General features: G+C 38.6%; 1 long non-coding RNA gene across 1 annotated transcript; it reads right to left on the bottom strand.

The window, feature by feature from the left end:
* Nucleotides 1-22,360: 22,360 nt before the first annotated feature.
* Nucleotides 22,361-48,336, bottom strand: LOC148224340 (uncharacterized). The gene is made up of 6 exons (XR_015802407.1): nt 48,247-48,336; nt 41,033-41,214; nt 40,676-40,950; nt 33,286-33,406; nt 32,193-32,310; nt 22,361-25,079 (listed from the first exon to the last, which is right to left on the bottom strand). It is a non-coding gene; the product is annotated as an uncharacterized LOC148224340 (long non-coding RNA).
* Nucleotides 48,337-72,089: the final 23,753 nt, after the last annotated feature.

Genomic DNA, 72,089 nt, shown 5'->3' with positions numbered 1-72,089 from the left:
GTAAGTTGCCCACGTGCCAACAGGATGGTCAGTATAGCAGATCTGAAAGAAACAGTTAAGGAGCCATGAGTAATTGAATGTCTTTGCTTAAATCTTTATTAAAAAATACCTGGCACAATAACAGACAATTCTATAGCAGCAAGCAACACAGAATCTCTTTTATCAGATTTCCTTATCACACACAGTTCAGCATCTAGTTTGAAAGGCTTTATATACAAAACTAACTAAAAGCAATATTTAACAGAGAGTTATTTTCTATGTCACTGTAAATCGTTGTCCTGCTTTATGCACTGAAACGGTGGAGCTGCTCCGAGTCTGTTATTTTCATCTGTTTGGATTCCTACAGTAAAGAATAGATGGAAGAGAACAAAGAGGGCATCTGACAAAATATGACAACCCAAATATTATAGCCAGGAAGGAAAGACGAAAGGAAGACAGAAAGGGAAAGAAATGGCAGGGCTATGCCAATAGTTGAGGGGTTTTTTGTAGGCTATATCACAATGTAATTGGCTGTGATGTGAATTATGCTTCCCAAGCCAAATGTGAGAGTGCTTAACAGACGCAGAGGTCAATTATCTCTTAGTAGAGCCTGCTCAGAGAAAGAGGCTACTGCAATTAGAATACACTATTAAAAATGGTTAGCCATTTTAGTATTTTAAATCACTACCCTTCTCAAAAAGCTGTGCATAGTAATTCCTGTCATTGTATACCTCACGGAATACTCTGTCCTTGGAAGAAAAAAAATCAGTAAAAATATTATTCCACTGAGTTTCTTCTGCTATGAGCCTTGAAACTCTGAGGTTATTCAAATAAATAAACTAGAAATGTATTACTAAGTACTGTATATTGCTCACTTCTAAGTACCATATATGTTTACCCTGCCAATAAAGGGAAATTTAGAAATAAACAGCACCTAGGGGAAAAAAGGCTGTCATTTGCAAATGTGATCTGAATTCTCAGTGTTGACAGTCTGTAAAGGCATTGTAGATTACAGGGCAGTCACACCCAAATTAAGGCTCTGTTTCACTTCTTTTTACCTATAATATGACTGGACTTTGAAATCATATTCACTCTTGTATGTTTTTGAGGAACTCTATAATTTTTGTGGCCTTTATAAACAAAATTAAATCTTTTCATTACAAACTTTGAAACATGAACTCTCTTCAGGGTTGTATCAGGTTGCATTCCAGACAGAAGTAGAGATACTACTGGCAAAAACCTGTTCCAAAAGATATTTGAAACAAAAATATATATACTTTTCTTATAATAGTGCATTCACTTAAAGCAAATTATATTTTTCAAGATGTTTGATCCCAGCCTCTCTACAAAGGGCCTTTGGTCAGAAAAGTTCATGCCATGGTGAGTGAAAAACAAGGTGGGGCTCTGCCACCAAAAAAAAAAAAAAAAAAAAGCAAAATGTAGCCTCTCACCGAGTAATTAGCGCAATAAAACCAAGAGCTGTGGTAAACAATAGAAATACAATGAGCAACACAAGGAGCAAAGAGCCCCTTTCCCAACTGACACCAATAAACCACAAAGTTTTGTTTACTATGAACATTCTCAGCAAGGCTGAATATGGCATTTCTTTAGCTATCACTCAAGAAATCTCTTTGTTTGAGAGCTGCTAGTAGAAACAGGAAATGATTATTCAAAATCATCAACACAAACCTGAAAAAACATTCTCTTCAATGAGAAGACATCTACCCAGCAAATAAACCCTTTTTCATTTTCTAAGTAAAATCAGTTGAGAGGCATAATTTCTCTGAAAAGGGCTTTGTTTTCCTTCCTTCGAAATACAAAAGTTGCTTAAGCTCTACTTCCATATCAAAACTCTTATTATCTTGTGTACATTTTTGTTTGTTTTCGTTGCTATGTTCCTCTCTTGAGAGATTAGTTTCACTGATCTTTAAAGAATTTCATAACAGCAAAATCCATTATTTTACACACAATTTCAGAAATGGTAGCTTTGAGCTTAAATTTTCCGCAGCCCATCCCAATTTAGGATATTGAATATGCACTTGTCAAGAGTGTTGCAGCATGCACAAACATTTTTACAAGCACAATTACCTCTGATGCATGTATGACTGCACAAATACTTCATTCCTTAGCAAAATTGTTATTCTTACAGAGTTTTTAAAATTTCCTTGAAAGACACTAGTTGTCCTCATTGGGTTTGGGGGGGACTTTTTTACCTTTCTGGAAAGACGACATTATTTTGAACCAACATTATTTCTTGGTTCTATTCTAAGGTAAAGATAAAATCCTACTTCTGGAAAAAACCTCCTAAACCTAAACTTGTGATGGAATTTCAGATGCTGAACATATTCCTTAAAATCCTCTTATTCCGAAATTTATATTTGGAATATATATACTAGTTGCTTGCTTTCTGAGCTAGCTAGGCCTTTGTCATAATTTAATATTTAAGAATTTTATGCAGTTTCCTCTAAGTGTTCAACCAGGTCTTATAAACAGAGAAAAACATAGAAAAAACTAGAAAACATTACATGTGGGTCCAGCTTCCTGTATCAACATTCTAGCCACTCTCTGGAACATCAGCTAACCAACTAGTGCAGAATCCCTTAAAACTTCTGAGAAGTTTTAGAAGATTGGGGAATTTTTCTTGTTCAGACATCTGTAGAAGAACCATTTTCTACTTTAATGGTTGATGTCATCAGATGCTTTACACACAACTATTTCTTCTGAATACTAGCAGAGAGGTCAAAAGGGTCACGAGTTTTCTTTTTCCCAGCACAACTTAATGGTTGTTCAGGACTAACATTTTAATAATGGTTATCTCTGAGAACAATGCAAAGCACTATATATTTTTTCCTTATCTTCTGCATTTTTAATTTGCTTTCCAGAATAAGTCAGTAAATGACCCAGGCAGGACTCAAGGGTATTATCATGACCTACAGAGGCCATGTTTATCCCAGTAGCAAAGTATATGCAAACAATCTCAGTTCGAGTTTTCTCCTCCAGTTCCAAAAAAGAGAGGTTACATTTGTCAGACACCAACAGCACTGACTGCAAGGGCTTGGAAGAAATCAGCAAATGGATAAAGATATCTCCTGGAGGGGCAAATGATTCTGTTGAAGAGCCAGAAGGACTCTTAAAATCCTTGATGTCTCTATATCATCCTCTTGCAAGAATACATTGGATACGCATGGGTTTATGGCAGATACAAGGATAGACATAAGGTTAAGACATCCAAATCTTAATTTGTCCTTTCTATCCACAGCTGCTGTGTAACCCAAATTTTCCTAATTCCTTAGTTAATTGCAATCCCTTGCAGCATGACACAATATGAATGTCTTCTACCAAAAGGCTATACACAGTTGACAGGAACAGTCCACTTGCTCAGCATCACATATCACAGAGCACACACAGCTCGTGTTGTCCTCGCTCTCTGATGAGCACAGCAGTCAAATCCAAGGTTTCAGAAACCTTTGTAGATACTCACCTACATGAGTATCCCTGTTCACAGCCCTGTACTTATTATTCCAGAGGAAAGAAACTGTTAACCTTGAGAGAGAAACACATTTCTTGAACACAGGGAACTAGTACACGAAGCTGAAGTTCATGTCTGGAAGAGACCAAGACACAACAAAACCTCAGCTGTTCCAGCCCAAACAGCTAAAAGCTTACTTTTTGAATTACCATCCAACCTGGGTATTCTGATGTCTATGTCTCACTGATTTGGTAAAGAATTAGGGAACAAAACAAAGAGAAAATACTTTTTAACACATATTCTTCCTAGTCTAGGAATTCATTAGGATACTCTGAAAGACTCCCTGAGAGCCTCAGGGAAGGCAGGTGGAAATTTAGTAACACTGAATATGCTTAGCCTAATAATTGTCCTCAAGAGGTATTTCTTACAACTGAAGTTGTAACGTATTACTTTTTTAGTTTGTCTGTTTTGGGAGGATACGGGAGTTGCTATTTTTGAAGTGCTAGTTGACCACATAGTGTACAATGAAAGTAGTTGAGTTTGCTAATTTGAAATGAGTCCTAAAGACTTTAATATTCCTTGCACTATAGCAATGCAGAAAGTCATTCCTATTTAATTAGTTAGGCCAAAGTATTTGCAAAACAATTAAGAATGTAATTTAATTTTGGTGTTTGGTAAACATCCAGGGATTCATTCATTCTGAACTTATGACCTACAAGTTGAGTTTACTTTGCGAAGTATCGTTAAACCAGTCAGTTAGAACTCACAATTAAAATGCATGACATGGCAAACCTAATAAGTATATATTATAAATTAGAAATATGTGTTAGAATTTTACTTTTTAAAAAGTCTTCATAGCTTAGAAAATTAACCATGGGGTCAAATCAAAATGGTGTCAATGGGGAAGTCCCTTTAGAACATCTCCATGAAGCCTGAGGCACTTAGCCCTTTAACAAATTATTTTCCAAGTTGCCTCCTCATTCCCATGGAAAGACTAATTCAGTGTACCAGTTCCAACAGGGCATTGTGCCTACACAAGCAGCTCCCACTAGGGCAGATATAGGCAGTGATAGCATTACTGTGTGCTACAGTCAGCCTGTCTCTGTGGGGAAATAACAAGAAAACTCAGATGACAATTGGCAATTCAGCCTAGACACACAGCAGCAGCCATGTCTGAACTATTATGCAACATGCCTACATTATTAAAGAAAAAAGCTATATAGAAGGACACCACATTTACTCTTACAAGGATTAGAGAATGCCAGAATTAAGATTGTCTATCCAGCCTTCATTATCCTCTTTTGTATATATAGCATGATTGTCTTCACTCATGTTCATACACTTTTCTCCCCATGAGACTTCGCCTGGCACAGTCTCTAAATGGATGATTATTCAAATTTTCATTTCATCTTCCTTATTGGTTATTTGAACTTATTTAATGCCTATCAAAACTGACAGTAATTATAAAATTATTCATCCCTTCCAATTCCTCATTAGGTTACTCACAGTCCCATCTAAATCCTTCTCAAGCACCAATCTTCACAATGTCCTGAAGGGAAGAATGAGTATTAAGAGTCCATCTTACAGGAGAAAAAAAATGAGAGTAAGTCCAAAATTGTCAAAATTGTCCATTAGTTTTCTGTGCCCAACATGAAACATCAATACATCATGTATTTTACAGTTCTTTCTATAGTTCTGCTCAACTTGAAATGCAACTGTGAGGACTGAACAAGAGGCCTCTTCTCTGCCTGCAGTTCCTAACCTTGTTCACTCTTCCTCTCCCACCTTCTGCAGTTCTATGAGATAGATTACTAAAAGAAGGGGGCCACTCTGAGCACAGCAAAAAAGCACAAATCAAATTTTAATTTCTCAAATCCTCTTCTGCACCCTCAGTGAAGTCAGACACTTCAGTAATAGACCAACTATGAGCATTAAAAATCCAAATTATACTAATGACTGCAATCAAAGTTACACTTTAAAAACAAAATAAAGTTTCAACAGGCTATCAAGGTTAAAGCAGTCCTGATACTAAAAATCATATAAGGGTTTATATCACATAAGCAACCAGGGTAGCCACCTGCATAATGTCAAGCTGTTCATTCAAAGCATAAAAGATCTGGAGCTGCTAAGCAAAGACATGTAATCATTTTTACAAAATGGCGGAAACTATATTATTTTCCCAATTTATAAACAGATAAAATATTTTTACTCATAAAGCTCACACAATGAATTTTCCTGGAGCACAAACTGGAAGCAGCTTGGATGCTACCCTGGATGGGTAGTTTTGAGAAAAAGAGAACTGCAGCTCTGGTTTTATAAAGGCATGTCCCGAAAGGCATTCCCTGCAAGATTTCAGCAGCTACAGGGAGAAAGAGAAGCTCATGTCTTTCAAAGTTTGCATGCACCTGGCTGCAGTGGGAGTCACGCCCCAAACTCTGCAGGCTGTGGTGCTGGGTCGCATTTCCTCTTGCAGATGTCAGCGTGTGCCCATCCTGCCCACGCCTGGCTCCCCACAGCTTGAACCTGGAGATTTCCCTAAGCAGTAGCTGCCAGGCATCTAACACATATCAAATTCAGGCTTGTTTTCTCTGATATAGCCAGACATCCACCAGGGACAAGGCTGAAACCACCAAACCCATTTTACAAGTGACCTAAGCCAGAATCCAGCTCTCCAGAGGCAAAAGGCTAGTAAATTAACCTACTGTGTCACCTAACCCTTCACTATTGATTAGTAATTATTCTTTTCAAATGAAACAAGGACACAGGACATAAGGTCATCTACAGTATATCCTGAGAAAAGCCAATGTTTCCCTACATCCTTCCATCAATCACTGTTGAGCACTGACTTGAAAGAAAAGGTTCTCATTGAAATACAATTAAAAAAGTAATTTAACTCAGTCTGCATAAACTAAGAAGAGCTTGAGGATGTGAGCTAGTTCAGAGACAGGCATGACAGGCACAACTATGGTCAATTTTTCTTCAATCTGAAGAAGCCATTGGAAAATTTAATAAAATACGTGGTCAGTGAGTAAACAAAACAACCAGGGACCAGTGGTCCTAGTGATGCTAGTTTAGTCATGCTCAAAATTCTTCCATACTGGCTCCCTTTGGCTATAGTGACTTCCCTCCTCCCTTTGATCATTCCATTCCTTTGTATCTTTTCCTGCCTCTAATTAACTGCTAATTAATTGATTGAAAAACATGTTCCTCATACAAATGCACCCACTGAATTATTTTATTACCTAAAAAAAAAAAACCCTCACCTTTTTTTTAACTATAAATATTGCAGGTAAATAAATCATTGAGAAAAGAAATATATCTATATCCCTTACGGATTTATCACTTACAAACTTGAGGTAACCAGTGATCCTACAGTGTCCTCTGTAATAATCAATGCTGCATTCTCCTGAAGACTGACTTAGAGCATGGATCCATCTGTTCCATTTTCTAGTTCTTTAGGCTAAGTTCTGAATTTCCAGAAATCCCTCCTGAATCTAACTCTAACATAAGTTCCATGTTTTCAAGCTGAGTCTTGCAATGGGCTTTACTTAAGCCAAGATCCCAGGTCACAGCTGCACTTTCAAACATCAGAAATCTGTTTTCTTTTCAACCTACCATAAGCACAAACTTGTCTGCAGTAGCATAAATTCTATGGTGCAAATTCGGAGCAGACAGAAACATCTTAGTCTTTAGGACATTCTGCTACATACTTGATTACTAGCTTCCTTGAGGAATCAGTGTTATTGCTTTATTTCAAAAAAATAAGAATGGGAGTCAGTTATAAGTCACCACACCATTTTCACAAGATTTTGAATGGTTCTGCTTCAGTTTAAGAGAAAATATATGATTAGTTTACAATTTCTTCCATGATTTCAGAAGACATATGAGAATCTCATACCTATGTTATATGATTGCATATGTAGCATGGGAAATGCAGTACACAGTGTTCTCAATACATTAATGCCGTAAGTTTACAATAACAATTAGAGCACACAAAGTAAAATTTTTATTTTGATTATATCCGGTCAGTCAGGCTATTTCTAAGGTAGTGAAATTTGTTTGCTATTTCATGGTAAGTTTATGATTCTAATATCTTAAATATGTATGAAGTTTATTTTATCTGAATTCTTGTTTGACATATAAAAATAGCAGAATCTAAATTTCAGCATTTTGCCTAAGGCCACAATATGAAGCTATTTTAGAGTTAAGGTTGTCATACTGCTCAGTTTGATGGCATTTGGGTGTTATTATTATTATTGTTATTATTATCCCTTTTTTGTACAGTAGAAATCTCAAAACAGATACATACCTTACATACTATACATGCTGGATCCAATTTTTAGATCCAATTTGGACTGTTGCTAGCAAAGTTTTTACTTAGAAAGCAAGCTAAGAACTGACCTGAAAGGAAAGACTGGTCTGAAGTGTGGCCAGGCTCCTATCTAATGAAGAGAAGAGAGGAGTGTATCACTCCTGAGGCTGAAAGCAGGAAGCAGAACCTCCCACCATAGAAGTCTGCTTGACTCAAGCCACAGCAGTCTCCCTTCTCTGTCTTTTAATGTGCTCCTTATTCAGCTTCATATCACCTTTGATGTGTATTCTTTTTAATCCCAAATATCACAATTTTTTATTCCAGTGTATACTAAGGAAGATCCATGTCATGTACCTTTAGATATCCCAATCCTGTGTTCCACAGCTCCTAAGTAGCATTTCCTATGTAGATCTCTTCTCTACACACATCATCTTTTGTCTATACACATGGACCATCTTAATGAGCTGATTCTGCCAAATACTAATTTCTTTGTTTGTATCTTTCCAGCAACATCTTCTCTGTTGCTGCAATTGAAAGTGTTTCTTTCTTCTTCTAAAGGCTCTTCATTGCCATCCTTGGTTCTGAATGCTTCACCCGCAATTCCACTCAAGTTTGGAAGGAGTTTCCATAAACACCCAGAAAGTCTGCTCTTATACCAGCTCATCTTAAAAAAATAATTTCACCCTACAAATAGATTTTGAAGAAATTAGTTTGTTGCTATGCCAAAACTATAATTCTCAGCATTATAGTATCATTACTCTCTTGCCTTCTTTCACTTGATCTTTCTGATACACCTGTTGCCCTTGTTTTTATTTAGATTGTGCACTGCCTGACAGGCAACTTCTCTGGTATACATCAACATGTATAACATAAAATTATGTTGGCAACTTTTCCACCCCATTTCTGAGACTGTTTCAAATGTAGGACAAATCATATTTCTTTTCACTTTTGCCTATTTCCACAATTTAATGTTAATGTATTGCATCTTTCTGACCAAGATAATGTAAAATTAAAGCACCCTAACCCATTTTTATGGTTTAAAAATTTGTCTGATTTCCTCCAATACTATTGAGAAATGCAAACTTTATCACATAATTTCTTACAGAAAATACTTAGGCTGAGAGTTTTGATGTCCTGAAGATAAACATTTGAGTGCCTTCCCAGCTTGGTGTGAGACATCCTTCCTCTGGCATTTGTTCAATATGTTTTGGAAAGATGCTTTCAGTTTCTCTGCTCATTGAAGCTGGAGCAATCCTAATAGTTTTCTCAGTTCAGACCTCTGGAGTTGTATCATTACTGTGATACCACATTCACATTTAAAGTGTTGATTTGTGCTTCCCCTGTAAAGAGTTAACATTTCTGTTTTTCTTGGTGGTAACATTTGTAGTGAGCTATACCTTTTCAATAGTTTCTAACAGGAGAGGAAAAGTTAGGCACTATGATATCAGGAACTTGGACACTGGAAAAGACAGAGGATCAATTTCTTCAAATATGATTCCCAACATTTTTAATAGTCCTTCTAACATTTTCACATTATTTTAAAATTGATATTAGACATTTCTATTTCATCCTAGCACTAAGAAGGCTTTAAGAATAAACACGTGATGCTGTGCAAAAAGGGATTGATAAGAAAATAGGGTCCACAGATGGGAAATGCTTTGTCAGTGGATGAAACTGGATTGCTGCTCTCTTTTGCTCTAGAAGAATGACTGAACAACATAAATTTGATTATGACTCCCTACAACTCCTAATGAACAGGTATAAAGATCGTAAATAATGAAAAGAACAATTAATTGCATCTGAGAGTTTAAGCAGACGGGGGACATGAGTGAATTGAAACTAGACAGTTACTTCAAACTTAGGCCAAAATATTAGCAGAGTAATATGAAGACCTCTTTATTGTTTACACTAATGTTTTCTTTGAGCAAACAGATGTTCTAGAATTGTAAATCAAATAAATTTCATGAATGCTAACATCCTCTGGAAAATAACTAGTTTGGTAGAGTTGGATTACAAAGTTTACTTTTTTAGAAAGGAATTTTGTAGCTAGCAGATTTACTAAATCCAAAAGTTCCCTATAGTGACATATTTCTAAATTTTTTTGACATTAAAACCAACATTATTAACATAAAAATGTCAGTGCCCAAGTATTTAAAATAACCTTCTTTAATAATTCTTTTAAAAACTATGCACATGTGAACTAGAATTATACTAGACTAAAACACTATGGATGAGCATTGTACAAGAGACTAAAATTATGTCAAAGCAGCCATTTCATTCTCATAAGGACGATTTAGATATATTTGAATGTGTAAAATCTGGCATTCATATCTTCATGTTTCTCCATGGCAGGTTTTTTCCCCCTCTGGCACTTGTGGTTTCCATGTATCACCTGCCAGGAAAGGACATCGTTCTGGAAGGCTTAGCAAAAAAGTATTAAAATGTAACCACAAAAAAAAAATCAAGTAGCATTAAGGATCTGATTTAAACCCACAAAAGCAATGAAATCTAAGTGTAAGTCAATTATGATTGACATATGTCCCTTAACATATGCTAGATACTACTTGCTGCACATGCAGTAAGTTATTAAAACCATTTAACAGTACAGTTTGCATGATGACAGCCAGATCAAGAAGCACTGTCAATTAAAACAAGAGATAGATGAATTCAAAAATTATGGGAGATGATTCAGTACAGGGATGCAATTAGAAGTCCAGGTGATTATGTAAACCTTTGTGGTTCACTTGTCAGACTGTCAGTCGCGTGCTAACAGGCTGAAAGGATCCTGCAAAGAGCCATAACTTTCTTCCTGACTGCCCACAGCAGGTCCTGCAAATTCAAACACAGACCTGTGTAGAGAGGTGACTTTCTGAAATGGCATTCAGAGCTAATCCTGCTAAAGTTACTGGGAGCTGCAGGAGGTTAAAACTTTTGGATATAAGAGTCTGACTTCTGAAAATTATGTTTGTGGATATTAGCATTTGGTCATCATGAAAACTGATACTTAGTATAAAGATGTGCATGTTGCTTTAAAGATAGAAACAGGTGAAGAGAACCCTGAAATTTGGAGCCTATGCTTTGGAAAACCCTTAAAATAATAAGATTAGAGTCTCTTCAAAGATTTCCAGGAGAGAGAGAGAGAGAGAGGAAAAAACAGAGGGAAGAAAAGAGGAAGGGAATTGGAAGCAATATGTTTCTGGTACTTAGCTTGTTTTGCAGGAGGTACAGCTCATTAAAACACACTCAGAATGGTGCTGCTAGGAAAGCAGATTTTGAGTGAATGCTGGTGAGGTCTGCAAATCAGTTGAATTCTGCAATGCAAGCACATTCACTACCTCCTGCAGTCAGAGGGGCTGTGGTTTAGCCAACATTTTTTTGCTGTGAGACCCAGAGTTTTTCACACAGAGAGACCAAAGCTCCTCTGATAGTTCCTGTCTAAAAGCCATCCAGCCACATTCACATAACACCAGGCTCCAATTAATGCAATGATCAGGCATCTCTGACGGGGTGGAGCTTCAGTGGGATTAGGACAGCTCTATTTCTATCTGCCCATGTAGAAGTAAAAACAAACACATGAAATACAGATTCTTTACATAAAACTATTGTAACTTTGATAAAAGACTGTCCTCTCTCAACATCATTGTCTTCTCTGTCCCTTTTCCCCTTGATTTTTACTACATAAATTGCAATTTTTTCAGTACATATTCTATTATGGCACCTAAAACAGCAATGGACCGATGTTCATTTCCGCTTTTAGGCTCAGTAGGAAGAGAACTACAACTTGTGGTATAAATGGTAAGAACATGCTCTAACCCTTTCCTGGTACATTCCATCCAAGAGTATGGAACAGCTTTCCATGAACTGACACTCAGCCTCGTAAAGGCATTGTCTCCACATTGGAGTAGGACACAGAACAGTTACAAAACTTCCCCAAGGTCATTGTGAAGTCTCTTTCAAAACAAGAATAGAACACATATGATTGCCAGTTTCTACTTTAGCTGTATAATGATTATTTCCCTGACAAACAATATCTCTTTATGCATATGTCCTTAGTAATAAAAAATAGGGAAAAGAAATACATCAGATATATGTGATGCAGTCTGTAAGCAGAACTCTCTCTAAACAATATGTCTTTCAAATTTTTCCATGAGGCATCAACATCTCTTTAAGGACTTTATCATCATTACTGACACATAATCATTCCTTGCAGGTAGAAAACATTGTGCTGAGAGATAATTGGGATAGTTATTGGATATGACTCCTCACTGGTTTTAAGGCAGTATGAAGGCATGATTGCATTCTGCTCAAAGAAAATAATTAATATTCTCTGCATTTATGTCAGATGGAGTGATTTATGGGTATTGTAAGTACTGCATTAGATAATAAGGTCTAACATTATCTGATAGGATGCAATGCAAACTTAAAATATGGAAGTTTTCCCCTATGAGAGAGGAAAACCTGTTTTGGCTGCTGGAGTCATATTTGCTATTGATTTACCTAGGTGGGGTAATTTGATCTCAACTTATGTGGAAGAAACTGCCATCTCATGGTGCCACACTATTGTAAACGGAACAAATATTTGAAAACCCTTCCCAAATAAGTGGGCATATTAATGAAAAAATTCTGGTGTCTGTAAATGAGCAGCTTCCTGGCACATTTGTGAGCAATACATCACTCTAGGAATCCTGTTTGTCATGGACAGCTTGGGAAGAAAATGGCTAAGAAAACAGTGGTTCCTCAAATAAGGGCTTGGTCTTGAGAGTATGTGGGAGAAAAAGAGGGCGGTTGGAGGGAGACATTTCTTTAGACACAAGATCTTTTAGGGGGGAATCCCAGCCCAGGAACATGCAGAAGGGGAAAATCCCCTACCCAGAACAAGATGAATAATATCTTTATATAGCTAAGAAACCTCTAAGGAAGCATTAATTATGTTGATTCTTTGTTCTCCAGGATAATATTCACACATACTATGTATGGAGGTTTAGCTGTTTCTTTTAATTCCAATTGTGTCATACCTGAAGAAGATTAAACAGGTAAAAATATGTGCACTATGTGAACAGCAGGTGTGTGATACCAAGCAAATGAGGACAAGTACATTTCTGTAACAAAGCTAGTATTTTGTCTTAAATTCAAAACTGGTCTGACATAAAAGCCCACTGGAATCACTGCAAGCTTCTGCATTAACTTCAGAGTGTTTTGGATCAAGGCCAGTATCATTTTTGTTGTTAGGGCTCATTGTTTAATTTTAGCAAAAGAAAACTCTTTAATTTCCTTTTTTAGAATAAAAAAAATTACAAGACCAAATGTCAGTTGCATCTATTTTTTTAATGAAAAGCTTCTTCACTGGATACTTTGTCAATGGAATTATTAAATTGTGGCATATATTTAAGATCTCATTCAATAAAAAGGGATGTTAGAAATTAACAGCCCCAAAATTTACGTCTCATGCTATGGAAGCTTCCCAGGATGAGGGGAGTAGAAAAAGTAAAGAAACCAGACATAATTTTATTGCCTAGGAAGAACTTTGGCTATTGTTCTTTGCTGCTTTCATGGGACATAATGTCACTATATGCAATTGGACAGGCATTTCCAGTCATTGTTTCATATACAGAATTCCCATTGAAGTCAGTAGCATGCAACTCCACGCCAGGATACGTCTGTAAGGGCTGTGAATTTTATCCTAATGTAACAAATCAGATGACTGCAAAGTCATCATTAAGCCAGGTGATGACACCACTGGAGCTGAATTTCCTCTGAAAAAAACAAGAAAAACATGACAATACAAGACACCAAGTCCAGATCCCCCTACTGTTGCTCCACAGCCAGAGAAACTCAGGTGAAATGTTTGTAACCTCTCTCTTCCAGTCCTCTCCAAAAGCTGAAGAGGAGAAAGCAAGCTCTTCCACTCTACAGGCAAAACATTTTTGATACCAAAATTCCAGTTCCATCTTTCCCTGGACCAAACCAGAGCTTGCTGCCAAGATGTCATGCCATATCTGCCCTATTTCACAGATATCTGACAAAGAAAACCACATGGACCTTTGAAACACGTAAGAGACATAGGTTTTTTGGGCTTTTTTTACCGTCAGCACTTTATTGCTCAATCATTATTACCTCCAAAAGTCTGGTTTAATCAGCCTAATTCTCAAGTGATCTGCCACCTGACTCACTGAAATTAAAGTGGTGTCCACCTATATATTTTCGGGCTTTAATACCTGTGAGTCCTTAACTATGGGATGCAGGGCAGCTATCAAGAAATAAGTCCAGAAGAAACATTATGTTATTAGAGGGCAAAACTCAGCCAGCCACACCTCAGACACAGGCTGTTTGGAATATTGCAGGGTGTCCCAAACACTGCTCATGGCCATGAATACCACTGCCTTCCTAAGCAGCCCCCAAAACTGAATATGTTGCATTTAAGACACCAGTGTCATGGATATGATATCTCCAAACATTCAGTCTTACGGCTATTTTCAGTTTTTCATTATTACATTGTGCCTGAGGTAATTCTTAAAAAGACATTCTGATGGAAATTATTTTGTCAGTTTTATGAGGAATGGAAGAACGAAGGATATCGTCTTATTGTAAAAACAAAGTAAAGGTAGTAACATAGTTCCTGCAAAACTGTCTGATTCTGAGATGTGAAATTTAGCATGGGTCTCTTGTGCTTAGTTTTAGGAAAAAAATAGATTGAGTGATAATAAACAAGAGAAAAATCATTCCTGTGCATGCGTGGTAGACAAGTAGCCTGAGGAAGCGTGTGATATCACCTTCAATAGAGGAGAAAGTGGATACCATATTATATTGATTCTCGGCAAATCTGAATTTTGTACCCCTTTCTGCCACTACCCTCATGGGTGACACTGAGAAAATCACTTTTCTCTTCTTTGTCTCTGCTCCCCAACTTTAAAATCAGGAAAACATACACTTAGCATTTTTTTCTTCTTTTTTTTTCTGTATTTCCTTCTTTTCTATGATCTCTCAGACCCCTCAATTAAGGATTCAGAAAAGAGCTATATAGTGTTTATATTATTGTTATTATGAATAGCCTAAACTAACGTGAGAATAAATCAGAAGTTATGACTCTACAACTTTTTTTAACACAAATTATCCAGTGTTCACTGTGGCACAAAATTGTTTTGTATAAGAGGACAAAGAAACAGCAAGGTAATAAGGCTATTTTCTTAAAGCAGCGATTGATTTAGGTTACTTCATACTTATAAAGTCCAGTTTGTATGTCTTTTATGTTTTCTCTAGTGAGATTACACAACTCCACTCCGGAAAGCGCAGAGGGCTGGAAAAACAAAAAAAAAATCAAACACCACATTTGAAGTCAAGTTTTTCAATTACTAGGTGGTTTCATTTTATGTATATTTAAAAAATACTTAGTTGAAACTTTAGGAGATAAAATGCTGCTCCATTTAGGACTACATCTGTATATGTGTGCGTGTATGTGAGCACACGTGCACCTATATACTTTAATTAATGTTTGGTTCTGTAAAGCATTTTAGAAGAAATAAAAAGGAATAAAATCTGGTCTCTCAGCTTCTTTACTTGACAGTATCTCGTTAAGCTGAAGGATTCATTTTATTCTAAGTGCATGGCAAAAGACAAGCCAAAAAGTTTACTCAGAGCCAAGGGCAACAGGGGAGTTGCTTTTTTCAAGAAACATGGCTGTACAAAACTTGCAAAGTTTATGGAATCTCTCTGGTTTGTATTGCTTTACGAGATTTGACAGAGGAGTATTGTTTCCAGAAGTGTAACTTCTTAATGTGTTTCCCAGAATTCTGAAAATATTGTATGTAGGCAGTAGTGGTCTAAGGGTCACCTGCATCCTGCTGGAATAAACTTACCTATACACGGATAGAAGTGAGTAATGATATATAAAGATATACTCTTTTTTTTTTTTCTTCAATAGATTCTTAAGAATTACTCAAAGCTGTTGAGATACTAAGGATGTTTTTAACACAGAAGTACATTTTAAAAGCTTCTGTGTTGAGCAAAACTTTCTACTTTGTTGTTTATTAATATTTAGCAGACAGCACAACATCCTTCTTCCCCTGACTCTTCATTTCACTAAAGGCCTCATAAGTACATTCAAATGAGGTCTGAATTTCTAATACAAACTAACCTGATCCAGAAGTCTCTTCTCAAGTAAATTATCCTGATCATTAATACAGCTTCATATGGTATTTCCATAGATGTAAAGCACACACGACAAATATTTTAAATCACTGTGCTCCTGTACTGGCCATGTGCAACCAATTGATTGATTTTTTCTTTTTTTTTTTTTTTTTTTAATAATTAGTTCTTCTTTTTTTTTTTTTTAATAATCTGTGAGCTGTAAAGCACTTATCATGGCTGCCACCCAGACTTTCCAATAACATTAAAACAAAGCAAAACAAAAGAGCCCTCAAATATTGACTCAGTAATCTATCTCCCTCCCTCAAGGAAAGCTCGCCTGCCATAAAATTCCAATCAGTTGCACACACACAATTATGAAAATATGGGCCTCAAAACTTCATTCAAAAGCCTGATTACACTAAATATAGATCAACACGTAATTTCTCCTTTCTTTCTATTTTTAAATCATGTTTTTGACAAACGGTGAAATTATAATGAATGGTTTAGATTTTTTTTCTTTCTTTTTTGCATCAGAGGGTTTGTGGAGGGTTTCATGCGTTTAATAGATATGTATTCTTTATTGCTGCTTTAAAATACTAATAAAAGTGATGAAAAGGCATGAAAAATCATCACTGATTGAATAGGAATTCACTTAAAATACGATCTTTCCTTTGCTCAGTTATCATCTGTGGTGGTGTTTCCTTACAGAAATGGTAAAGGGCTAAAAGTTCTTAATAAAAAACACATGCTTTTCTTTACCCCACCACCACACTTGAATGTATTCCCCTGAGGAAAACTACACCAGGCTAACCACTGCAAGGCAGCCTTATGGTAAATTGGATCCTTTTTTAAAAACGTATTCCCAGAAGACTCAGCTTAATACACTGTTTCTGAGAATACCTCTGTGAGATTGTCTTTTCCCTTTGATAGTCTTGCTCTTCGTATTTTGAAGCAATCTCAGCTGGTTAAAGGCAGGAACAGAAAACACCATTTTGAGGCAATTAAGCACCAAAGACCAGAATGACTAGTCCCAACCTTAAAATACAGTGACACTAAGAAGAAGCCCTTACCACACTTATGGTCAGGTTTCAAACATAATGGACCTTCTAGTAAAAAGTGAAAAACAGTTTGTTAAGGTCTTTTTTATTTATATTTTGAAAGTTGATGTTCATTTGAGAAAATACCCCCCCCCCCCCCCCCCCATATAAAATGGGAATTACTGTGGACTCAGTAGCTGGACTTGTCTTGGAAGAAAAAAATTTTAAGCCAGATCTTCCCGTTTGAAAATGGCATGTTGGGGTGTCTCAGTGATAACTGATTCCACATAAAATAGCTTCACTTCCTTGTTCAGGAGTGGTGTGACATAGCCTTGCACAGTAAGGGGGGCAGAGGGGGAGAAAAGGATCTTAATTCAAAGACAGAAAGAGAGCCTAGAACAAGCATTTAACCTTGCTCTGAAGGGAAAATGGTACGTTCTAAATGAAACTTAAAAAAAAAAAAAAAGTGGTTGGAGAAATGAGAGTATCAGATCAGCTGCATTTCTGGCAAAGCTGCTTTCCAGAATGGTCAGAGGAACAAAATGCCTTACAATACACTCCAGTATTGTCCACCATGCAAGTAGCTTCAAAAGCACACCAGGAAGGGACTTCTTCATGATGCTGGTAGGTACAAGGAAGGTTACTGGGCTAGGAAGAGGCTCCTTTTCTTTGTAATTTCTCTCTCAGACTGTGAGAGGTTAAAATGGTTAAGCAGTTTTCCTTCACTCTGTATTATGGCTCATTCCTACAAGCAATAAAAAGAAGGAATTACTTGTAAGGGCAGAAATGTCATTATTTTTGCACTCATCCTGACCCCAGCATCTAAAAATACAAAATGCTGGAATCTGTGGAGCAGGTGACATTTTAAAAAAGAGCCCAGGGAAGTCTAATAGTGTAAAGGCTAAATGTACTTAGGAGGTGGAGGAACAGAAATAGAGAGATATCTCTGCTTCTGACCTAGGCCTAACAAGATTGGCCACATAATTCATTTCAATGTCTCCTTGTCTGTGCAGTTTACCTCTGGGTTTAGACAGAAACATTTCTCTTTAGCATAATGGATCACAGTGTCAAGTTGCCTACCTTCTGCCTCAGAATGGGGTTAATTTTAGCCTGATCCTCATGTTGAACACACAAGGAATATATATGACTCATCAACCTTTGCCAAAAGCATAAGATACATTTCTGAAACTCAAAGGCTATCTGCTATTTGAAAAGGTTTGTCTGCCTTATATTAATTGAACTGGACTTCCTTTAGGTGTCCTGCAGCCCTACAGAAGCTACACAAGAAGGTGTATAAAATTTCTGAAACACTGTATCACAGTTCTGCAATCTCTTTTTTTTTCTTCTTTTTTTTCTTCCTAACAGCTTCACCATACACCCAGCCAAAATCAAGTGCTTAATTCTGCTTCCAGAGGGATACTGCATTATTTCTAGTGTATTAGCTAGTATTTATCCTGCAGGCTCTCATATCTGAGCATGCTACAGCCTGGAGAATTATGCATTTGAGCAGGTGTTAAAGAATTAATGGAATGGTAAGCAAACGATCATTTTACTCCTCTTGACTGGAAGGCGGACATGGCTACATACTGAATCACATGAGTAAAATTTCAAGGAGTCTCTGAGAAGTCCAGTAAGGATGACCATGTAGTTTGAGACAAATTACGACATTTTTCTGCATTTCCCTTAGTTGTTTTGTTATAATCAAAAAATACCTGCTAACACTGACTACCTTCCAGTCTAATTTCCAACTATTACGTGTAGTCAGGCCACCTACAAAGCTGTAAGCAAAATATTCAAAGGGCAGAATAGTATAATCTTAGTAAGGGAATTTTAAGCACTTCCTGTCTCAGAGGACCTAGCGGTTTTTTTCCTTTACATTACTTTTTCAGAGCAGATTTGACCTAAGGCTAAAATCCCCACTACATTTCAGGTCATAACAAAAAACTCATGGGCTTCACCCCAGTCAGGCATTCACTTAAGGACCCTGTAACACACTTTGCTGCTGCAAACCAGAACTGGGCCCAAAGAGCAGATATGTCAACCTGGTGTCATTTCTTAAGAGGCATCTCTTTACCTGCCACAGTAGCAGCCTGTTTTGCAGCAGAAAAGATGCAGTTCCCTGTGAACATGATCCTATATTTCACATGAGCTGTTCTGCTTCCCCAAAGCACAATGACTCATTAGACTTAGCCAGGAGCCCTACCAAACACACATCGCTTTGCCATTTACTGCTATATTTACCTTGCCCTCTTTACAAAAATGTTCTTCCCTGTGCCCATCTTTCCAGCAGAGAAACCAGGCAGACCAATGCTGGGGTGCTGCATCTTTGGCAATGTGCTTATCTAGCAGTGTCTTTCTTTCCTTTCCTACTTCAGAGAATATCAAACCTCATCTCTTCCACAGGGACAACTCTTCAGTCAAAGCATGGCCACTGCTTCTGTCAGAGCTAGCTACATCAAGGGCAACACCACCTAGGCCCTCCATGCCAGCTGCAGTGGCAGACACTGTCACTGCATTTATAATTTTTTTCAGAAGCAAAAGTCAACCCCTCTGAGATGTAGAGAGCCTCCTGTTATAAACTGGCATTGTTCCATTAAATTTATGCTGAGTTACACCATTTGCAACCCTAAGTCTATCCTCTTGTGTATATGAATTATGAAACAGATTTTAGTTACAGTATCCCATGTTGGTCCTCAAGTAACAAACCATATAGTACTCCCAATCTCCTTAGATGCATGTTTAGTAATACCCTATAATGTTTTTTATAGTTTTCCTATCTTCACTAACTTCATTAACTTAATGGTCAATGTCTTTATGCTTATTGAAAAACTTCAGGTTAAAAATGGTCGTTACAGAACAACAGAACTACAAAAGAAAATCATAGTATTTGATTGGAATACAACCGACAAAAATAAAGATGTTCTCATTCATTCTTTAGTTATAGTTTTTAAGCAGAGCACATAATCGAGCTCCAGATTTTGGATGCATATGAAATATGAACCCTAATCTAAATGAAAAGTAACCTCCGCTATAATGGGATGAAACAAAAACCATTGCTCCAAACACTCCTAAAATTTGGGGGTTTCTAAAACTGGATTTGAAATGTATGGCTTGTGCCTACTAAAATAAACTTATATTTAAAACCATATTTCAATAAACTTCTATTTTGTGGTTTGAGCCTATTTAAGTAAGCCCTTTAAAATTGAGTTCTATTTATAGGCCCTAAATTTATTTACAGTGTCATTTTTTATGATTTTAGGATTAGCTATATCTTTATGTAAATAAGAACCTTTGTTCAGAAGATATTTCTCCCTTCTTCATCCATGACCATAATCTAGGGGATGCAGCAGAAATGGTTGCATCATGTGTTTATTATTAAAAAATAAATCACTTATTGGCAGTGCTTCACAATAAGAACATAGAAGAAAGATGAACATGAGAGGGTGAGAAGATTTTAGTTCCTCTTATTCCCATAATTTCTATCTTTTCTTCTTGTCTTTGACTATTGCTAAAATGTATAATCTTTTTATATAGTGTTAAAAAATATCACCTAAAATGAAATTTAAAAAAAAAAATTCTTTCTGCCAGACCATTCTTTTTTAGGTGCCATTCTTTATTATCCACTGCCATCAATGTCTGCCTTTTCTTTTTTCTTCTTTCCTCATCCCTTTCCTTTCATTTTGCCCAAATCTCTGGCAGTCTTCTTCCTTCTGTTAGTACCCCTTTCCTCCTGTTTGGGACCAAAAATTGATGGCGAGTTCAGGTGATCCTCAGAGATCAAAAGTGTATGTGACTGTACCAGAGTCACCTTGCAGTATTAGGGCTTTTATAGCTTCCTTCTTAACTCCCCATTAGCACTTGAACTATACGTCTTTTTCATAAGGCTCCAGGCTCTCTCTCAGGAGAGATGAGCAAAGAAATAGATGACAGTTGCCACTTCTAGGTTTTCCAAAAGTTGGCAATCAAAGTGAGAAGTCATGAATCTACAGTACTGCTGCAATATCATTTTCTGTAGACCTAAGACATAAATTGTCATATGATTCCTTTAGGCTCCCTTACCTCATATGCTATGTTTTTGTTTTAACAAAGAAAAAGGTCCATCCTTTTTTTCCATTTCAACTGAGGAGATATGACAAAAGGCAGAGTTTTCATGAACTAATTACAGTCCTTTGGAAATTACCTTTTGTGCTAGGAAAATATTTTTTTTCATACTGATGAGAAAGTAAGCAGTACGAATAAAAAGTACTATTTAAAGAAAGAGTACAGTTACATAACCTTTCCACAAAATTCAGACAATTTTTTAGCTCCACTTTGAAAAAAGAAGTATGCTACTTCCGCAGAATTATACACACAATAATCTATAAAAAGATTTCTATACAGAAAAAAATAATGGGTTTTTTTTCCTTTGGAAGAGAGTATTGCCTTATGTTAGTGCACATTCACCATTCAACAAAGCCATCACATTTTGCCATATTCTAGCAGAAGAACAAGCCTGCATACACTATCATATCACTAGCTTGAAAATCAAAGAGAAACGTGTGCACATACTTAATGACAGACTCCAGCTCCTCAGGGTGCAGGTCCACAGTCATAAGCTGATATGGAGCCCCACTATCACCCAAACAGAGTCTAGGTCAGAAGGCAGTTGTCTATGCTGGAAAACCGTGATCATTATTTCATTTTTTTTTTTGTTGCTGATGTGTTCTAGAACGACATGTGAGTAGTCCTCCCAGCTCGGCATGACATTTATCAGCACCACTGCCAGAAATGTGGTTGAAATGCAACCAAATTTGGTGGTATTTAAAGAAGGTATGAATGTACCAAGAGGGGTCATGTAAGTTAAAGTGTAAGTTAAATTATTTCACAAGCAAGATCTACACAAAAAAACATTTACTACAAACTGTGTCTGCAGTATATTCTCCACTTTGGGGTACTGCCAAGTAAGCAAAGGCATGAACCAGTACTCAGAATAAGAACAGGGTTGAGGATTTTTCTACCACTAAAATCTGTATGCAAAAGTGTTATCTATTCTTCATTGTTTGGCCAGTATGTGAGAGAGTCCCACATGTAGTTTGTAAGTAGTTTGTAAGCATGAAGGTGTAGCTGAGGCTTTCAGCCTCAGTTCCCTCTGCAAACCCAACTAGCATGGGAAACAGACCAAGATGTGTATGGTACCCTAAAGGCATGAATTATTCACATCATTCATTTTACCTGCTATCTCCTAGAACCCCTGAGTAAGCATTTCCTTTTCAAGCTGTATGTAAAATGCATTGAGAAAGACCCAGTTGTTTGGATGGAGGTACTGGATTTGCATCTGTATTAGAAATAGTCTTCCCCTCTCTATCTATCTCCCCCAATGAAGTGCATCTGAGTCATTATTTCTCATTTTAATAGAAAACAGCAGGGTAATTTTTTATATATGAAAAACTAAACATCATGTGAATCATGCACAAAATCTTTTATTTTTCCAGGAAGGTTAGAACCCTGAAGAGAATTGTTAACAAATAGTGGCATACTACTTTTGGTGCTTTTCTGCCAGCCAGAAAAAAAAAAGCAGCAACAACAAATTAAAAAATCACAAAGAAGCTCCATGGTTTATCAACTAAACCACTGAGCCTCTTGGCCATCACCGTAAATCTCTTCAAATTCTTGCTCCTGTTTTGATGGAAAACATTCAGTTCTATAATAACAGTACTTAGATAACCTGTACTTGACCTGTCTTTGGATAGTGATGATTTTCCATACAAGATGTTTTACTGTGATAACACAGTGATTCAGACACTCTATCTTAAGGCAGCTGGTGTACAAGTGCTTGGCTCTGGAAATTTTTTTCTCCTCTGCTATTTGAATGTAAGCTGTGTGCTGAAGGCCTTTCATGCCAGGCACATTTTCAAAGTATTCTCCCAGTTAATGCATTTCCATTAGAATTCCACTGTTTTTTATTTCAAGAACACAGCACTGCACCCATGGGAACTGAGCTTTTCAGGTGTTAAAGAGGATTTGTTATAAAGAAAGTGATTATAATAGGATTTAATGTAATTGAAAGTCAAGGTACAGTAGCCATACACTATCAGAGACAGCATTAAACTTGTTTTGTGAGTGAAGGAGTTTTGCCGAGTAAAACCTGGGGCCACAATGAATAAACCAGGGTGGAAGACCTCCTGCTGTTGTACTCTGTTCATTAGCCAGTGCTGTCCTGGCTGCTTTGCTCCCCAGAGAGGCAGGGCAAGCAGCAGAGCTGAACTACCAGAGGCCTGTAACAGCATGAAAAAAACCATCGGAAATAGCAGAGGCAGCTCCCACAGATTCAGCCCATCCACGCAAGTCCCCATCATGAAGGTTGCCATCAGCTCTGGAAGAAGTGTTTCCAGCCACAACCCCAGGTAGGTCACACAGATGGCCTGGCACTGCAAGGCAATGCTTTTGTGCACTGTTGCACAGAACCAATGTGAAACTAATTTGACTCTTCCACAAATTCACTGAATTCCTCTGTACCATCTACCCCGCTAGCAATCAAAGGAGTTGTCAAAACTCTCTGGAAGAACCCTGTTCCCCTTAATTGCTTTCCTTGCATCCTTGAAATCCTGTGGACAGATGGGCTTACAGTATCTCACATATTTAAATAACCCTTATTATCAAGTAATTGCCATTCTTCAGAATTTTCATCTTCTTTTTTCTTATCATAGCTTGCACTCTTTACTTTTGGCTTCATTCCTGCTCTCTCTCCATTTTCCAGAGGCTCTTGCTTACCTCAAACAGCATTTTGAACTTCGCCATTTAATCATAATTTGTTTTCTCTTTCTTCCTGCTTTCTTTTTAGCTGCTTCTGTGAGTGCTACAATGTCCTTAGATAACTTCTTTCTCGATTGGATGCGGGTAGTAGAAGTCACTGCTATTATCTTTTATTACACTTCTTCCCTTTTTGCTATTCTTCAACATTATGCATTCAGTCACTTCTCCAGATCAGAGGTCAGGAATTTAGACTCGCTAGTATTTGGGCTCTTTTATATCCCTAGCTGACTTGGTCAAAATGTTTTTCATTTAAAAGACAAAAAAGTCTCTTTCAATAAAAATGTACTTTCAAGGAAAGAAAAATACATACTTCACAATGTTTTCCACAGCAAAGAGAATTGTTCCAGAAAGAAATCCATTCAGATCAGATCAACACCTACTAGACTGAGGCTTTAACCAGGCTATTGCTTCAGTTTTCACTTTTCACAGGAAATCTCAAACAAAAAGCCTGACATTTTTCTTCCAGATTTCCTAGAGATATAATTGGCATTTGGAGGTCATGATAAACGTAGGTGACTGCATACATCTGCCCTTAAAAAAACAGTGACAGTTCTGTATTTTGGGTCTTCGTGAATCTGGTTCTTCACACTGAACAAAGATGTTTAGAAAAATGAGCATTTTCATGCACTACAGTGAGCATAATTTTCTCTCAAGCTGTTCTTTCCTAACTGACGTAGAATTTGAGTCAACCACAAATCAAACAACTTGGGGTTTGTTGCATGTATGCATATATGAACCAGCATCATAATCATCATTATACATACACCACTCCTTTGCTTGTTGCCATCCCCGAAATGCAGGCCCCTCAGTGGTGTTTCATGGCAGCAATTGCAACAGCCGGAGCAGCAATCACACAGTTCCAGTTTTAGGCAACATGTTCCTGAATGGTTTGCTTTCCATGCCTCTCCCCTTCCACAGTTCAAAATCTGCACGAGTGTAAAGAGCCGGAGTTCTGCTGTGAGCAGGCATCAACCAAGGAAAGTAGGTCTCGTTTCAGGAAGGAAACAAATGACGTACCATCACCTGAGGAGATGGAGGGTGTTGGGTCAGAGGAGAGATGGCTGGCTGTTTATTTCCAAGGCCTCCTTGCATCTTGTCTTGCAATTCCACTTAAACATTCTCCTGGATGCAGCATGAAACTGGAAATCCCCGGTTCATCATTCCCATCCTTCTCTTATTCTGATTACAGTCCGGGCAGCATCTGCAACTCTGAACCATCTCTTTTATTCCACTTCCCAAATGTGCAGTGACCATGTGCTCCTAGCATTCTCCATACACAGAAGAGAGAAAGCTGTTTGCACTATTAATTCCTTTATTTCTGCCACTTCAACTCTCTTTTTCGAGACAGGGTTTGTATTCTTTCTTTCTGAGGAAGAAGGAAAAAAAAACAATGGAGAAAGTTCATGGCCAAAAAAAGTGAAATGTCACCAATAATTAGTTAAGAACACCAACCTGAGAAACCAGTTCAGAAGACATAGACACATGCACACATGCACAAAACAATTAGTGTTTCAAGCCTAAAATTCAGGATCTTTGATGAAAATGTGCAGTGGAGAGAGGATCAATTTCTGATTATATTCTTGAAGGGCAGAAAGAGAGATAATAACTTTGATGCCGGCTCTTTGTTTAAATGACTATTGTTTGTAGTTAGCTGCTATTTAATCTCCACTACAGAGAGGAACCACTACACAGCTAAACTGTCTTCTAATGAGATCATTATTTTCTTACCACTCTTCAGAATGAATGTCATTTTACATAGCAAAACTACAGAGGCAGCGTTTTAGAACACTGCTACCTTTTATCTAACCAGCATAAGAGGCACTTGAGAAAAGGACAAGGAGGGTCAAGAAGAAAATGTAAGCGGCAGAGCTTCTTTGCCTGGCAGGCAAGGGAAGGACAAAGGAAGAGGTCCATGATAACAGGACTGACCGTCATTATCAGTGGAGAGGGGTCCAAGCTGCAAAGTTTCATATATTCTTATAGCAGGTCTGGCCCAGTATATTAAAAGGATTTGTCTGGATTTAATACCAACCTTCGGGGTTTAGTCACATTTTTAACTACTGCTAAATATTGTTTAAGACTTTGACATTTGCCAATTATTATCCAGCCTGGAAAGATACCAGGAAGCTTAGCAGCGTCAGAAACCTCGCTGCTTTTGCGTACTGCCCCTTTAAAGAGAGAAGTCTCTCCCTCCCAGACAAAGGGGACATGCATGCGATATGTGCCATTTTGCATTTCATTTTAGCTGCAGACTCGGGGATGAGAGCCGGTGCATTCTGCTACAGCGGTTCCAAACCCTCCTGTCCGCCCTGCCCCCTGGCCAGATGCTGCCTGCCTTCCCCTGCAGCTCCGGCAGCACAACCCAAACACATGCCCGTGCCTCAGCCACTGCAGCCCCAGCTCAGATAAAGGACGGCTCTGCACTAACACACCGGATCGGTGTTCGGGCATGGGATCCTCGGAGCAAGGAGGGAGGGGAGAGAGGGAGGGTGCGCGCAGTTGGAGGCAGTCACGTTTTAAATTGCTGTGAGTCGCTGCTTTGGTGCCTGCCACTCGGATCAGTCAAGCAGGGCATTCATATTCATGGCGCTGACACTCTACCTGTGCCCCTCTGCCTTGTTAATAAATGAAAGGAGGATTCCGAACAGGAATTTGCAGACCAAGTAGCTGCCTAGAGCCAGCTAATCAGAAAAAGTAGTCCCAGAGAGCAGGTAGAATTTATACTGCCAGCCTTGAGCATTCAGAATCGTGAAACTGGCCCAAGGAATCATGAGAGCTACTTAAAAATCATGTGATTTTAATAAACAATTCTCATGGGAAGGCTTTTATTTGCTTTTGGATTTTAGAGATTCCCAGGATCATGTTTATAAACTTCTAGCCAGAATTTAAGGCCCTGAAGGCTCTTGTGAAAAAGGGAAAGAGAGAAAGATCTGCATCCCCCCTTCAACCACAACCCCCCCCACCCCGCAATCCCAGGAAAGAGCCACATGACAACAAAAAATGTGATAAGACATCCTACCACTTGTCAGATTTTTAAAGCCACCAGAGCGAACTATCATTTAACCTCTTTCTCCCCCTCTCCCCATATTCCTCTTTAAAAGCGTGGAAGTTTTTGCATTTGGCTGTTTCATTTGTTCCCCCTGTGTTTCTCTAAGTCTGAAATAAGTCATCTCTTCTGCCCTTTGTTTATGGGAGTGAGTGCTCGAGAAGCAAAAGAATCAATGCTCTACTCATCAAATGGAGAAGTGTTTGGCATTCATAACGTGAATGGATGAAAATAAATGCCTCTGGCTGCAGTTTTCGCCCTGCTGTTCCACGCTTGGGCTGCACCAGCCCTGGATCCAGGCGGGCAGTGCTGTGGGGAAAGGGGCCTCGCTCCAAACGCACCAGCCCTGGATCCAGGGGGGCAGTGGGGAAAGGGGCCTTGCTTCAGCTGCACCAGCCCTGGATCCGGGTGGGCAATGGGGAAAGGGGCCTGGCTGTGGTTGCAGCAGCCCTGGATCCAGGCGGGCAGTGCTGTGGGGAAAGGGGCCTGGCTGTGGTTGCAGCAGCCCTGGATCCAGGCGGGCAGTGCTGTGGGGAAAGGGGCCTGGCTGTGGTTGCAGCAGCCCTGGATCCAGGCGGGCAGTGCTGTGGGGAAAGGGGCCTGGCTGTGGTTGCAGCAGCCCTGGATCCAGGCGGGCAGTGCTGTGGGGAAAGGGGCCTGGCTGTGGTTGCAGCAGCCCTGGATCCAGGCGGGCAGTGCTGTGGGGAAAGGGGCCTGGCTGTGGTTGCAGCAGCCCTGGATCCAGGCGGGCAGTGCTGTGGGGAAAGGGGCCTGGCTGTGGTTGCAGCAGCCCTGGATCCAGGCGGGCAGTGCTGTGGGGAAAGGGGCCTGGCTGTGGTTGCAGCAGCCCTGGATCCAGGCGGGCAGTGCTGTGGGGAAAGGGGCCTCTGCGGAGTTTCCAGTGTAACGGTCAGAGCATTCAGGCATGTGCAGACATGCCAGTCCTGGCCTGCGCTTTTTTGTTTTTGTTTGTTGTTTGTTTTAACAGCTGCTAATAATTATATTATCCTGCTACAGAAGTACTTCTGGGAAATGGGGATCTTTGAAAGCACCGAAGTGATAGGAGGAAGATGCTGCTTCCCTGCCCCCACTCCCCTTCACCATGTTAGTGTTCAGATACAAACAGCATTCCTGCCTCATTCCCCTCTGAAGTTAAAAAGACTTAAATTCTTTACAAGGAAGGTCATCCTTTCGTAGCCAAAACCCTGTTTGCTTTTGCCTTTCCACTTGCTTTCAAATGAAACAAAAAACAACCCTGAGAGTGCGCAGCAGCCCACTTCACCAACTCAGAAATTAAGCATAACAAGCCCGGGGGAGGGTGGGGGGAAGGACTGTGTTTCAGTTTATTGATGTGTGTGTGTGTCCGTGTGTGTGTGCTCAGCACAGTGCACTTCTCAGCAGCTCTTCCACAAATGCTGTGCAGAGTGTTCCCAACGTGACCCGATGGTGAGTTAGAAAGCTCTGGGCATTCGGGCAGCAGTCACACGGTGTTCGGGACCTCGGTGTGCTCACTCAAAGGAACACTGTCAACTGCCTTTAATAGTGTTAAATATAATTTATCGATTCTCCATTGTTTGTAATAATAACCTCCCTGAAGCCTGAGAATAATGTTTTCTTTTCCCCTGCAGATTTTGTCCTGTCAAACATTTTTTTTTCTGTGGTGTTGCTAATAGACCTTGAAATTAACATCGCATTTATGTTTAGGATCTATACCACGATTGTTTGTGCTGGTGCGCTGCACTCATCCATCAGCAGAACAAAATAGGAGAAGGAAGATGCATCTGAGCCCCTTCCCACCCTGGGAAAAAATGGGTCAAATTCTGCCCTTGGACGTAGGCACAGAACTCTCAATAAGGTCTGGGGGAAGCTGGCTGCATATGTGTCACTGAGGAAGAATTTGGCTCAGTGCTTACTAGTCAACTGGTGAAGCTAGAGGGGGCAGAAAGTGTTGGGGGATGTTTTAATATGTCCCACTTAAACATTGGCTGTTGGGGATTTTGTTACCATTCTGTGACACCAGGCTTGTTTAACATGAAGAAAAGTATCTCTTAATTACCTATGAAATTAAAATAAGCCTTAAAGTGAATTAAATTGGGGTCTAAACCCTTTGAACAGTCACCTAAGAAAAATTACCAAGCTCCAAGTAAAATTGGAAAACAGGATTTGTCAGATTTGCTTGTGTTTAACAAAATGGCAGTTATTCCACTTTACATTAGCAATTAGCATTTAAAGAATTTATAATTTATTTTTAACTTTTTTTCCTACTTTAATAAAACCTCAATAAAAGTTATGCTGCTATTAAAAGTACATTGTGTGAGAACCCCTGTAAAACACAGTTTCAGGATCCCATTAGCAAGCAGGAATCAGGAAATATTTAAAGGGCCCCTTGTTATACCTGCTAGTATCTCTTTCTTTCCCATGGAAAATGAGAAATGAGCTGGAATGTAAACAGGGGGGAGGAGGAGAATAAGAAATGCACCAGAGTGCATTTGGGATAGCCAAATCCTATGGCTTTGCACAAGGCCTCTGACTTCTAGGGAGGGGGTTTCCACCGCTTGTGGAGAGCTGATGATGCATGGAAGGCTGACGCTGCAAAACAGCCGGTGTAGGGGGAAGGGAGCAGGAGGAAGGAGTAGTATATATAGCTTTTCACCTTTTGGTCTCTCTTCAATTCACTCTCTGCACATGTTACTCAGTGCAACACAACCTGAAGAAATAATCACACTTGCAAAACCCGTGTGTATCTAGAAATTGCCAGAAATTCATCTTTATGTAGGGCTCACATACAGGAAATAAAAGTTGGGTGATTTATGGCATTTTATTGCACTTCTTGGCCATTGCTAATGTTTTCTTCATTGAGAAATGGCAAAAGCTGCAATTTGGATTTTTATTGTGCTGTTTGCCAGCCTTCTCTCCAGCCCCCCTTCCCTCTTTTTCCTTTCCTGGGTGAACTTGCTTTGAGTTTAGGAGATGAAAGTTTATGGAGGCAGATGAGTGTCAAGGGGACTGAATCCAAACACAGAGCCAATGCGCATGTTGCCAGATTTTATCTACCCTCACTGAAAATACAGTATCCAGAAAAAGATGAGTGATTATAAAGGAGAGTGACTTAGCCTCTAACTTACACAAAAATTCTTGGACGGGTTTCTGGTTTTCTTTTTTAAACAAACAAAACAATGTTTCCTGGTTGGCAGTTCCCAAAGTCTTTCCCTTTTTTTCCCATTTTTTGGCACGTTGCTGAAAGGTCATGCTGATGTATTTCCAAAACATGCTCATTGAGTACAGCTTTGCAAAAAATAAGAGCTCCTTTCTTTAAAGCCTGATCCTCCTCTCATTTAAGGCAGGAGACAATATTTCAACTGTTTGCTGGGACACAGGAGTAGAGCCTAATCAGAGAGTCAAACTCACTGTACGATTAAATATAGACTCAGTAGCACCAGCTAACTCCTAAAGCTGCTGACACCATTATACAATCTTGTTTACCATTGCTTGTGTCTGCCAGACTATAATGGTTCAGGCTAACAATGCTCATGCTACTTTTCAGCCTCAAGTAAAGATTTCTGACAATGAGGCAAGGGCTAAATCAGCTGTTAAAATACTCTAGTGATAATTCCTTCAAAAGCCTTTGTTCCCCATGCACTTGAGGGAAGGAATTTAAAACCCAGTGTGCTTTATTCCTGGGATGAACCATATTCCACCAAGATGTTGCCAGATGAAAATCCTTTCGAAGATTGCAGTGTCCATATGCTCAACGGGCTGCAGTTTTAAACTGTTGAGTTTGCTTAAGCACCATGCATTAGAATGAATACAGACAGGGTTGCTTAAACTAAAGGGGCACAAGCACGCTTTGCCTGCTGCTTCCAAACATTTGAGTTTGTTTGCAGGAATACTTTCTTGTAATGTGTGCACATGTACGTAGGTGCACGTGTGTGTGTGTGTGTGTGCGTGTGTGTGTGTGTGTGTGTGTCTGTGGCTGTCGTTGTTTATTTGGCTTAGGCGAGCAGGCAGGAGGATGGGTAAATGGACAAAGAGCTTAACTAGAACTCAAGGAACTTACACTCTGTTCTTGGCGCAGCATCAGGTTTCCTGCATGACCTTGTATAAGTCACTTATTCTGTCGTGCGCGTCCATCGTCCTTGCCTGTAAGAACTTTCCTTCCTTCCAGTACTGTTATATAGTTAAAATCCATTAATGAACCATGCAAGAATTGGCCGGGGGGCAGAGAGGAGGGGTGGGTGTTAAAGGAAAACTTTCTTGATACTTGACTTGAAGGACCTCACTCCTTCCAGGTAACTTTAACTGAAGCATAAATAACATTATCAGTATCCACTGTTGCGTCGTAGTAGTGTTCAGAGGCAATAGTCATAAATTTGGAATCCGTTGTTCTGGGTTATGTGCAAGCAAAGGACCAAAGTATGATATATTTAGCCTCAAAATTATCATCAGAAAGATTTTCATAATCCAAGTCAGCATTGCAGATCTTTGTGCCCAGGATTTGTTTTGCTAGAATTTGTATATTTAAGGGAACACAGTGTGAACTCAATGAACTCACAAACACTGAAAATTTCAAGTACTGCTCTGATATGAAGCCTGCTGCTCTCTCCTTTAGTTGTTTTCAGTAAGGAGTGAAATCTTGCTGGCTTCTGGATAGGGCTTTTGTCTAAGGAGTTAAAGCAAACACCAGTGTGTTGCCTTTAAACTCCAGTCCTGATCCCAGTGAGTTTGCAGAGGGCTGAGAGGCTTTGAAAAGAAAGGCAGGTTTTTTGTCACCTTTGACACGCAAACATCCCGCCAAGTTACCTTGTTGTTTATTTCCACTGTACAACCCCGAACACGCTGCTTTCAGGGTGCTTACCTTCCATAGCATGACCTTTCAAGCAAATATATCCCTTCAAACTTTGGAATTCAGTGAGTTAGAATTAAAATCATTGACCTTTCATTCTCCTTTCCTCTTAGCCACCCTCCGTCTCATATACTTTCCCTTTAATAACCAAGAAGCACATCTGCAGTTTTTGCTGTAAACACTGCAAAAAGCATTAAGGTTTTTAAGGTAACCTTGGCAAAATCCAAATTAGAAAATATACTGCAGGGATTCACATTTAACCTCCAAGTTATTTCACAGCATAGCTGACAGCTTGCATTTTTCAGAACTTTGTATTGTTTGCTTTTTTTTTTCTCTCTCTCTCTCCCTGTAAGCAACAGGACAAATTAAAAAAACACACACCACCCCCAAAAAGTAAAGGGTTTTTTTTTCTCCATTAGCAACCTGATGTACAAAATACACATGAAGAACCAGTTCCTTTTTTGTTTACTGAACTAAAAAGAGACACATTTCTTGCAATATTAGAATAACGGTCAAATCAACAACAACAACAAAAAAGCCTGGGTTCTTTTAGGAAAAAGTTGTATAGCTTATTACTTGATGATTTATACCTTCAGCTTCTTCCCCTCTAGTTAGGGCCACTCAGCCAAGAAACAACCTTCTCTGTTCAAGTCATCAAGGTACTGTCATCATTTCCTAACCCTGCTAGTGCCATCACCTTGGATCATCCTGCAGAGAAGAAGGGAGCCAAAATCAGTTTGGGGAGCAGGCAGGCACAGCAGCACAGAGGCAGTCATTCATGATGGAAGGCATCTGCTCAAGCTCACTGAGAGAGCAAAAGCAAGAGAAAGATGCTGCAAAGGCAAGAGGTGGGGTTCTGTTTTTCTCAGAAACGTGCTGCACTGTAGGACTGTGCCTTTTATTTTTGGCACAAATTGCTGTAGCAAATTATATAGCTTATCAGATGTGGTTTGTTAGGCTCAGTAAAGAAACCACTGCAAGGACTTGTTTTCCTTGTTGTCTGCACCCAGTTATGAGATCGGCACAAATCAGATTCCTGATGTTTCACAGGAACAAGGTTGAAACTCCATGGGCCTTGTTTTTCCTGTAACCAAATTAAGCGTGATTGGGTTACAAACCAATTCAGCTCAGTTGGGTTGATTCCTTCTCTGACTTTATACAAAAAGTAGTCTGCCTGTTTACCTCTATGCTCAGGGATTTACTGGTGGATAGGAAGCTACGTGCCAATTTCAGTCATTGCAGAAGCTCACACAGCTCTTCTTCAAACAGCTGAGAGGGAGTGACGTGCCCTCGCTCCAGAGTTACATTTGGTCACTTAAGTAAATGTGAGAACCCACACACTGCAGGATCAAATTCTGCAAGCCCCTGTTTTCTTCTCAAGAGCCCAGACCAGCCCTAAAGGATGTAAACATGAATTAGAGGAGGTGCAGAAGGGATTTCAGAGTACGTTAATAAACAGTTTAGCTACAGCAACTAGGGAGCAAATACACACTTTATTCAATTCTCCAGGCTACTGGAAAAATAACCTTAAAGTAAAAGGGTGGGCAGTGAGGCAGTTAACACCACCACTTAAATCTACTTGCATCTAGAGCCACATGCAGTGCCTGTCCCACACCACTAAGGCACTGTCACCACTGAAATCTGTTTGCCCCCATGTCAGTGGCCTCTAATAAGAAGACTTACTCAGCAGTGAATGGCTGGTGCCAAAGGTAGAAAGGAACAGGAGGGAGAAGATAAGCCAAATAAAAATTCCTCAGCCACCCATCTGTTTTCAGGGGAAGAGAGAAAATATTTCATTTTCTACCTGTAAAGAAAAATGGATTCATGTCACATCCTTCCTTGATTATCCCCAGCATTATGCAATTCAATAGATTTGCTGTCTTGATTAGACAGGCAGAATAGAATTTTAATTGTGAGCCTCTGGAAGGCAAAATGGAGAGATTTGTATGAAAAAACTGGGAGGCAGCAATATTATTGGAAGGCTGAGCTTTTTATAGTCAGTCTTTCTGCTTCATTCGACCATCTGCCTTTACTTGTGCTCTGCTGCTTGGGGTTGAGAAGTTGCTGGCTTTAAAAATGAGCCACAAAGTTTAACCAGATAAATAAATGTGTGCAAGATCTCTCCCTACTAGAAGAAACAGCCTTCAGCATTCCAGCTACATATGCTGACAAAATGAATGTTTTAATTTTAGCATTGTTTTTACTGTTTATCAAACAGAAATTATGCATGTAGTTGCTTGCACAAGTCACACTTAAAAAAACGTCCCTTTCATAAAGGCCTGAGAAATGCAGACTGACAAAACTATTTTACTGGGGGGCAAACAGAGAAATTATTATTTACTTTTTTAGACATATGCTTATAGGTATATTGGTAGGAAGGGGAGTTGGCTGGTCTAGGCTAGTGTTTGCAGGTCAAGGAGAAGGCAGGAGTGTCTGAGTCAAAATCCAATGCTAATTTAAGGTATCTGGGGCTTTGTTTGTGTCAGAAATCAGAGCTGCACTCAGTCCAGGACCAGGTAAAAGCAAATGTAGAGTTCCTGATATCTTAATTCTATATCAGTGCTGAAATGTGCCAATCATATTTACTAGCTAGGCAGGTGGGCAGTAAAGCCAGAAATTTGGGTAGACAAAACAGTTTGAGTGATATGTGGTAGTCTCCACTGCAGGGATTAAACTCATTTTGGGACATTAGTTGTAAACAGTGATTTTCAGGTGTAATTTTCTCCCTGTCTTTTTTATCATAAAAACACTGAAGACAGAATACATCAGTTCCACAAATTGATACATGGATTGTCCAGAACTCAAATAAACAAATTTCAGCCTAAATAATCCATAGTGAGTTCTGTAGGGTACTTGATTTAATTCACTATGAGCAGGCTCTTACAGTTCAGTGATGTGCTTTCTCTCAATGAAAAAATCTAAAAACATGTTGGGTTTGTTCCAACAGGAAGAACAGTTTCAACCATGAACAGTTTCAAAGGGCTTGGAATAGGTTCCCTGCCCAGATCTAAGCTTCTCTGTAGGTAAAATAAATAAAAAGATGCCTTGAAATATACTGCTGCTACTAAGCAAGTGATTTGTATTAGTGGATTGGAGTGTTAGTATTTTGTTCTTGCCTGTAAAAGGGGCCTAGAGGTCCTAGTGTCCAGTTAGTCTAAACATCAAAAAACTCCAGAAGTTTAAAGCTTCTGATCTGACAAATTATGCTGGAACTCCCCTAGACTATTCAACATATGGAGATTTCAGGAATTTCTGCCTTCTTGAGGGAAAGATTTGCTTACAACACCTTGTTACGTCTCTTGGCAATGGTCCTGGCAGTACAGCTAGGCCTGCCTGGCACTCAAGCTCTGCCCAGTAACACCCTTGTTTCAGCTACCATTTCACTGCACTTCTGCAATGACCTCTGGGGAAAGGCTTGCATGGTTTTTTGCACAAACTCTGCTTGGTGTGATTTCTGCATCTGCACAGGAGGTGCAGCCTCTAACTGTAATGTCACCTTTCCTACACCATTTTTCACTTTTGTAGATTTGCAACTGTGCAGATTCTTGTGAGGGGTAAAAGCCTGCACCGTCAACTACTGAGTGGTATTTTAGGTGGAAACAGGAACACTTTGGCTTTTTTAAAGAGGTCAGCTTATCCATCACATTTTACTTACAATGTTTTTCCTTATCTCAACAAATAAAGTATTCATTCAGGGATTGTGCTTATACTTCACAGGGAGTTTTCTTTACTGCTAGGAATGTTCCAGTAAGAAAGGAGAAAGCAAACTTATAGCAAAAAAAGAGAAAGAAGTAGCTATAGAAATTAAACTACACTACGTTTAAATATTACCAGAACAGTTGTAAATCTCATTTCAAGGCAGGCATAACAGACAATTAGGGACTGACTCAACAAAATACTTAAGAAGTGCCCGTATACAGCAAAGTACTTAAGTATTTATTATTTTCAGTCTTGACTTTTACCTTCGCATTTATTTCGACGTTTTGCTAAGCCTGATTCTGAACAAGAAAAGCTCGTCTAAATTTAAGACACTTTGCTGAGAAGATCAAGATAATATTTCAACTGATTAACCAGATTTAAGGGCTTCTCCTTCTCAGAGAAATGAAGGACATGCTGATACAACTGAATAAAAAAAAAAAACCTGCAAATGCTTGCTGCCATCTCTGGAAGATGGTTTTCCTAGGGATCTCAAATGGAACTCTCATGCCTGGATGTCAGGCACCTGCATATGGAAATGTTGTTTTTATTGCTGTGTTAGACTAATCAGTTGCTATTACTGTAGGGGTTAAGTGATGGAGTTTGGAATTTGAACCTGCACAAACAAAATCCCATGCACGAGCAATGGGCCATCTACAGCAACAAAGAAAATGTATGGTCCAGCTATTCCACGGCCTCTCCTTTCTGTGGCTCACAGAATCAGTACTGCTGTGCTTAATGATAACACATTTATCAAAATACACAGAAATACGTGTTAATTTTAAAATCTATCAAGTGTAAAAGAGAGAAAAAAAAGGAGAAAACCATTTCTGCAACCTTCTGTTTGCAGACCTTCCAAATTTCTATTCTAAACACGAGTCTAACATCATTCATGGAAATACCAGCTCAGCACTGTTGAACAGCAGTCTGTTTCTTTATATTTATTTTGCCCCCTCATATTTTCTTCCATTAAAGTTTTGCAATGTACACAAACAAACTGCAATGAGAAAAAAAAAAGACAAAAATGGAACGCATAAAAAGGCAGGCAATAGAAATGACCTTTGCCACTCCTTTGACAGTATTTTGCACATTTCTCTGCTAGTGGCTAAGGTTTTTTTTTTACACTTTCAGGCAACCGTAGATGATAACATGAATAAAATTGTATGGTGTCTCATGAATTTAACAGAAACATTTTAGAGGCAATAATTGCACTTTCTGGAGTGTACTTTAATTTAGAGATGGAATTCTTCCTGTGATTTATGTAGCAGTATATTTTATACTGTGTAAGGTATGCTTTTAAAACTGCCTCCTCACAAACACACCTATTTGAAATGTGCACACACTCCTTCATACACACACTCACACAAACATAAATACACAAATCCACAGGTATAGTGCACATACATAAAATGTGGCTAAATCCAGGTATGAATACAGGTATTCACATTTGTATAAATGCAGAAATTTCAAATTATTCTATCCCTAATTAGATAATATTTTGGTATAATGCAGAGACACAATAAATTATAAGCAAAAAGATGACAATCAGTGCTTTCCAGGAGTAGCAGTCAGGGGCAAATTTTGGGTCTTTTTTTAAAAACTTCTGATTAGCAGAAATAACCAGATGCTGATTGCTTTGTGGTTCCTCTTTCTTTCAATACAATTTTGCCCAAGCAGAAGATACTCTATGTGTAGTGAAATGCTCAGGAGACAGAAGCATGGAATCTACTTGTCTTCAAGATTGTCATCTTCCACAAAGAGGGTAGCAGCCCATTGTATTAGTTATAGTACAGACTGCAACAATCAGATTTATGCAGCTGATGGGCCCATTCTTTCCATCTGCCAAAACCCTTTCTCTGCCTGATACGCATGGTGCAGACAGCACTGTGTGTTTACTGCTGCTCTCCACCTAAGTAACCATGAGAACATGCTGAAGCCAGTGACCCAGTCACACTCTGCTATGCCTGGCTTAGTAACCTGGGGACTAGAAGCCAGGAACTTTATTCCTTTTTTCTTCCACTTGCTGCCTTTTCGTTTTTCCTATCCCACAAATTTGACAAAGATTTCACAAATTTTCCAATTCTGCAGCAAAAGGAAACCAGCCTTGTGTAAATTTTTCCACACATAAGTGAGCCTGCTGGCCCATTGCACCCTAGCCTTCAGATGGGGCAGTGAGCCAGGACGTAATACTTCGTGTATCCAAGTCCCTGGATGGCCATTTCCCCAGCTGCTAAATTACAGCCAGAAGACTCAAGCCTAAAGGACACTATTCGTAGTCCCCTGTACTGGAGAACAGCAACACCAGATTGTGATTGTCCCTGGAGCAGCCTTAGGACCCTGGCATCCCACATCCCTCATAAGATGGTTGACTAGTGGGCTAATGATCTAGCTTGAAACCTTTCCTCCACTGTAAAGATATTTAATTAGTAACAAGAGGTGGCGTATTTGGAATGGAGGGGCAGAAGACAAAGAGCAGCAGAGTAGCCCAGTGCTTCAGGCACACTCCTTACTTCATTTTCAGGAAGACAGAGAAGTAAACTCATGTCTGCTATCTAAGTGAGCTATGGAGAGTTTTCTTTAACCTAAGAACCAATTCTGTTAGCCTTTTTCACATTCTCTATTCTTTCAAAAATATTCCCATTTAAGTTGGGTACCTGTAGAAGAAGTAACTGTTTAGCATGAGAATGATGGGCCAAGGCCCCCTACAACCTAGGCATAAAGGACTGGGGCTTTTTCATTTCTTTTTTCTCCTCCATGTGTCCTTCTGTGAGTCCCTCCCTGGAAATGGAAATGGTGTATTGTAATGCAGATTTCCTGCAGAATCTCACAGATCACTCTCTGCAGGGATTTCACTCTTCAGCTGAAATACTTTTCAGCCATGGTATTGTTCATTTATTCAACAGCTTTATTTTTAAACATGGAATACTATGATTGTGCATTACTAATTCCTTTTAAAAGCATTATAGTGTTTATTTTTTGATTGAGGCTTGAGGGCTCAAGATCATTTAGCTGAGTTTTGTTGGTGTCTTTTTTATTCCATTATTTATGAATTTAAAATACACTATGAAAGGATTAAAAGTAAAGTAAAAGACCTCAAAACCCCACCAGTCTTGTTTTCCTCACTTCAATCCCAGTACCCAGTCTGTTTTCTCTTTCATGCTTTCCGCAGAGAACCATTTTCTTTAATGTAATCACTGGCTGATTGACTTTTGCCTCTGTTTTCACTTTGCTCCTATTTTTGGAGGTCACAGAAACAGCAAAGGTTTCAGTTAACTTCTCGTTAGAGACCATACTTCAGCCCCAAAGCACTCCAGAGCCCAGAGTAAGGCAGAGAAACACCATCCACCTCAGCCCAGAGCCAAGGTGTAAGACTACAACAGGGAAACTGGAAAACCCTTGGTCCTGCCCTGAATTCACCCCTGGAGCAACTCTGGTCTCTGCCCTAGTGCTGAAGTGACCAGCAGATGGGTCATCTTCAGCAGTGCAGTGGCATCTCCCTTACTATGGTTTCAAAAAGTCAGGCAAATCAAGAGGAGCAACACGATGTTGAAGAGCCTCTCTCTGCCCAGCAGGTAAAGGGAAGAGCTTGGCCCTAATACCTCTAGTGCAGCTGGTACAGAGGAAAGATTTTCTGGGCAGACATCTAAGCTTTTGTTGTGCAGCTGCTTCAGAGAGATTAATCCAGTTTTTGTGGAGAAAGGAGAAGACTGACCCACAGAAAACAAGATCCCTGTGGAGGAAGGAGGGGGGAAGTGTGGTATTCACTAGCTTCCCTCACCACTGCAAACAAACTTTTGGTCTAAGCTTACTCATCATCTCACAGAATCACAGCATTTTTAGGGTTGGAAGGGACCTCTGGAGATCATCTCCCATGCGTGCTGTATGCCTTACCTGTGGTAACACTTCAGCAGTAGGAGAATACATTTGTCCTGGGCCTGTTCTTACTGTGGCCATCCATGGTAGAGCCTGGAGAAATCAGTGCTGTCTTCATAGTTCAAGCTTGCTGGCACTACTTGACAGGATGGCTCAGGGGATCTAAAGAAGATAAGCCCTGAACCGCACTATTTGGTGATCAGTTATTGATTTTTTTTTCAAAAAGAAGCAGGAAATTTTGTCCCTGCAATGGTGACTACAGCACAGAAAATTTGAAGTCTGGCTCATGGAAAAATCCTGAAGCATTAAACTGATGTTCAAAAAGTTGTTTGCACCTTACAGTGCAGAGCAAAGTTTGAGATCTGTAGGTCTCAAACATGCTTAACTAGGGAAGACTTCATCCCACTGAAAGCAAAGCATGGGATTAGGAGTTTTGCTGAATCTGAGCCTCCAAAAACCTGAGTTGTATTGTTGGTCTGGAAGTAATGACCACAGGTATGTTTTTATAGCTCCAAAGTAAAAAATATTGCTAATTGAAAAGGACTATTTAGACTTAACAGAAATATTTGCTATGGGCTAACAACATACACTGATCTCTGCCTTAATTTATCTATAGACACTGAGCTCTGCCTTAAAATGTGCATGGGCAGTTTCCAGTGATCCATGTAAGCATAAATTATTTAATAAAGAATAATTGATTTAGAATTGTAAAAAATCATCAGCCTTGCAGAGGAAAGGGACAGCAGTAGACAGATACATTTTAAGTACTAATGACTGTGCCTTATGAGAGTAGCTTTACCTGGTGTATAATGTATGAGTGGTAAAATAGGTCAAACCCTGGAAGCATCCACATCTTTGAAATCATTATGAATACAATGGTTTTACTGCATCAACAATTGCATAAGAGCTGCAAAGCAAAGGCACATGTGGAATGCAAAACATAACGAAAATCCTTGCTCTTGTGTTGCAGATTAGAGAGCTACTACAGATTTTGGATCCTTTCCCAATTTTAATACAGTTACCTTCCTGTGGCCAGCGTTTCCACGTTTTCATTTTTGTGTGTGACAGGAATTTGCTGCTTTGTTCTTTTTGTACAATTCATAAGATTTCAACTGTATGTGGTACGCAAAATTAGGCATATTAGCAATGACAGTCATTTTTATTCAAATAAAAGTTTGGCCATCCCGTTTGTATTCTGCTAGAGCTTGTAGGGATGGGGGAGGGCTTCATCCCATGACATCCCATCCCCCACAAACAGGGGAAGCTAGTTCACTGCCTACCTACCACTGCAGCTAAAGTTATGTCAGTGCCAGGTAATGAAAAGGCTTTGTTACTTAACAGGCAAATAATAGAGAGCCTTTGTGCAGGGATAATTACAGTGGTTTGGATATTCCTGGATTAAATCTTGGGACGAACATTCATCTCAGTAAATCACTAATAAATACACATTAGCACCATGTCTCTCTCTATTTTATACTCTAGTCATCTTGGTCATACTACTCACAGGTTTATCTGGGGCTGATTATGAAGTACAGGCTTCGATGCCCTTTGTCCATCCTTGCTATATGACTGTAACATAATACTCAGATCTTCCTGGATTTCACCTCCATCAATCTGTCTTCTGAAAAAGCTGCAACAAGACTGCATAGCTTGCTGGCTGCTGGGAAGAGTAACTGGCAAATATTCGCACAGCATTTTGAAGAAGCAGGGCCTGACTCATTGCAGCATTACTTCAGTTTTGACATCAGTATTAACCATCAAAATTCATGTCATTATCATCTGAAAAAAAACAAACCGCTGCTGAGAAGCAAGCCCATAAAGAACCATGTGCAACTGCTGCTCTCCTTGCACCATTTCTTACCTGTTATTTTTGCTGAGTTACCATTTGCTTGAGCCAGTTCACTTTACAAGTCTGTATGGGGTTTGTGAGAACAAGGGCATTGATGCAGGGCATTGATGGGTACTGGAGACGCCTGGACAGAGGAGCAGGAATCACCTTTGCCTGGGCCTCTTACGAAGTGTGAAAACACTCCAGGTAAAAGACTGGTTTCAATAGAAAGAAGAAAAGTGTTCAAATCATTTAAGAAGCCCTAACTACTGATCACAAAGATGTGCTGCATAACATGCCTTCATAATTTACGTTTGTGAAAATCAAGAAAAGCCCAACACTTGGCTGTACATGCAGCCCCTTATTTCACAGGATGACCCATCGATACAAACAGTGACCTTTTGCCCAGTACTGTTACCCTGGACTTGAGGTCTGAATGAAGAGTTCTTGATGAAAATTAGGAGGCACAAGGCCAAATATTTATCTTATACTTACAAGCAGTATTATTAGGCTACCTGACAGCCATTTTTAGTCAGAGGGCTACAAAATAGCCCTCTTTGAAGGAAAAGTAAGACACAAAAGTTTATAGAGGGAAATGAAAAGTGGGCAAGTACTGCTATTATTATGGAATAAGAGTGCTGCAAAATTGCAGCGAAAATTGGAAATCCATAATTTTATTGCCAAACCTAGTTTTGCCTACAATAATAGTCATGAACAGTTGAGATGGAAAAAAAAGACCCATTAGGTCATTTTTCCTGTCTTCTTGTTAATTAAGAGTGTCTCCTTGCAAGGATTTTGACTGTTTTGTTCATTTTAAAAATAACTAAAGCAACGAGGGTTCAACTCATTCCCTTGGGAGACCATTCAGCAGACTAACAGACCTCACTGCTATGAAATTTTTCCTCATTATCAGCATGGATTTTTCTTTGTTCACTTTCATCCCCGTATTTCTAGTTATACTTGGTCAGACTATTTCTGTGTTACATTAAATTCCATCATTTCTTTTCACATACATATTTCTTTCCCAAGGCAGATACTGGGCTAAATCTGAGCTCCAGTGAAGAAACTGGATGTAAACTCAGAGTAGCAATTGGCTATAATAGGTCCTATTTTTACTGCATATTGAGCACACATAGAAAATTGCCTTTAAATTCTGAATGGGAAATCTGAAAATCAATTTTTTTCTTCAGGGAATCTTTTTTTTTTTCCTCCAAGTATATGGCTGCCTGCTTCTCAAATCCACTTAAGTACTTAAAAAGCAGCTTACGGACACCAGATTCTTCCCCTCCAAGAAGGGAAACTGACATGCTGGAGCTGCAAATCACATGATAGTTCACATTTAAAGGAAAGGAATGTCTTTTATTTACTACAGGACCAGGACCAGTACCAGGCATATCTTTGCCCAAATAGTTAGCTAAGGGTGAATGTGTTCTCTGCAAAAGGTCACAACAGGATATGTACCACTTAAGTCTCAATTATGCTCTATTTATACCTCCCTCTGAAATTTTCTTTAATTGGGAGATTCGGGGAATTTTTCTGTTCCACTTATCCTATCACTATCGGCCTGTGTAAAAAGTCATTCTCCTCTGTTTTACAAGCTCCCTTTAGTACTGGAAGGCTGAGGTCTCCCCAGAGCCTTCTGCAATGCTTCTGGTTAGTAAGCCATTGTTTTTTCTGTGTCGCTAACTTTCAGTGGGAGATAACTGTCAAAATATATTTCTAGATCCTTGCTTTCTGTTTCTGGCTAACTCCTCCTTTCTTTTATGTTTTGCAGTTCATATAAAATGAAACCCTGATGATTTGTAAACTACAAGTCCTTGTGAAAATAAGGACTGTCCCTTGTTCTTGTGAAAATAAATTCATTCTGCTCAACTTTCCCTACATTATACACATTCTGGGATGACAGATTACTCCACTGTGAAGCTTCTGGGTCTAGTCAGCTGCATGGCAGTGAAAAGAATGTGTTGATTACAGGTGGTAAAAAGTCAAAGTGAAAATAAAGAAATGGTTAAAACTATATTAAAGCACGTGTCTATATCAAGAAAGAAAAAGCTCAAGGCATTCTGGAGAATGATACAGTGCACCTGTGAATTTCCTAGGCTTGCTGTGTATATGGCAGACCCTTGAAATGAGCTGGTGTGAAAATGTTCTTGTGGTTTTGTTTCCTCTGCAGGGTTTTGGGTTAGAGTTTTGTCTTGTGGTTTTGCCTTTTGAGGGTGTTTGTTTTTTTTTCCCTCTTTAAGCAATGAAAAATGCAAGGGAAAGAAATTTACCAGTTCAAGCCCTCAAAGAGCAGGTTTACTATCCTCCATACATATTCTCACCCTGTGTTTGTCACCATTTCCTAGTTCTGTCTATTTCTGCACAAATCAGTCTGCTTTATCATTCTCTCCTGAGAGCATGGTGCACAGTCTGGGATCTGTTTTAGAATATGTTAAGTATTAAATACACATTCATGTTTTGTCAGTTTATTTTTAAAGAGCAAATTCAGGGAACTGATGATGGTAAAATTCACTGTATCTTTAGATATTCTAGATACACCCTCTACAGTTCTGGGCTACAGAGAAAGAAAGCTCTGTCACTCATTAACTTAGAGCTTGATGTCCTAAACGACAGTGGGAGGCAGAAGTGGATGCAAGGGCTGCTCTCAATGTAAAGCATTCCATTCCTTAAGGACCAAATGATGTGCAGCACTTTTTCCAGACAAGAGACTCAGGAAAAAAAAACCAAACAAGATGCTGCAGCTCACACTTCAATGAAGTTTTACCTTTCTCCTCCTCTTGTGTAACTGAGAGTAGGGAACTTTAGAGTATATTCTTAGAGGCATGCTTTCCCTGGTATTCAGATGTCCCCAGTATTCCTTTGGACCTTTCAGGAATCCTTACATCAAAAGATGTGTAGTGGTTGAGACTGCTGACACTGGAAAATGTGGGAGAACTCCCTGGGATCTTGATTCTCTCCAGTCTGCAGCACAAAAATCTTAGGTGGCTTCCTAGCTCTCAGGGAGATTACTTTGAAACTGCATGAAACAAATCTGTCCACAAAATAATTTCTACCGTCAAAAGTGGTAATATTAGTCCATAAATCAAACTTGTATTGCATTCAGTCCTTCCACTCCACTTTTCTCCTTGAAGACATGTGAGCAAAAACAGGTTTCCTTACTCCAAACAGTAAATACCAGCCATCGACTTCTAAATTAATGTGAGATGTCTGTTTGGTTGTGGTTATACTAGAGGATGAAAGTGAAGTTGTTGTGATCATCAGATCCTTCGATTCTGAAAGTACAGTCAAGTCAAATATTTAGATTTGCTTCTGGTAAGCACTAATGTTTTCGAGAAGTCCCACAGATAGGCTTGGCATTCATCCTTTCACTCCAGAAAGGATTTTGTGTCATCAGTTACACCCTAAAACACAGAGGCTCATAGGAGCAATGCAAACTTTGCATTAATGTTGCAATAATGTTGGTGATGTAAGGCAGCAGAATATATAGATTCATATAATGCCTTCACCAAATCCATACCAGTACAACTATAGCCTCAGCTTTTCAACGGTAGATTAAGACAGTAATAACAAAAATAATTACGTTCATAAAACACTACAGTGTGTTCTTAGCAAGATTCTAACAAAATCTGATGAAATACCAAAGAGATCAGTCTTTGTTTGTTTGTTTGTTTGTTTGTTTGTTTTGGACAAACTAGCAGGTCAAGCAGGTGGCTTGAACTTACTCTAAGAAGGTCTTATCTTACTAACTATATAACCAGCCCTTCCTCCCAGGATCACTCACTGTAGGGCAGCTCCAGCAAAAGTACCTGTAGTTCCCAGTGCAAACTAGTAGAGACAAGTACACAGCAGGTTCCTGGACACTGTTTTGTCTAAAGCTACTCAGCCATTCCCTGCAGCAAAGCAGCTACTGTCTTAGAGCTCCTGCTTTTGCTGTGACCAGAGGGGCTGCACTGCTGTTAGCAATGGGGAGGGATAGGCACAATTTTCAGGAAAAAGAAAAAAAGAAAGAAAAATATAGGAAAACCTTTATGAAGGCAAGGGCATGGAAGTGACTGTTCTAACCAAGCAGCTCCAAAGTGCTATTACTAATTTCAGAATCCTCTAAAAGTGTGAGTAAAAGCATGGATTCAAATTAATCAATTGTCTTTTAAAGTCGCTGAGGTAGCACTCTGACTATTACCTGTGCTTTTAGAGTGCATCTCAAATGTGTCATTCAGGCTTCTGAAGACAAGAAAGATACGAATGAATCACCTTGTTACAAATTAATCAACCTGGGATTAGAGCTAAAAATTTCAAAAGCACCTTAAAATGACTTAGAAATCTAATTCCCATTTTCAGAATTTACTTAGGCAGTTACATCCTGGCTCTAGTCAAAAGTCAATGGGATGATAACTCCTAAATCACTCTAATACATCCAGAAATGTTACTCACTTCTATATGTAACACAACACCAAGCACCTCCATAGTCCCGTTTGCCCTTCAGTGGGCATCCCAGGCTTCTGCTTTTTCATCCCTGATTTCAGCCCACATTTACCATATGTTGTGCCTTCATTTTCATTAAACATTTTGAAAGATGGAGGTTTCAAACACTGAGCAACTCATTCATTCATCTTTCCACACAGAAACCTAGCATCAGTAAAACACCGATTTCAGACATTATTTTTAACTAATGAGGAAGCAATATTTTTCCTGACATTGACAGCAAAAATCCATCCACCCATTTGCATGTTTTACAAGATGATACAGCATGTACTACTGTCACATCTCAGACTAAGCATATATTTTGGTCTTCTTCCAGTTACATGCCTTTTTCATAAGTCAATGGGCAGTCATGGGATGGACAAAGTTTCATTTGAGTCCTAAGGAAATAAAGCAATTGTTGAGCTATATAGATGGTACTGCTCTTTCATTGACAGATTATGATAAAGTCCCTTTTTATCCTTGGGGCATTGGAAATATCTTTTTATTTCTCCATCTCTGTCCCCTTCCACCCTGTGTCTGTCTTGTCCATTGTATCTGCAACATTATGTTGGGAGCACTTCTATCACAAATGTCTGATTCCTCTATGGCACAAGCTATAAAAAATAAACTAAGGCATACACATGTCTAGATTACACCTATTCAGAGGCGTATACAAACATAATATCTTGCTCTCTGGTACAAAAAAGATGAACTTGCCAGTGCTAGTGAATGACCAGTTAGAAAAAAAGGATTAAGATAAGGCAGAGAGGCAGTGAACAAAAGCAAAAATCACATTCAGATCTGAAGGAAAATGATAATCACAGTAAGTCAGCAGTCACCCTGGCTTTCAGCTCTTTTTATTTCTCTTCCCCACCCCCACTCACCTCCCGCTTTTTTTATTGCTTACTTTTTCGTTCTTTTGCCCAAGATTCTGTATTTTTCACTCTTTTGTCATCTTCCCTAGACAAAAGCACAGGACTTGGGGAAAAGGATCAGGGAAAGGGAAATTCCTATCCTGACATGTATTTCTTCAGTGACCTTGACAAAGTCACCTAATTTATTGTTTCCCTTACTGTAACAAAATGGACAGGAATGAAAATGAAGTCTTTTTCTGACAGTCACAAGTGCTTTGTGATCTAACCCTGTCGTCTGAGCCTGCTCTGAAACCCCAGACTAAGTTAGCACAGACTCGAGCTGTAATTGTTATCAGTAAAGCCTCGCCTCTCCCCTAGACACACTTTCTATGGCGGTCAATACCTGTTCAGCAGCCGGTCATGGTGGGAGAATAGCAATCACCAGAATAAATGCTATGCCCTTTCTCCCAAGCCTGTTGCATCTCAATAAACTTCGCAGTGTCTCCAGCAAAGGGGGAATTCAAAAGGGTGGTCCCAAATCAGGACTCTGAAGGGCTTTGCATTCAGAATAAGACACTATGGGAGTATCATGATGACAGCTGCTCTTACATCACTGAAAATAATTATTCTGATCCATGAACACAAGCTAAGCTGTAAGAATGGTCTTGTAAGCAAGGTCTGTTTTAATAGAAACATAAGTATTATGCATTACAGTCTATTATAAATTGGTTGTAATTTTCTCCTGACACTCTGTGAATTAAACTAGTTAGGATACAAAAAAAAAAAAAAAAAATGCCACAAACCAGAAAGCAAGCTCAATGTCTGAAGGTTAATGATTGCTCATGAAAGCTACAGAAATAAATTATCTGCCTAGGGACATTGTCACATGATCGGCACAAAAGCTGCAACAGCCGAAAATGTTTATGTAGAGAAAAAAACACTGTCAGCATCACAGAGCCCTTCCCCCACCGTCGGAGTGGAGTCCCGAGCCAAACAGCTGCTCCTGACTGCTTACATTAAACTAATTTGTGCTGCAACATTGCAGCTGCTTAATTTTTAGACTGAACTTTATCACCAAGAAGTGTTACAATAACAAGTGATCCAGCCCTGTCTCTGAAGAAATAGCAACTTCTTCAACAACAAAGGCTGCTTAAGGTGCCGAAATTCAAGAAAGAAGCAAGAAGACAATAACCAAAACAATATTTTAAATATCAATGACCTACTGTAGCTGTTACTAGGAAAAGACTTAAAAAATGGGTTTGCTTCTAGATTAATTGGGGGAGTCAGACTATGTCCCTAAGTGGACAGGGGTTGTCCCATCCCAACATCGGGGACCAGTGACCGAGATCCATGGCACAGGCTCATGGAGCACCAAGGTGGGAGCAAGGCGCGGTGCTGGGGCTCCAGAGGGTCACGCACCCTTCCCAATCGGCCTCCCCTGCACCTGGTGTTGTGAGATTGCACTGCAGAGACCCATCATCTGCACCCCCTTCCCTGCAGCCTCGCCCCTTCTCTTCCCCACGTTCCCCCTGGTTTGGGGTTCGCTGTCCTGTAGCACAGCTTGCCCGTCTTTTCGGCCACAGATTCACTGATGCCTCCTTAAAATATTTATGGCACTCAACATGTAAAAAGAAGAAGTTAAAAAAAAAAAAAAGGGGGGGTGGGGGGAAACCCTCGCTCATTCATATCCCAGCAGCTTGAAAGCCCTGACCTCCCCCTCACCCCTCCCGCTGCCTCCCCCCACCCCAATCCGAAAAAATGCGTCCTAAGGCACTGGCACCGGAGGAAGTGTTTACAGAGAGTGGTGCGCCTTGGGTAACGCAAGTGCTGCTCTTACAAAATGTCACATGTTGTTCCTCCCCTTTTCCTCTGAGTTATTTTCCTCTGTTAACATGCAGGGCTTCGTCTTTTGCTGAAACAGACACTGACCTGAACTGGTGGTGATTCCTGCCAAATATGCAGGCACTGTTTTGCTACATTTTGGAATTCGGCGAAGTCCATGTGTCAGGCATTTGCTTGCCTCAGGAAACGCCAGTGCTCAGACCAAAGGCCTCCCCACCCCCTCCCACCCCCAGTGCTTGGAATGCACAGAAACTTTTCAGTTTTTAATTAGTTTTAATATGATTAATGTTTTTAGCTGCATATCTTATGTCTTGTTACATCCGGTATGCTTGTCAAAAAAAAAAAAAAAAAAAAAGGAAAAAAAAAAAAGGAGAAGGACCATTTAAATGTACTGGTCTTATTATTAATGAAACAAATGGAGGTGGGGAAAGGAAAACTCACAACAACCCACCGAGAGAGCAATTATACAGTTAAACAAAAAGCTGTAGTTGCTCGCAGTGGTATCCGGGTTGCAGATAGCCTGTTGTTTGCTTGTGTGCCTCTCTGTGCCTGGGGAGGAAGAGAAGCACAGGGAATTGTTAATGAGAAAAAAGAGGTGCTCCAACACTACACCCCACCTTTCCCAGCCTTCCAAAGACCAGCTAGAAGGAGGAGATGCTTAATGAAATGATGGCTCCTTTCTGTTCAATTTAAAAGCATAAAATAAATGCAGAATCCCTTGGGGGAAGGGGGAGGGGTCTTTGGTTTTTATCAAAATAACATTAGTGAGACTTTTGCCCAACAACAGGAGCTGATGGTATCTGGGGTCCATTTTATTGCACCCCAAATGTGTAAGAATTGGGGTGACTGGATAAACGGGCCTCAGGGGTTTCTGACTGCTATTCATGCAACAAAGGTGCAAATGGAAAAAATATTTTAAGAAGAAAAAATTGGGGTAAAGGAAAGAATAGCAAAGTCCTTTGCACCCTTACCAGATCTTCCTCTCAAGTTTGGCCTTTAAACCTTTAAAACTTTATGGATATCTTAAAAGAATACCTCTAAAAGAAAAAACCCAGCTACAAAATTGGAACTCATCTGTACAACGCAGAAGAGCCATGTGAGGGAATAATTGCAACCAAGGTAAAGAAAAAAGGAGGAAAGACTGTTAAGGAGTGTTTGGATCAGGAGTTTTAGGGAAAACAGGAGTATTGGAAAAGAAGGCTACCTCAGGTCCAGAGGATCTATGGCAGAATACAGAAGTATGAGAACACGAAAGGAGGAATCAAAAGAAAGCAGTAGCACACTGAGAGAAATATAGGGAAAGATTTACTTATCAAATAGTACTCTCTTAAGTGAAGGAGCTTAAATATGCAGTGGGAGTAAAAGCAAATATGAGGATTCAAGGATAGGTTGCAAAAAATAAATTGAATTTACTCTCTCTGAAATCTCAGTCAAGAATATCTTTGCATATTATAAAACAAAACAGGAAAAAGAAAAAAAACAACAAAACAACAACAGCAAAAAAATACCCCATATGAATCTGTTAAAAGTGGTCCCATTTATAAAGGTCACAGTGAGCACAGCCTCCTTGTGCAGTGCCAGCAGGCTGGGGAAAGGCATTACCCCAGGCAAAGGCAAGAGGTTCACCCCCTCCAGCCAGGTGGGCCCACGGGGTGACTGCACTCTCTTGCCCATGTCCTTGTCAGGTGCCTCAGCCAATGCATTATTCCAGTGAAAATGTGGTGTGCCCCTGCCACCCTAATTCTCTCCTAATACCTAAAAATATTCCCAGCCAAATCCAGGTGAAACGATGCATGTGTCTACAAAAAGATTTGGTTTCACTGAATTAACATTTTCCAATATTCTTCAGGAAAACCCCAGTCCAGCATAATATTCATGAGAACAATGAATACTCAGCCAGGTCTACACAGCCTGAGCACACATACATATTTGTGTGATTCACTTATGATTATCCTGACTGACCTCTAATTCATTCCTTTACCCTTCTTCCTTCAGATGCATTTGCACACCGACAAACCATTTTCTTTTTAAATCAATGGGCCAGGAGAAATGTTTCTCCATCTGCAGAAATTCCTGCACTCACCATCCAATAAATTTACCCAGCTGTCTTTGTAGAGTGACATGGCAAAACAGCACATTCAGTAAAAGCCACATGAGAAATTAACTGTGTAAAAAAAAAAAACTTTATCAAGGAACTTTAACCTCTGAACATTAATCCTGCTCTCTGGGACTTATTTTATATTTTAGGGTAAAAAGACGTTCCAAAAATCTTTGATTTTCTACATCCACAAATTACTTCTAAGGAGAAAGGCATACTACATACATACATACATATATATATATGTATATGTATATGTGTATATATATATGTGTGTCTATGTATCTGTACCAGAGAAATTGTAGATTAATAAAAATCATAACTTGGAGCCTGAAATTTTTCCAGCCTTGTAAAGTAGTAAAGGTAACTGAAAGGAGAAACCCTTTCTTTCCCAAGAGATCCTTATGATTGCATTTAGCTCTTAAAACTTCTTGAAATATCAAATTTCAAACTCACAATATTTTAAAGTTATTTTTTATGGCTGCCTCAAAGGCTTCGGATAGATATACAGGTGGAAAGTACCAGAGTTTACAAGCAAAAAGTAAGAGGGTTTTTTTCCAATTTTTTTAATATAACTGCTTGGAAAGTATTTTTTCTGTTGGCACAATACGTGCATCATATTTCATGTACAAAGTGCAAAGGTATAGGGTGCTGTTCATACCAGCAAGACATTACTCACTGTATTTTAATCATTAATAATGTGGCTGTCCCAAATTCACACTGAAAAAAACACCTATCATGATATATTCTCTTTATATACGTATACAACAAATATACAACTGTACTCTTCACTGTCTAACTTATCCATTTAGATACTGCACAAGGTGTACCACATTTATTTTAATTTCTAGCAAGAATATATGGCTTCTTTTTCTAATCATAACATAGGCTGAAGCAGTTAATAAGGCATGCATTAATTTCTATTTCAGAGCATTAATGCCCATAGTTACAATGCTCACATGTATTTTTATCACAATATATTATTGGTGTGTTATTTTTTTTAAAGACAAAATAAGAACTAATGTATGTGAAGCACTTACATTGTAAACATCTTATTTTGTTACAGCACTGAATTTCAGCAATAAATTTTGTGTTCAAGCTTCTTTAAAATGTTTAAGGGATAAGGAGGTATTAGGGTTTTGACCAGCTCTTGGCTTTTGTTCTTTTTGTCTTGAAAGAAAAAAGTATTAAGGAATAAAATTCTCAACACTTAACCCATTGAGATAGATGAAGCCTTTCAGCTACAGCTGTATCTCTAGCAGAAGCAGATTTGCTTAATAGTTGTAGATATTTCCTGAGTCATTTCTGCAACATACAACTTTGCTTGTTCCATCACTACTTCCCTACCTAAGTCAGGTCCATTCCCTGAGGCAGACCATATGGGACAATTGGAGGTCTAGCCAACCCATTCACATTGCAGTAAAGATGCTTAGGCCCAGATTCTTCCCTCTGCATTTCTGTACTTCATCTAAATTTATTTTCACAAGCTCCCAAATCACTCAGCTCTTGTATCTATTGTCTGTAGACAATGGAGAAAGACAAATTGCTTCAATTTGCAGCCCAGCCCACATAAACCAGACTTAAAATCCTTCTAGATTTGCCCATCTCTCTCCCTTGACTGAAGAGAGAATCCAAAAAAACTAAGCTTTGGTTTTGGCAACTTAGTTAAGCACCTAAATTTACAAGCACCTACCTTTACATAGATCTAATCTCTGCCTCTAAGAAAGTTTCATTGGAAAGCAACCTTTGATGAAAAATGGAAATGAACTTTTATGAAAATGTTATCATGATTTTGGTCCTTTTATCTAGATCAGCTCTAATTAAAACAAATAACTTCATCTTTAGTCAGAAGCTCTGTGCTTTTGGCAACAGGATGTCATGATACTTCCTTGAGAACCCACTTCAATAAATCAAGCAGCCATGATAAGCTCTGTTTTGAGAACTCAAGGTATTGCTTGTTGGAGGAACATTTCCATGCCCCACTCAGAAGGTAAAAAGGTGTTGCAAGGTGAAGACCTGAAATAAATAGGCCTGTTTGCCTTATCAGCAGGAAAAAATACAAATGAGGGGACATGTGCCTCAGCAGTTTTCTGACAAGCCAGAACTAGGCAAGGAGTCTAACAAGCACTGCCCACCAAGGACTATCACTTCTCCCTTCACCAAGCACATTGTTTTATGCATATGTTGGAGTTGAGAGATTTTCAAACTTATTCTTAAAATACCCTGTAGAAAGTGCACTGCAGGGTAGCACCCAACAATGTCCTCCGAGACCATCAAAGAAGGAAGAAAAGGCACCTCAGGGCAGCCATTTTCACATTTGCTTTGTGCTAGGGTGGTTCAGCTGGTGAATCTCGTAAAGCTACGCCTGAAAGAATCTCTGTTGAACATGCCATTTACCCATACCCCATCAATAACCTCCAGCTGCAAAACTGAAAATGAGACATGCTTGGACAGCTGGCAAGATTGTCAGAGGTGTGCCATCGATTCTGGAGCAACCTGAGCACCACATCATTGCCTCTGCTGTTGACAAAATACCTCTTCCTAGCAATATTTCATGGAGCATTATTAACTGCCCAAGCCATGCAGTGACTCAGCAGTGGCTTTCACCAGTTGGAAAAGATAAAGGTCCAAACTGATGGTGCCCCCAAAATGCTCCCAATAAGCACATAAACCTCAGAGACAGTGAATGACCAAAACTGAAGGTGTGATGATACTGGATGTGATTTCTGAGATAGTTATATGTTAATTCCCCTTGCCATTCTGAATGTAGTTAATTGAAAATTACTAATTGCAGAGATGAACTGTCAGATATTTTCAAAGGGTTTTTTCATCACAGAAAACTGTAGTTTCTATAGCCTTAGACATATGAAAATTTCTTTGCTGAAGGGGACTTCTGATTCAAAAGGGAGGGAAAATGTTTTAAGAAAGCAAATAATATTTCTCATATATGTGAGATTTTAATCCCTTAAAATATAATTTTAGAATAATTTCAAGACAGAAAACATACTAAACCCCTACATTTTATATTTCTTAAATAAATGATTACAGTTTTGGGGCCATAATAAGGTCATGGACATAAGCAACAAAGTGAATAAGAAAAATAAGAGGTCTCTCTCCTTTTCTAAAAATCCAGGAAATCACAATGAATCCGTAAAATAGAGTACAAAAAGAGGAAATTAACTTCAGAACAGTTTCACGCTGAATCTAATCACTGTTGCAACTAGTTGTTAAGAAGAAAGGGATCATTAATTGCTTTTTACAATTTTTTTCTGCTAATTTTTTGACCAAAAGCTGAAGCTGATGCTCAAAATATTTCTGAGAACAATCTCTAAAAAATCAAATGTTAAACCTTGAAAGGATCCCTCTCTGTGCTTTATCATTTAAATTAGAAAGCACCTATATATCCTAGGACTGTGATAAGACAAATCATATATTTGATTATATAAGTGTGTGAAGATTAGAGTGGGTTAGAAGCTGCCTGGCAAAAAGTAACTTTTTTTCAGAAATGTTGACTCATCAAAACTTAAATTAAACAACTTCAGTTTGATTACAAGGAAAAAGAAATTTTGGCAACTCTCCCAACTCAAAGAACCTATAGCAAAAAAAAAAAAAGTTTAAAGATTCCATGTTTTGTTTTATTGTTACAAAACTTTTTATTACAGTTCTTAATTAGCCTATATTACATGAAGTTCCAAAAACTGTGCTATTAAAACTTTTCTGCTATTGATTTTGGCACAAGCTCATTTACATTCAGGTCTGTCTAGTTCAATATAATGTAGATACATGACTTAAAAAGAGAATTTCAAAAAGAGGTCAGGTCTGTGCCTTTAGAAGACATAATTTGCAAAAACAAAATGTAATGAACAGAGCTGACCAGAGATGATGTGAGAACTTCAGTAGAATTTAGAGAAAAGAAAGTGCTTTTCAACCTAGAAAAATTCACCTGAGTCTGAAGCTCTGTCATTTTCCAGCTCTGTCCAATCCCTCAACTCCAGCCCCATTCTTCACCTGTCTTGTTGCATGCTCACACTTCCCCAAAATATGTATCCTGAGGAATGAGTCTGCACACAAGCTGTTACTGCTGAGCAACTGGTATTCAGAACAGGGCATGGGTCTATCTATGGGGACTTGGAGCCTACATGTGACTCACACCAGCCTTGGTTATAAAACTTTGTCAAGCTCCCTCAGAAGTCAGGACCACTGGCTATGGAAATGAATTTTAATATGTCAGGCTAAACTAAAAAAAGTAGAAAGTATGCTGTGAAAAAATTAGTGGTTTACTTCCCTCATTTACTAAAATTTCACAACTTTTCTAAACAAAATATGAAGTATATTCCAAATAAATGTGGAACAAATTATTTTTCCTTTGGGTCAGAACTGTTCATAAGCAGACCTTCATCTAAGAGTAAATTGCTGATATAGTGATGCAACTTAGAAGAAAATACCCTGTTTTGCAAGGGCAGTAGAAACTGGCCTTCACCATGAATTGCCACCATCACTAATGAAAGTGGCTAGCTGGATGGCTAAGGAGACCTCTCATCAGGGAATGTTAATGGAGAGGAATCAACCTTATATGCAATAAGTGAACAATCAGGTAATGGAGTCAAGGAACCATATAGGCAAGGTGGAAAATAAATGCCAGGGACTTGAGAAATCTAATCAATGCCTGATTAAGCTAATTGAAGCCTGGCCACTGAAAATTAATGATTCAGAAAATTGCTCCCAGAACAGAAAAAAGCAAAGATTGCTGGATCTCACATAAGAGACAGAAGGTTCAAATGTGAAAGCAGTTATCAGGAGATTAATACACGGTACCCAGGGTACATAAAAGTTTGCTATCTCACCTTTTGGTACGTTAAGTGTATTGCTTCCCTGCTGCTTCTCCCAGCCCAAACACCCACCAAGGCTCTGAAGTCCACTAGTTTGATTTTTTTAACTGTAAGAATAAAGGGAACACTAAAGCTGAAAAGTAGTGTTCTAATTACTCTAGAATGTCTTCCTTTCCAACTTCAGTGAAAACAAAGGGCTTCTGTTCAAACTGAAAAACATAAAGTAGTGATGCTAAAAATAACTATGGCATGAAATGCAAAAGACACTTTATCACAAGCTTAGGTACAATTGCTCTAATCCTAATCATCAGTGTTTTCAACTAAAGGATCCTCTAGAAACCCTTATTGAATTGGTGGGCTTTTCTTTTTGTTTCTATCATCTGTGTATTCCTCGATATCTGTGGAGAACTGCTGGGATCTGTAAGAGGTCATTAAAAAGATTCTTTAGAAAGCAGGCCTCATATCAGAACACTTGCACTTATTACACAAAAGCCTTCACCTCTACAAGAAATTTCCTAAGGTACTGGGTTTTGAAACCATTAAGTTGTAAAAATACTTACAATTGTACCTTTCAATATTTAGTGCTTTCTTAGGCCAAGAGATCCCAAAGCAAATTCTTGTGGTTTCCATGGAGTTCTTCTAAGCCATGAAAACTACGTTGTGGACTGTCCATGGGAGCATATCAAACAGTACTATAAATCCTCCATTAAATGTCTAATGAGAAAAAAATACATGTCTCTACTAATACTCATTTAATTCTTGAATTTCTTCTGAATTTTTCTGATTCTTTCATCTGTACCTCATTACTCATTTGAAGTGCTGTCTTCATTGGACTCACATTTTTAAAAGCCATCTATGACAAAACTGAAGGTGTGACAACAGTCCCGTGGCATAAAATGATTTAGGGATCAGCACTTTTAAATTAACACTGATTTTATCCTGCCAGTGTGGCAATTTTTCTGCCAGCTTTGCTAGTTCCACCTGAAGTTTGTCCACATTTCTTCAACCTTAATTAAATTAATTTGGAGCATATTTATAATTTAATAAATCATTTGTCTTCCATTTTCCAAATGATTAATAAATAAACCAACTTCCACCCATAAACTGGAATGTGAGATAACTCTAAATGTTATTTTTTTTTCCCCTGAGGAAAGTGAACTCCTTTTCTTTTTCCTTCTGCTTTGTACTCTTTTATCCACAGAGGATGCTATTTTCTCAGAGTATTACTCTGCTCAGAATATCAAAGATACTAAAGTGTTACTATGCCTAACTCAGACATGCCCTGATGCCTAATGGCATACTTGCATGCAATTAATATGCAGCTAAAGAGATTCCCAAAGCTGGCTGAATGTGACACCGCTAAGCAGTGAAACAGAGGAAATGGGTGGGGTTTAGGCATCAATTCAGCTGAAGCAGGCATTCTGCCAGGCACTGTAAATCCTATCAGAACAAAGGGAACAAAAAATTCACTCATTGGGATCTCAGAAATCCACCAATTTTAACAGTTATTTTGAATACAGAGAATGTAAGATCAAATCTATCTTCAGAATAGATAGCACTGATTCAGAAGGAATACTTGAATCTCAGACTTCTATCTCCTCTCACTACCTTTCTGGGGAAACTCCATCCTTTTGTTTCCTTAGCTGTCACTTCAAGAAGTATCAGTGATTATGTACAGAAATATACTTTATCAACTGGTTTTCATTCCTCTACTGTATCATTTATACATTTAAGGAACTAGTGAGGTGCAATAATCCTTTACAAAAATTGTGTTATTTTTTCCCAACCGTATCATCAAACTCTGTGTTTCTGAGATTTTTTTATAGCTTCTGTATTTTTAATCATCCTATCAGCTAAGTTGCCAGGAACTGAAGTAAGTCTTTCTGCTCTGTAATTCTCCAGGTTATTATGCAGGCTTTTTATAAATACAATATTTGCTATCTTCCAGTGTAATTGCTGACTTAAGTAAGAGAATGTGTTCTTCAGCTAGCAGCTATTTTACTCTTAAATTCATTAACATGTCTGTTTATGCTCCATCCAGCTTGATGCTGTCCTTAACCCATTGCTTTGCTGGCTTTGGACTATTCAGCAGACTTTCACCTTCCCAGCTGGGTAGGAAGAACTTCCAAGTCTCCATTACATCAAAGACGAAATTCTTTGACTTGACAGTTGTCAAAGCCCCATCTCTTGAAAGGAACTCTTTCCTTCAGGATCTACCCTGTCTTAATCTATCAGCTACCAGTGCTGTCCAGTTTGGGTCAATGTTTGTCATGGAGATAGAACGCATATATGGAAATAGAATTCACACATTAAAACAGTGTGGGCAATCCTCCTCATTTGCAGCAAGTTCTGCCATGTCCCTAACATCTTTTGAACAGAGATTACTGCAGTGACTCTACACTGACAACAAAACAGGAGAGAGAAATAAACCAGCCTTCCCTCCACAGCGGGCAAAGTACTGTACTCTGCAGAAGCAGAGCTCAAAGGTTGTTGGAGTAGCTTTGGAAAGGCTCTCCCCTCTGTTTGCATCTGCCTGGTTGCATTCATTTCCTCTAAGTTGCTGCCCTGAATCAGAATACCTTCTTAATTACCAGTGCATCAAATTTCTCTTATTTATCTGTCTGACCTTTAATGTTGATTTAGGAGGACACCACGTCAAAAGCCAACTAAACGTACTGTTCCAAAATAATTAAGGAAAGCACTGTATGCTGAGCTGCTATCAACTCCTTTCTCCAGACTGTGCAATCCTCTTTTGACTTCTGCCAACTGATATTGCACAAGAAACCCTTTACTGAAAATATTGGTTATTTCAAGTAAATCAAATAGACTTTGTAACATTCCTGTGAAAATCTATCAGCTTTACTTCCTAAGTATGGGAGTCTTCCTTAGCTGGTGTAAGACAACTGAATTTTACCACACAAAGCCCTCTTCTAGATGAAGTCCTACATCAACCAGCTCTTTATAAAGACAAGCATTATTCTACAATGCCATCAAAAACTTTATTACAAAAGGACCAAAAGAATCTCACCCTGTTATTACCATAATAGATGTTTATTTCATAAAATCTTCAGTCTTAAATGTTCCTGAAATGATCCCTGCATCAAAAATCAAGTTCTTAAGTGTTCACAAACAGAAAGCATAAAAGGGCAGCAAATACGATTGAATTAAAATTTCCTGTGGAATTCAAATTGGTGCATATATTTGGTTGTGGGTTTGGGGTTTTTTCACAATTCAGTCAACTTTAGTAAGATTTATCATTGATTCAGCAATCTACAGAAAAGTGCACATATGCAGGAACTTGCTGGATACAGCACAGTAAGATGTTTACATGGAATTTTAAAAGAAAACTTTAAAAACTGGAAAATGACATACCATACTAAAAAATAAAAAAACCTGAGATAATTATTTCTGTTCACTACACTCAAAAATCAAACTGTACTTGAATTAGATAGTGAATGCATACATAAATTCTATGACATTTAACAAAAGGAAACATTTGTTTAATTTCAATTTATTTCTTTTAGTCTTTATCCACAACTACACTGATTGAAGTGGACAAGAGTAGGTTGCAGCTGGAGATGAGGTGTTAAAAGACAAACCCACTGAAAAACATACATTTGTTATACATCTGCACTTTTATTCCATGCAACAATTGCAAAATGCCACTCAGGAAATGCCATCTCTGAGCTGACTGATAAGATCATTTCCTTATCTCTTTTTTAGCTCTTGTCATTCCTCCTTGCCATACCAGTCACAAAAAATAGGCCAAGAGGGGGTGGGGATAAGTAACATTTAATAAATCTACTAAAAAAAGGCAAATGTGTGTGTATGTGTGTATATATATATATATATATATATATATATATATATATGCTTTAAGAATATACATCTGACTAATTTCTTACCTATCTGTGCTGACGTGCAAAAAAATAATATTCGTATTTACCTGTAAACAAATGAACAGTTAAAATGAGTCAGCTTTGCAAGCAGCCTACATGATGCTTCTGACAAGAGTTTCAGGAATATACTGGTATCTACAGAGGAACTGAAATATAAATATTAAATAATTACTAAGAATGTATTCCACCTGAGCCAGAAAATGATAACTTTCCAATCTGAATTCATCTTCTTGCAACAAAGAAAAGACTCTCTGATTCTCTTAACAATTTCGTGGTGTATCCCAATGTTACCACAAGCCTTCAGAGATAAGGATTTTCCTCTGTTAAGAAAATCAAGTTATTAAATTGGTCAAAGATGACTCTACCAGAAATGTATTCAAATCTTCTTTATTAATTACCAAAGGAATTTAGTTTGAGAGTCAGATATAAAATTTTACTCAGCTTTCGCAGATAAAATATATTATGTACAAAAATTCCCGGGATTTTAATTTAGTAAAACCCCAACAGTACTTAACCGAGCAAGTTATTCTCAGTACAGAGAGGAGCTCTGCAGGACTGATTCATTCTTTTACAGTGCATTAGTTTAATCACCTAGGAGATTTCTAACAGACGATGAAATCTAAACAGGAGCAGGAACTTCAGTTATCTTTGGATGAACATATTTAGTTTCACATTCTATCCTAGCACCGAGCAAAGCAAAACAATTTAAATACACTTCAGTTTCATCCACACAATTTATTTGACTTTTGTTGGATTTAAAAAGGCAGAACCAGATATCGTATCTTAATGCTGCAGTTAAGTTCAAGTTCTCCTGTTAATAACTCTCTTGAAGCGGAAGCCAATGGAATTTTTTTCTTTTACTATTTTTTGACATATGGTAATTGCAATAACAAAATAAAATTTGTTTAAGATGGACAAGTGAGTCAAACTAATGATTACAACAAATTATAGAGCAGCATTCTGTTATGCCCCATACCCTTTTAAAAATAATTTGCTATATTACACAGTGTCCCAATTATCAGGCAATAATCCAAAGAGACTCTCAAGATATAGTGACATATTGTTAACAGCTCAAATAGAAGTGAACTCTAATGAGCAGTCAAAATCAACAAACAAAAGAATAAAATCCTATTTTCTCTATTCAAAGAATATTCCTTAGTGGTAAGAAGATACTGAATCAGGCCCAAACTGTAGAAAAATAAAAAGAGCTGATAATAAGATATGATAACCCAAGTTAATAAAGTGCATAAAAAAAAGAATGTTCAGTGCTACCTTGACTATTCCCACTTTTTCAATGTCTCTAGGAGATAAAAATGTATTTTGTCCTATAAAATCCCATATTTAAATATCTCATGCCAATGTTTGTATTAAAAATTACTCTTCTAGTTTAATGTTTTTCATTCCCTTAATTTTCTGTGTGCTTCTGCTTTGTAATTGTAGAATTGTTAATAACCAAAGATCTCACTCATTGAAAAAATATAACATGCACTATCTAATTTTAAGACCTGTGTGTAGAAATGTGTAATTGGGTGCTAACATACAGGACCATACCAAGAGGAGCCGGCATGCAACCAAATTCAACTTACAAAAAAGAGTTTCATGGCCTAAAGTTCAGAAAGTTCTTGACCCATAGTGGAAGTATGTAGCAGTAAATCTGTATCTCCTACACCTTCCTCCCCATTCTACATGATGCTGATTGTGTCAGAAGAGACACAGTCAAGCGTCCTCCCACCTACTCATCAGATGGCTGTGCCATCGAGGGATCATGGTTTTCACTGGAGAGAGGATCTTCCCTGCATACATGGGAGGTGAGGAAAATGCTTTCCCATCTGGTTGCATGAAGTCACTTGCAAAGAAGATCTGAATCCAGGGAAAGGAGAAATTAGGCTAACATGTGGAAGACAGATATTTTGTTGCTTAATTCCCAGGTCCAGTATATTTTCATTTATTGTTCTCTGCAGCTTTGTAAATTTGAATCCAATATGCTTTTAATTGTTGACAAGGAAAGCTTTGCCATCAATTCATTATGCAAATCAACCAGCAACTGTTAGTTATAAGGTGAGGTGAGTTCTCCTCATAGAATCAGATGATCTATGCACACAAAATACAGACAGGTCTTACCTATTCTATCCTTTTTGATCTCAATTAAACAACAGCTATACATTGAGAGGTCTTAATTAAAGACTCAATAGTAGCAATTAATATAGTAAAGAATCAATATAATATTTATTAAGGTGATCTGTGAGAAAAACAAGAAAGTTGTTAACCTATTTCAGTATATACAGTTTTCAGCAATGTCTTCCTAGGTGACTGAAAATGTTTGGTATGGTAGGTTCAAAATGGAACTTCCACATAGGAATATTACCCTGTAAAAATGGGAGGAATAGAATATACTGCCACACATAATGCTACAGACACATTCCTAGTAAATAAACCTCCATCTGGAGCTCCACGTTTAGGAACTGGATACTGAACTTTGGAAGAATAAATTGCATTTACTTTTAAATATTTTCACAGACAATTTTCACACTGATATAAGAATTATGTAAACAGCTGCTAAAATAAATCACCAGTATTTAGGTTGCAAGCTGTCTGGAGTACACACTGTCTTTAACTTTATGGTTGAGAGCACCCTGTGCTGTGCACCCTGTCACACGGCCCATCTTCTTACCTGTTTCAACTGCGGCACTCACTGGAAATGCAGATATCAGTGCACAGGTCCTTAAAATGCTTACATACATTTTAAGATATTACACCTGCCAGAACACTTTGCACACTAATTAAGCATAGCAAAGTCCAAGATAAATTCAGATTCCCATTGTACAGTCTGAGAAATAATGGTCCAGAGGCTAGTTAAATAATTAGGTCAAGGGTTCCTTGACCCATGTCACAAAATCATATAAACTCAGATAAGCTTTTGTATTGTGATTCTTGGTACAAATTGTGACGGGGAACAGAAGATACACTACTGCAGTGCATCTATGTACTATTTCTCTTTTAGTTGAAAGCCATATTCAAAGATTGCCATCAGGAAATGAATTCTGGGGCTGACCAGAGTTAGATTCACAAAATACCTGCCTGACTTTTTGGCTGAACGTTTAAAGCATCATTTGAACATTCAGCGCTTGAAATATCCCTTCTTTCACTGCTAAAGTTAGAAAGGTGCTGTTGAGTAGATACACAACCATCTAAACAGTGACCAACCATTCATTACTTGGTCATAAAAGAATTGCAAAAGGCACGGTACTTAACATCTCTCTTTCAGGAGTCCACATCAGTAAACAGCAGCACACGAAAGAACCATTCTGGATTCTTCTCCTTAATAGCTCTGGCTATAGTCCTTCCTGCTTCACAGGTTTAATTCAGCTGTTTCATGACCATCACTATTTCCATACAAGCAGATCACATCTCCACCACTCTTGATGGGATTTTTTTATTTTGTGAAATCTATGCAATTATTTCTGAGTAGAAACTGGAATGCCACATGTCCCATCCCCCCAGGTGAAGAAAATCCATTATTGGCCTCCCAAGTGTTTGGGCTGTCACTTCAAGTATGCCCCTGAGGATGAATGAAACGTGACAGTCACAGAGGGATTTATTTTAACAGCTCCATTTTCATCCAAGTTCCATGAAAGACTCTAAGGAATGAGTTAAAGAACTAAAATGAGGGTCAAGGCAGAGAGAAGCGTACAGAGAACCAACAGGAAATATCAAGCACCGGGACTTTGATGGAATTCACCCTAGCCAAAAATGACCCATAGTGTTTCTGTACCACTCAGATTCTTAGAAAGCCTGCCTGTATCACATGAAGAACCCTCAGTAGCTAGCACCTCCACAGAGAGGTGTATTGCACTGCACAGATGTGTCAACTCAGGTCCCAAGACAGTGCAATCAAATTAATGTAGAACATGGATTTAGTTAATAAGTCCTGCCCTTCAGCAGGCAAATAAAATATCATATTAGCAGTGTTACAGTGTGAGCATAAGACATCAATAAGGTTATACAATTTGGCAATCTCCACATTGCATCCCATTCTGAAGTATACATGTGCTAAATCTTACCTGGCATATTTTTTTTAAAATTTTAATACCTCTGACACTCCAGCAAGCACCCCCATCCCAGTGCCCAAGGAATACTTTAAGAGCAAACACACTTTATTTTAAAGCCTTGGGACCTGACTTCAGGAAATTGTCTCAATCCAAATACACTTTGCTGAGTGTAAATTCAAAGCTTGGAGCAAGGCCCATCGGGTAATGAACCTCAGAGGCTATTAATCCACAACCTACAATTTGTAAATGTGCAGGATACTGACTCAGTAGAAAAAAATAATTTTAAACATCTGTGGTATTCTTTCAATTCCAGATTAATTACACTGCTCAGATTGTAATGTTAGCCAGAAATTTCAAGTCTCTCCACTGCTATGTAGAGAATGCTGTAGTTTCCTTTGTATTTATCACTGCTCTGCAACAGTAGGAGGCTTCTTGCCCAACGCAAGCTTATGTTCAGTTCTATGTCCTACATTTATTCCACAGCTCACCTTGCCTGCCTTTTCTTTCTTTCTTTGTCTGAAGTCCTTCTGAAACTCTTTGTTACACAGCATTAATTATTATTATTACTACTTTTAAGACAAAGGATGTGTACATACCCCCACATCACTCCATCAAAATGGTGATATAAATTAAAATCTAAACAGGCTGTTTAATCCTTTTGAGAAGCTAATAATTATTTTCAATCAGCAAAGACTATTCTGCCATTCCAAAGAATGATTAATGAGAGCAAATGTGTTTGTAATTTATTAGCAGCAGCTTGGGGTGTGGGGGGAACAACTTAGGAATGGCAGCCATAGCATCAACATCTGATGATGTGAAGGCACTTCTGTTGCATATTATAAAGTCAAACATAAGGCTGCCTCTTTGGTGATTTATACTCTGCACAATGATACCGAATGCCTGGGGGTTTTTTTCATGAATGGCTTTGCAGTTAGTTTTTGTAGAACTGTCATGGGAAAAAAAAGAAATCGACGAGTATGTACCTCTTCCACAACACTCACTCACCCATCAGTATTCGTCAACATATGCTTCTCAAAGAGCAGAAGTATATCACAATAAAACAGGAAGGAAAAGGCAAACAAGCAGAAGGAAAGCAGAGGATTGACTGGACTGAGATAGGAGGAGCATTAAATCCCTCTATCATAGCACCTGGTGAAATAGCTTTATGTCCTGCACACAGTATAGTGTCTGAGAACTCTGTAGACCTGAATATGTAATTTCATCTCCACAACACCCTTGCAAGAAGAGAATATGTCCATGTCAAAAACAGGAAATTGAGAGATGGCAGGGCTGAAAATTCCTTAAATCACATTATGTTCTTATCTGATCATTCAGTTGCCTAAATACTGCTAGAAACTTACTCTTGAGGTTAGACCCCCACAAGAGGACTTCGATTATTAAGTGGGACTTAATATGCCTGGACAACCCACCTGACAGCAGCCAGACTCAGCTTTCATTTTGTCCTGAAGGTGCCTTTCTTCTCAAGCACAGAGCTTTCCCCTAGTCTAAACTGCAATGAAGCTTAGAAACTAGAAAGGCAATTCCTACGTCTAAATCACCAAAGCATTAGTAATACATGCAGTATTTCTAAAGGTACAAGAATCCAGCCTGAGGTGTTTCACACACATTCTACTTGTAGGGGCAAGAAGAGTGTCTGCAAATGCAGAAAAGCCTCAAAACTCAAAACAACAACATTTTTGCATGCAAAAAGATGTCTGTGGGAATATTCAAGCTGATACTAAATCATTTCTAAATGGATAGCATATTCCTCCCAAACAAGTGATAGGCCAGGCTGAAACTATCTGAAACCCCTATCTCTTGCCTCAAAGAAACAGGAGGGTGTTTCTTTGATAGCTGGGATCAGTAGCAGCACCATCTGCCCCTTCTTTTGAAGTTGTGTCACCATGCAGAAAAAAAAAGCAAAACTGGAAGAACCAGAAGGAAAAATTAAGCACAGCATCGCAGTATCTCTTTTCTCCCTTCTAGTAGTCCCAAAATCTTGTTTTTCTTCTTTGTCTTTACCTTTGTATTAATGTAGAGGGATGAGAGGGAAAGCCATCATGACCCATTTTATAAATAAGCCATTATTCCTGATGATTTAGCCCTTGAGGGACCCCATCTGGAGCACTGTGTGTTGTGTGGGGTTCCCTAGTTCAAAATGGATATTTACAAACAGAAAAGTTCCATCACTCTGGTGAAGCACATGACATAGGACAAGAAGCTGAGGAAACTGGATTTGTTCAACCCAGATAAAAAGCATAAGGAGAGTCTAGTTTCTATTTTCAGCTTCTAAACAGGGTAAAAGAGACAGAGAGAAGGCAGAGAGCTTCTTCTCAGCAGTGCACAGCAAAAGGCCAAGAGGCAATCCTCAAAACTTACATCACAGGAGATTGCAATGGTATGCAAAAGGAAAAAAAAAACAAAAACGAAAACATAAAAAGAATAAGCAGAAAAAGGAACAGGCTCACAAAGAGGTCATGAGACTCCCATCCTTGGTAATATTCAAAATTTTCCTGGACAAGATCCTAAGCAATTTGACCAAATGTTAGCACTGCTTTGAGCAGGGGAGGGTTGACCATTTAAGTTCCAACGATCCCCTCTATCCTAGCCCATTCCATGACTCTGTGCAGACTTTCTTATAGTGTGGTAATTAGGAAGATGCAAGTTTCAAGTGATGCGAAAATAAGAAGGATATGACACGCAGGATGACCTTCAGTGCCCAGCTTTACATCCCCATTTTGAGGAAGCAATGCCTTAGCTGATGAGCTATTTTCCAACCTACACAACAGTTCCTGCACAAAGGAGAAATGAATGACGTATCACAAAGTTTTTCTGAGCAATCAGAAAAAATTAAGATAAATAATTCCAAAGAAATTCCCCATGCAAAATTGGCAGTTTCCGTTCAAGACAGACATAACCCACTTCCTTCACATCAACTATCAAGTGGCTTCTTGTTCCACCTCATTCTTACTTAACCAATGTATTTGCAGTGAACAACATGAGCAAAAAACCTTAGGGGGGGATGGGGTTTTGTATGGCAAGCTATGAATCACATTTTTGGCCCTTCTTTTCTAATCACAGGGTACTGGCCACAGCTGGAAGCAGAACACAGCTCTCCTCAGATCAACGGTCTGCTCTGATATGACAAATTCTGTGTTTTCATTCTGTTCTCTTTGATGTCTCTCTCTTCTCAAGCCTCATCTTGTTTTCATTCTATACATTGTATTTGGTGAATTAGACTACAAAGTCTTGCAGAAGACATTGGTTTGAACAAGACTTCAAAAAATGGCTCAGTGCATCTGGATACCTCCAGTTGTCTGACACTTTAATATAACTGGATTTTTACAAAATGATGGACACCTGCTCTTTGAAAATCAGACTCCTCTTAAGCTGTATGAATATAAGCACCACAGAAGTGACGCACCTGAAACTAATAGACACTTCTGAAAAATCCTGTGCCTTTACTGTGATTGATAGAGAACTGTGTACATTTACAGCATCCTTTTAAGAAAGAGCCACATGTCTGGCTCAAGGGTAACAGCACCACCAGTTTCATATGCAACAATCTATCGTAGTGCACCACTATGTCATCTATTCTGAATAAATGAGAAGAGTGCTAAATTTTTAATGAACAGTGTTTCCACCTGTCTCATAATAATGAAAGAATGAAAAGCTGTTATTAGAACTTTACAGACAGCAAGAGTAATTAGATGGTATCGGCACCTATAACCTTGGACTGATCACACCATCATATGTTGTGCAGAAAGGGGAATTTTTTTTTAAAGAATCTAGTCTTCCTAAAAGAAAATTATTCCTTGATGTTATATTAGCCCTATATCTATATAGGGCTGCAGCATGAGGGAAAATAAAGCTCTATTCTACAGATTATTCTGTACTCTCACTGTTCTATATGAATACTAGGGGTCTATAGGCAAGGGACAAAGACCTACAAAACCAGTACATGGGCTCACACTCACTTCCCACCTAAGAAAAAACCTCAGCCACAAAAGAAAGAGAACATCCAAAGAATTACCACTTGAAACTCTTCATCTTATAACATGAAGTTCTGGAATGTTTTTCTACCTTGCTGCTGTTACTTTGGCAGGGAGATGACAGGCAACACAGAGGCAAGAGCTTCATGCCCACCTTGGCAAAAGCAGGCCATCCTTTAACAAGAATCTTGTACTGCCTTATCATTAGGAACAGCTTGTGTGCATTATGGATGAAATGGTATCTCTTTGCTGAAAGATAAAGTAGAGCATCCAATCCATGACAAGACACTTGTATGCTTCTCTCATCAAGTTAAAATGGTGTCAAATTTCTTTTGTCTGTGTTTGAAACGCAGCTTCCTCCCCCAAGAACATTTTCAAGAAACACTGATCGTGTAACTAATACCAGATTGTGACACTAGGCTACTGCAACTTACATTTATGAAGCAGAATGATTGTTCATCGTCCTGCTGCCTAATGAAATCAACTACATGAATAAATCCAATGCTAATTAAGAATACTATTTATCAGAATATGGCTTACAAAAAGACAGTGTTTACAGTTGACTGAGCTGTGAGAAAAGAACTACCTTGCAGGTCAGCAGGTGGCCTGGGGCTGCTTAACTGATCCTGCAGGGCTGCTGTGGATGCTGAAGTTTGAGGACCTGCTGGCAGCACCAACGCTGCTCATACAATGTGGCTCTCTGGCTGCTGAACAGACCAGACAGAACTCTTCAGATGTGAAATAAAAGCAAAGATCTTACTCTACATACTCAAAATGATTAACTGGAAATATAGTACAGTATTTCAGTGGTAGAAAAATAAAGTTATGAGGGGACATACTGAATTTGGTTCTATGTATCACTCAGAGCAGGTTTGTCCTGGTTAAGAACACAAGGAACACCCCTCTCTTACAAGAGAGATTAAAATTATATTATATAAAAAAAAATCACTATAAAAAGTGGGAGAGTACTGAAAGCAAGGTGAGAGAATGAAATGGAGACTGATTTTAGTGAGTTATGTAGGGCATGTATAAGAAGAATCACTGAGAAAAAAATGTGTAAAGGGCATGGCAGTGCAAAATAATATGACGTAGGAATACTGAAAACTGAACTAGCAGAGACCTTGACAGAGGACATAAGAATGTCTGAGGAGCTGAAATAGATTTTTACAAAGGCCAGAATTAAAATAAGTAGATAATGAATATGTCCTAAAATATGGTTTCTGGTACTGGAGAATAAGAGAGAAAGATGATGGTATAGCATCTACCATCATTGTGGTCAAACAATAAAGACAAAAATTAATCTAAATCAATAAGAGCTTGGAATACTATTGGTCTTAAAGGGTTGATACCTGAAATATTCAGTGATCAAGTAAACAAGTTAGCACAAATAAGAAACACATGTTATCACATAAGGTGTTTATCGAAGAATGACTCCTATTTTTGCCTTACCTGTAAAAAAAAAGAAAAAAGCAAATAAGAAAGATCAAGGCAGTACAGGGAGATTAATCTTTGGCTGTTATCAACAGACATTAATTTTTTTTCTCTCTCTCTTTATTTTTTTTTTTGCATTACTATGGTTGTGTAGTGGTTACACACTGCTAAAAATCCCTCATGTTTCAGCTGTCAGAATTTAAATATGAAAATTCAAGATAGTCCTAGAGAGAAAAGATATGCACATGTTTTATTTGATTCAGAATGAAGTACTCTGCCCATCAATCAACTGTTCTAATAAATGAGAGATCAGACAAATTATATACAAGTAATTTCTATATTCAGAAAATCTCCTTTACTGTGACGGCTACCCTGGGAAAAAATGAATTCAACACATATTTCATAAGACACTTGACTCCTACCTCATAATTCAGGACAATTTGTATTATATAGGACAATTCTTGCAACACTACCTAAAGTAGACACACTACCTCAGTGAAAAAGGTGGGACTAGTGGTACAGTTTACTCTGAGGGTTAACTGCCTGGCTCAGTGCAGAACTAGAAATCCACACTAAGGATTAAATGCGACTGCAAATACATCAGTTAAAAATTCATTGTGAACAGAGCCTAGATAAAACTGTAGAGTCTTCCACAAAGGCAAAAGTGATAGGCAGGTTTATAAATAAAACAAAGACACATTGTTTTACAAAAAAATACTATGCCAACTTGAAGGGGGGGGAGGTGGATGGAATCTAGCAGCTACACAAAGAGACTAGTGATGCACATTGCTGTCTTCTTAGAGCTTTTGTCAAACTATATTTTTCTTAAGCTTTAGACAGGACACATTATCTTTGAAACATGCTGAATAGACTGTCTTAAAGAATCATGGGGAGCCTAGGTTCTAACAGGTTAGCATGGGTTAACATTGGTTGCACATGCTAACATCACACCTCTAAGTCTTTGTCTAGACAGAGCATTAGAATAGATAACTTGTTTGTAGGGTGTAAGTATACAGAATTAGATAACAAACAGTTCCAATCATAGTAAACAAAAAGTCAATACACTGACAATGGATTGAAGAAGACAGAAGTAACAAGTTTGGCTCCTTGGGAATGCCTATTTAGCTCTCTGTTGCTTATTAATAACCTTGAAATGTGCTGTCTGAATATGTCAAAAATAGGTGGTAACTGGAAATTGCAGGAATGCCTCATATACTTAGTGAATGTGCCATAGCATTGAAGCACCTGCATTGACAGAGGCAATGCCATCAAGAAATGCATCAGGACTTGTGGGAGCTTATCCCCTTCACCATTAGCTGCTTTGCACATTCTTGTCCAGTGCTCAGTGAGAAAGCACAGGCAACTTGCACAAGCATCTGTGGAAAAGGTAAGGGGATTGCACAGAGACACTGAGTGTAGCTGACCTGCAGGGAAGTTGCATTTATAAATTCAGCCTTTCTCACCAGACAACTTGTCAATGCACCAAAGGGAATGGATTCCTAAATTAGGTTAACTAACCTCTTCTTGCCAATCCAAGCTTCCAGTCAGGGAAGCCTAGGTTTGAATGTTTACTTTCCTAATAGCTTTAATGGGCAGACATGTTCAGTGAAAAGCTTTTCTGGGGCAATAACCATAATCTGGAAATATCAAATCAACCAGTGCCCAATTTGCATATAAAAGAAAGTTTATCTGTACAAAAATACAGAGATGCTTTCAATTGCAAACACCATCACCTTGCTACTCAAATTTCTAAATGTGTAATGTTTCAATTAAGGCAACATATAAACTTTGCCAGTCATATATCAGTAACAGAATTAAACTAATCTGCTCTCAGACTGCCATCAGGAAGATCTTTTCCCTGTAGTAATAGTTCACCAAAAGCCAAACCACACTCGGTGTATTTCCTTTGATCTCAGAATTGCAATTTTCCTTTTACTACAACTTTTGGGGGTTACTATTAAATCTTCTGAATCTTTCCATGTTTCTATTTAACTGACCAGTTTGGGTCCTGAGTAGTTTAACCCTCCCAGAACACATCATAGCAACATATTCCCCCAAGTTTTCAGACCTTGATCTGTGTAATGTACCAGAGTGGCGTTGCCATAGACATTGCATATAACAGGGGGGTTACCTGTTAGTTCAGGGTCCTTATGTCCTGCTAAAACAGCATGTGAAAGGAGAGATAAATGAATAGTGGAAGTTGATCATCAGATTCTCATCTTTTGTCACTGAACAAAAAAAAAAAAAGAAAAATTAAATATATGTATTTACCTGTTACAGATGGATAAGTGCACAGGTACTTTCTCACCAGGTAAAAATAGCCTGTGGGATTCTCTGTGGTTATAAGATGGGAAGGAAGGCCCAGAAGGCTGTTAAAATACAGAGGGAGTTTCCTCAAAATGATCCACGCTTGATATCTAGCTTATTAATTGCAGCATGCTTTATTTGACTGTACCTCCCTCTGATTCTAAAAATAGGACTGTCAGAAGGCATCGCTGTATCAGCCAGTTCCTCTCTGCAAGTTAATCTATTATACAAGAAAAGGACTTTACAAATGGCTACATTAAAGACATCTAATGAAGTCAAAGCAGCTGTTTTAAAACATATTCAAACAAAATCTAGTCAATGAGATTTGGTCTCTGAATTTCATGTTGTACTATTAGGTATGTAGAAATTGAGCTTTTCAGGGGAATGAATTCTTTAAATTAAGTGAAAAGTCAGGCTATTTGAGCACCTCATTATACTCTGTATTGAAGATCTTTCTCATCTATATTATCCTATTAAGGATTGCAGTGATACCACAACTGTATTCACTGGTGTAATAAAAGGACATACACAGCACTCAAACCAGTGCTTTTGATACTCCTGTCCTTATTCAAGCTTGGTTCCTATTTATCTCAACAGAAATTTTGTCACAGGATATGGAATTAAGCCATGTGTTTTTAACCCAACAATATATTACATCCTGCAAAAATGTAATTTTCTGGGCCTTACAAAATATCAAAGCTTCAGATCATTATTAATTACTTATGCATGCATATTATTCCTCCTTCCTACAGACAGATCTTCTTTGAAGCAGAATGGGTGCATTTCCTTCAGGCTATTCTGCCTTAAAAGGGTCAGCTTGAAAACCACATTTTTGTTACGCCTATCAAATGTGGTATCCACAACAGTGAAAATAACACTTAAGGCTACTGAAACTGAAAGAAACAACAAAGAATTATATATCTGTATCTCTGACATTTGATTATGTGCCCATCCTAAGTAAGCTTGTATAGGCATGTTTTGAATGTTCAAGCTCTCATTTCTCCCTTCCTCAATGATCTCCTGCATCTTACCAGTGAGTTAAAATCTTCTATAATATTTTTAATAATACAGAACATATTAGTGAAGTGAATTTTAACAGAACATGTGTATTTCTAACCAAGAAACTTTTAGGAGGATCCCTTTTAGTAGTTCAGAGTAAAAAAGAAGGTGGCTGTAGGTAGATTTTATACTGGAGTTTTAGTGACAAGGTATGGGCATATATATTCCATTCTTAGCCATTAAATGGATGCCCACTGCATCTAACAGAAAATTTAATGCTCAGGAAATCACGGCTTTCATGTAAAAGCACAATCCTCCTTTAATAT

This window comes from Sturnus vulgaris, chromosome 3 (assembly GCF_052056855.1).
Source record: "Sturnus vulgaris isolate bStuVul1 chromosome 3, bStuVul1.hap1, whole genome shotgun sequence".
In the NCBI taxonomy this organism is placed as follows: domain Eukaryota; kingdom Metazoa; phylum Chordata; class Aves; order Passeriformes; family Sturnidae; genus Sturnus; species Sturnus vulgaris.
The sequence above is the reverse complement of the archived record's forward strand: the minus strand, read 5'-3'. Positions and strand labels throughout refer to the sequence as shown.